At 46.2% G+C, this 72,089-nt stretch overlaps 1 protein-coding gene across 1 annotated transcript; it reads right to left on the bottom strand.

The window, feature by feature from the left end:
- Nucleotides 1–29,386: 29,386 nt before the first annotated feature.
- Nucleotides 29,387–40,423, bottom strand: ISL1 (ISL LIM homeobox 1). Its single transcript, XM_037038509.1, has 6 exons — nucleotides 40,179–40,423; nucleotides 39,149–39,338; nucleotides 36,310–36,569; nucleotides 33,926–34,212; nucleotides 32,522–32,689; nucleotides 29,387–30,642 (listed from the first exon to the last, which is right to left on the bottom strand). Exons 1-6 carry the CDS (start codon nucleotides 40,204–40,206, stop codon nucleotides 30,526–30,528), a joined length of 1,050 nt encoding a protein of 349 aa, XP_036894404.1. The 5' UTR covers nucleotides 40,207–40,423; the 3' UTR covers nucleotides 29,387–30,525.
- Nucleotides 40,424–72,089: the final 31,666 nt, after the last annotated feature.

Genomic DNA, 72,089 nt, shown 5'->3' with positions numbered 1-72,089 from the left:
TTTATTAGAAAACATCAAAAGTACATCTTGATAAGCTTACATTTATGTCAGATTTTGTTTGTGACACTTTCTCACATAATATTGTCTCAAGCCTCTCCAACGTATCTAGCATCTTTGTGATTTTAAGGACGTAGAAACTGAAGTGACTTAAAGTCGTCCCACGGATAAGTAACACAGCTCTGTCTCACACGCAGTTCTTCTGAGTTCAAGGCCATGGCCCTTTTCACTGCACCAAGGGCTGCCTCCCACTTAATCCGAGTGGGGCGGTAAAAGGAGCCGGCGGAGCATTAAGCTACAGTAGCTCTCTGTCTCAGGTGCTTGCAGGAGCAAGCCAGCCTACCATTAGTTTTCATTTCACTGAGGTTTTATCAGGACAAATTTTGACTGCGAAGTCTTTTCAGAGTGGAGAGTTCAAATTAGAATGTCAGGTTTGATTTGGTGAAGATGCTTTACTTTCAAAATATTTAAGCAAAATATTTTCATGAAAACCAAGATGATTGGATGTTAGAGTATAGAAATGTCATGATTAGTTCTACCATTTAGTAGGAAGACTTCAGCCCTTATTAGACAGATCCTGAGAATTTATAAGTCAGGTAAACATTCGTCTCATTAAAAATATGCATGTATGTATGCATACTTACATTAAAAAATTTAAAATGTGTGCAACCAATTCACAATCCTTATATTGTAGTTCATCAATGTCTAGGACAAGCCATCCCCCCTAGTAACAGTCTCCAACAATTACTGACGATGACAGCCTGCACTAAATTCCGTACAGTATCTGATGTGCTTCTGTCCATTCTGTACACTAATATCACTTCCACTGATGAACTACTATGCATCTTGCTAAGCCTCATTATTTACCGTATAAATATAATTCCTTTGTAGTCCTTTTCCTTTACAAGTGATCAATGTATACTTGTGAAGGTCATTGTAGTCTAGGTTGACAGTCTCTAAACAAGCAAAACACAATTTCTGTATCCCTCAGAAAAATCTCACAGTTCCTGATACCCCTGCCAACCCATTTCCAAACGGACGAACATTTGACAAATAATCTTATTAGAGCCAGATCCAGGGGCAGTTTTAATGTGAACTTAATTCACTCATAGTTGAGTACTAATCCCTTCAGCCAGACTACACAGGTCATCAGGACAGGTCTGGGAGAAGAGGCTGCTGCACAAACTCCATTTCGCCTCCCTGAAATGCTTTCTTTCTTCAAGACCTGGAATAATCCTGCCCCCCCCCCCCAGCTCTCCCGTAGCAGCATCCCACTCGCCTTCACTCTTATTTTTCGATTGTCAATCTTTTTTAAAATATTTTTTTATTTAATTCTTGTTCAAGTACAGCTTTCTGTCTTATATTCCCAACCCTGCCCGCCCCCCACCCCATGCTCCCCGCCTCTCTCCCATTTCCACCCCCCACCTTAGTTATTGTCCATGTGTCCTTTATACTTGTTCATGTGAGTCCATCCCCTTTTCCCCTGTGATTCTCTCCCCTCTCCCCTCTGGACCCTGTCAGCCTGTTCCGTATTTGAGTGTCATTGGTCATATTTTGCTTGCCTGTTTGTTTTGTTTAGATTCCTGTTAACGGTGATATCGTGTGGTATTTGTCTTTCACCACCTGGCTTATTTCACTCAGCATAATGCTTTCCAGTTCCATCCATGATGCTGCAAAGGGTAGTAGTTCCTTCTTCCTTTCTGCAGCACCAAATGAATTTGGCAAAACAGCGGGATACAAAGTCAATATCCAGAAATCAAAGGCATTTTTGTATACCAACAATGAAGCAGCAGAAGCAAAAATCAAGAAAAAAATCCCATTTGATATAGCAAAAATAAAAATAAAATACCTGGGAATAAACCTAACCAAGGAGGTAAAAGACCTGTATGCAGAAAACTACACAACACTGAAGAAAGAAATCAAGGAAGACGCACACAAATGGAAACATATACCGTGTTCATGGATTGGAAGAATTAACATCATCAAAATGTCCATACTACCCAAAGCAATGTACAGATTCAGTGCAATACCTATTAAAGTACCAATGGCATATTTCACAGACATAGAACAAACACTTCAAAAATTTATATGGAACCATAAAAGACCCTGAATAGCAGCTGCAGTTTTGAGAAAGAAGAACAAAGTAGGAGGGATAACAATACCTGATATCAAACTGTATTACAAGACCACTGTAATCAAAACAGCCTGGTACTGGCACAAAAACAGGCACATAGACCAATGGAATAGAACAGAGAGCCCAGAAAAAAACCCAACTCTCTACAGTCAATTAATATTTGACAAAGGGGGCAATAACATAAAATGGAGTAAAGACAGCCTTTTCAACAAATGGTGCTGGGAGAACTGGACAGCTACATACAAAAAAATGAAACTTGAGCACCAACTTACACCATACACCAAAATTAATTCAAGGTGGATAAAAGACTTAAATATAAGCCGTGAAACCATTAAAGCCCTAGAGGAGAGCATTGGCAAGAAAATCTCAGATATTGTCAATCTTTTTCATTATGATTGTTATTCTGTGACAGTTGTCCCAATTTTACTCTTTTCCCTCCTTCGCCCAGCCACCCCCCACTCCCCCAGTCAATCCAAGGGTCCTTCACACGTGTTCTCTGACTGGTCTCTTCCCCTTCTCTCACTACCCCCACCCCTCCCCTCTGATCGCTGTCAGTCTGTCCCATGTTTCCACGTCTCTGGTTCTATTTTGCTCATTAGTTTATTTTGTTCATTAGATTCCTCTTATAGGTGAGATCATATGGTATTTGTCTTTCACCTCCTGGTTTATTTCATTCAGCATAATGCTCTCCAGTTCCAACCATGCTGTCACCAAGGGTAGGAGCTCCTTCTTTCTTTCTGCTTCACAGTATTTCATTGTGTCAATGTACCACAGTTTTTAATCCAATGACCTACTGATGGGCACTTAGGTTGTTTTCAGCATTTGCCTATTGTAAATAATGCTTCTCTGAACATAGGGGTGCATAAGTTCTTTTGAATTGATGTTTGGGGATTCTTAGGGTTTATTCTCAGCAGTGGAATCACTGAATCAAAAGGCAGTTAAAATTTTTTAATTTTTTGAGGAGATTCCATAGTGCTTTCCACAGTGGCTGCACCAGTCTGCATTCCCACTAACAGTGCACTAGGGTTCCCTTTTCTTCACATCCTCACCAACATTTGTTTGTTTGTCTTTTTATTGATTTATTAGTGATAGCTATTTTGGCAGGTGTGAAGTCTCTCACTGTGCTTTTTATTTGCATCTCTCTGAAGGCTAGTGACATTGAGCATTTTTTTATGTATACAGGCCATCTGTATGTCCTCCTTGGAAAAGTATCTATTCAGGTTCTTTGCCCATTTTTTAAAATTATTTTGTCGTTGTCCAGTTACAGTTGTCTGCATTTCCCCCCCACCACTCCCCCTACCCAGCCAAACCCACCTCCCTCCCCTGCTTCCACACCATGTCCTGTATAGTTGTTCCTAAAAACCCTTTCCCCTTTTCCCCCTTATCCCCTCCCACCTCCTCTCTGGTTACTGCCAGATTGTTCTTAGTTTCAATGTTTCTGGTTATATTTAGCTTGCATGTTTGTGTTGTTGATTAGTTTCCAGCTAAAGGTGAGATCATATGGTATTTGTCCCTCACCACCTGGCTTATTTTATTTAGCTTAATGCTCTCCAGTTCCATCCATGCTGTTGCAAATGGTAGGAGCTCCTTCTTTCTTTCTGCTGCATAGAATTCTATTGTGTAAATGTACCATAGTTTTTTGATTCATTCATTTACTGATGGGCACCTAGATTGCTTCAAACTCTTGGCTATTGTAAATTGTGCTGCTATGAACATTGGGTGCATAGGTTCTTTTGAATTGGTGTTTAAGGGCTCTTAGGGTATAATCTTTAATGGAACATTTTATCTTCCTGTGTTGAGTTATATAAGTTCTTTATATATTTTGGAGATCAAACCCTTGTCTGATGTGTCATTGGCTAATATGTTCTCCCAGATAATTGGTTCCCTTTTCATTTTGATGATGGTTTCTTTACCATGTAAAAAAGCTTGTTTAATTTGATGTAGCTTCAGTTTATATTCCCCTTGCCCTAGGAAATATAATAGCAAAAATACTGCTACATGGAATATCTGAAATTTTACTGCCTATGTAAACAAAAGTCCTCTAGGACACTTATGATATCATGAGTTATATTTAAGTCTTTTATCCATTTTGAGGTTATTCTAGTGTATGGTGTAAGTTAGTAGTCTAGTTTCATTTTTCTGCATGCACCAGTCCAGTTCTCCCAACACCATTTATTGAAGACACTATTTTTATTCCATTATATGGTTGTGCCCTGTTTGTCAAATATTAATTGACCATAGAGACATGGGTTTATTTCTGGGCTCTCTGTTCTGTTCCATTGATCTATGTGTCTGTTCTGATGCCAGTACCAGACTGTTTTGATTACAGTGGCCTTGCAGTACAGTTTGATATGAGGTATTGTAATCGCTCCAGCTTTGTTCTTCTTTCTCAAGATTGCTGAGGCTATTTGGGGTCTTTTGTGGTTCCCTATAAATTTTTAAATATTTGTTCTAGATCTGTGAAATATGGCATTGATATTTTAATAGGACTTGCATTGAATCTATAGATTGCTTTGGGTAGTATGGGCATTTTAATGATGTTAATTCTTCCAATCCATGAACATGGTATATGTTTCCATTTATTTTTATCATCCTCAATTTCTTTCTTCAGTGTTCTGTAGTTTTCCACATATAAGTTTTTTACCTCCTTGGTTAAATTTATTCCTAGGAACTTCTATTTTTTCTTGTTACTATAGCAAATGGGATTTTTTCCTAGTTTCTCTTTCAGATAGTTCATTGTTGGTGCACAAAACTGCCATCAATTTTCCCCAGCTGGTGTGGCTCAGTGGATTGAATGCTGGCCTGCAAACCACAGGGTGGCCAACTCGATTCCCAGTGGAGGCACAGGCCTGGGTTGCAGACTAAGTCTCCAGTAAGGTGCATGTGTGAGGGAACCACACACTGATGTTTCTTTCCCTCTCTTTCTTCCTCCCTTCCCTTCTCTCTAAAAATAAATAAATAAACTCTTTTTAAAAAATGCCATTGATTTCTGAATACTGACTTTGTATCCCACTATTTTGCCATATTCACTTACTTGGTCAAGTATTTTTGTGTGTGTGTGGAGACTGTAGGGTTTTCTGTGTATACTATCATGTCATCTGGAAATAATGAGTTTTGCTTCCTCCTTTCCATTTGGATGCTTTCTATTTCTTTTTCTTGTCTGATCCCTATGGCTAGAACTTCTAGCACCATGTTAAATAGAAGTGGTAAAAGTGGATACTATTGTCTTGTTCCTGATCTTAAGGGGAAAACTTTTAGTTTTTGCCTGTTGAGTCTGATACTGGCAGTAGGTTTCTCTTGTATGGCCTTTATTATGTTGAGGTGCGTGCTCAACATAATATTCCCATCTTGCTGAGTGTTTTGGCGATCCAGATCCTGTAATACATGAAAAAGATTATACACCATGATTAAGTGGGATTTATCTCAGGGATGGCAGGACAGTATAATATTTGCAAATCAGTAAACATAATACACCACATAAACAAAATGTAGGACAAAAGTCATGTGAGCATGTCAATCACTGCAGAGAAAGCATTTGATCAAATCCAGTACTGATTTACGATAAAAACACTCAGCAAAGTGGGAATAGAGGGTGCCTGCACTCTTCCTCTTGGTAAGGATGAGAAGAAAAGTGCATCGCTAGTCCTTCCTCCTCTGACAATTCCCAAGTCCCCTTCCCCAGCCCATAGAAAGCCAGCTCAGAGCCAGAGGGTGAGCACCGGACTGATGTCCCAGCATCGCATCGCAGTTCTCCCAACTCTCCCCCCGTCTCTCTGAGCCTTCGTCTTCAGTTTCCTGCCACACACAAACACCACACGACCTGGTCCTACAGGAAACGGAAGACAGTGACCCAGGGACACATGTGGATCGTCAGAATCTCTGTGGCTTCTTCCCGCTGTGTTTTACTGCTCCGGCTACTCACTGCCAGACCTCCTCAGCCACACACCTGCCCTGGCAAGGTCACTGAGTACATCTGACTTATTAGCAGTCACTGCACATGTAAAGTAATTTGCAAGGCACAAAATATTTTCTTTTTAACTGACTAATCCAATGGATAAAATGCTTCTATTCTACTGAATTTAACCAGATTTTTTAAACAGGTATTCTACTGAATGTAACCAGATTTTTTAAACCATTGTATTTACACATAGTATGTCACAATCAGATAGATCCACTGGAAAGCAAATTAAAGAGGGTCTGGGTACTCTTTGATTTCAAAATTTTTATTAAACTAAAATTCGAGTAATCACTTACAGAATACTTAGTTTCTAGCACTATGCTAAGCTCATTGAGGATTTTAATAGAGAACAACACAAATTAGTTGAGAACTCAGAAGAAGCATACACAAAGAATTTTGAGAATAAGGCAAAAATACAAAATGGTGTACACCTGAAAGGCTTTTCCCAAGGTCAAGGCCAGATGTCCTGATGAAATTCTCCTAAGTAAAATGCTGGTGGAGCAAGGTTCCGTGCAGGATATAGAACTCAAAACGGACTCCGCCGATGAGATTCCGGCAAGGACCCAGGAGAGGACCCTGAGGCGGACGTGGACAACGTGCAAGGAGAGGGAGCTAGAGGCTCCAGGAAGTCCATCGCTCTATTCACACATCATTCCACAGACACACGCTGCTGGGGGAAATTCAAAACTGCCACACCTTCCCCCCTTTCGTAAGGGCCGGAGTCTGTCTTCCCTGAGGGCTGTTGCTGTGATTCCTTCAGGCCAAAGGGACCCCAGCAAATGTAACGTGGAGGCCTGAAAAGCACTTGCAGCCCGGAGCCTGCCTTTGGCTGTACTTGGTACCCTGAGACCCCCGTGGATGGGAGAGAGCCCAGTTAGCCTGCTGAGGGTGAGAGATGAAAGATGAAAGATGAAAGACCTCGAGGATGAGTGAGATGGTACAGAAGCCCCTGTGGGACAGGCTAAGTCGTTCTGATGATGACTTATTTTGTGCATTTCATTTTGAAACCATGTAAACATTCTATATAATCCCGAGCCAAATTAAATGTGCAAATTAATCCCTAAAAATTAGCATAAACTAAAACAATGGAGCCTTACTATGTAGCCGATGACTGGTGCAATCAAATAGGTGAACTATTCAAAATAACTTTAAAACAGAGTGAATTGTACACCCTTAGAGATTATACACAGAGAACAAAAAGATTAAAGACTGAACAAATTTTCATTTGCGATATTATCAGAAAAGTTGTTAGTACCATTAATCTGAAACTTTTATATGTGCACTGTAGAACAAAGCAAATGATTCATTATAAAATATTGTCATTTTAACATTCCTGGTATCACTGAGAATGGGAGCTTGAGGGGAACCGAGGAAATAAGAGACACCAATATAAAACAGAACTGTGTGGTGCCAGATGTGAATTGAAACTATCAGTAAGAACTGGTGGTCTTAGACAATAAAACCTGCCATAGCTCTTTCTCTGGAAAAGGCTCAGAAACTCTGCCCCACAGCAGTGGGGACCACCAGCATCCGACTGTAATCTGAATACGCTTTCCCACTACAACATGTCAGCGCTCCTTGGAGAAATGAACAGGCTGTCCAGGTTTGGGGCAGGGAGGGCACATGATGACCCACATACCTCTTGTTGTAGCAGAAAGTAAATAATGTTTCATATACTGTTAGGGTCACACCAGTCAAAAGCAGTCAGGAGTCAAGTTGAAGAGCTTTCCAGTTGAAGGCAAAGAAAGAACCAGGTGAGAATTAATAGCAGTAACATGCCAACGGACTGGAATACCCCAAACATGTTTAAATTCTAATAATCCTAAATAAGCAAACTGGTTAAATAATTGGATCCTATGGCACAATGTGGATGAACAAATTCCTTATTCTGGAAACTGGTAAATAAGAAAAAGAATCATTTATCCTACCTTAGCTAAACTTTTACTCAACTAGTAGACCAGAGAAATGACTCTTTACAGCAGTATTCCAGCAGGTAAATGAAGAAAAGGCAGAATATTATTTGAAAATTTCTATTAAATTAATGGCTCCAACATTACTCATCAGTGGTTGCTGACATCTCAATAAGAGAAACACAGAGATTACATGCTTCTAGTGAAGGAACACACCACAACCTAGAAAATGGTCTTGAAAAAATAACAACTGGAACCTCAGTCTTATCAAACCTCCAGTTGCAGCTGGCCGTGGATAACTAGAAAATACGTTAAATGGCACCGTAGAAATGCAGCGAGCAACATGCAGAGTGAGGGACATGCTAGAGGACAGCGTGGCGTTTCAAACGACCCAAAAATGAACGAGAGGGAGAGGGTGGAAAGGGGAGGCCACACAGTGAAGTGGGACATATCAACCAGCCTTACTCAATGTGTGGCCTTGTCAAGCCCCTGACTGGGACAATCCATAAAAAATTACTCACAGCCCTGGCTGGTGTCGCTCAGTGGAATGAGCTCGGGCCTGTGAACCAAAAGATCACTGTTGGATTCCCCATCAGGGCACATGCCTCGGTTGCAGGCCAGTTCCCAGCAGGGGCCAGTTCCCAGCAGGGGACACACGAGGGGCAACCATACATTGATATTTCTCTCCCTCTCTCCTTCCCTTCCCTTCTAAAAGATAATAAATATAATTTTTTAAAAAAAATTACTCACACACACACTCACATTTACGAAATAGTAGAAAATTAGAATGCAACTGGCTAGTTCATCATATTAAAATTATGATTTTTTAAGTATTATAACGGTATTGTGGCACTTCTACATATTTACTTAGAGACATATACTGAACTGTTATGGATGAAACTTTGCAATGTCCAAGATTTGCTTCAGAATAACATAGGGGGTGGGGAGGGTGGTAAAGGAGATGAGTGGGACAGGACTGGGTTTACGACGGTCTAGGCTGGTGGCGGGTGGGTGGGTGCTCACTGCGTGGGTGCTTCTGCCTCTTGTAGGCGTATTGAACATTTTCCTTAGTAGAAGTGAGCACAAAGGCCCCACCCTCAGAGATTCTAATTTAACTGGTCTGGAGCTCAGGTGGGGGGGAGAGAGAGAAGAAGGAGGAGGAGGAGGAGGAGGAGGAGCTGGGGAAGAAGGAAGGGGGGGAGGAAGCGCAATCTCTCCCTGTGACCGACCCTAAAGCCCCCCCAGCCTGGGCTAAGGATGACTCATCTCCTCGCCCACCATCCCTGCCCACTCCTCAGACCCGTCTGTGTTTCTCAGCAGTTGCATCTGAGTGAACCAGGATCCATGTTCAATCAGTTGTTTCCTGGACCTCTTCCCAGAGGGACTGAAACAGACTGTGGGGAGGCTGGGGCAGGACCTTGGAACACACACAGTGACTGAGCCTCTTGGCTGACCCTGCTGTAGTTCAAGGTGAAAGTCTGCTCTGTGCTCAGCAGACCAGGACTTCTGCTCATCCCCAGCACGAAGCCCTATCTCTATCCCTCCCTTTGTCCATTCAATTCCTTCTTTCTTTCACCGGAAATGTCTCCCCTTATCTTCACCCAGATCACACCTATTCTATAACCAGGCTCAAAACCACCCACCCAGGAAAGGCTAATCCCCTCAGCTGAAGAGATTCCACTTTCCGTGAACTCAGTTTCCCCTCTTGCACAGGCTTACATTTGTTTATGCTTCAGGTGTCTTACTCAACGATAAGCTGCTTTAGGTCAAAGGGCCTTTTTTCCACATCTTTGTAACCTCACACAATTTTGACATTGTTAAGAGTTCAGTAAATATACACTAAGTCAACGAAGCAACGGAAACATACTCACCCACAAGCCCATTCCTGAAGGACTAGGTAACACCCCGTCCCACCTTCAATGTGCACAGAAGCACCTCTCCCGAGAAGGTGATCAGGGGTGGCTCAAGGTCAGTGATGATCAGAATTTCTCAAAAATCAGCTAAATCAGCTCTGAAAGCTTAACTACTTTCTAAATCAAAATGTCATGCTTACTGTTTTTGACAAATGAAAGAAATTGGTTGAGAGAAAATAGATGTTCCCAAGTACCATCTTACACATGGTAACCGTGTCCAAAAAGTGTTGACTAGCCTAAGAGGCCAAGTTTTATAAAAATGTAAATAAATATACCCTTATGTATACATGGGCATCAGTTTTATGAAGCTCCTAAACAAAAGGGCTATTTTTTTCGTGTTTTTAAAGATTTTATTTATTTATTTATCTTTAGAGGGGAAGGAGAGGGAGAGAAACATCAATGCATGGTTGCCTTTCATGCGTCCCCTGCTGGGAGTTGGCCTGCAGGGAACTGGCTTGCAACCCAGGCATGTGCCCTGACTGGGAATCGAACCTCGATCCTCTGGTTCGCAGGCCCGCGCTCAATCCACTGAGCTACACCAGCCAGGGCTAGGGCTATGTTTTTATGAAGACCTCTATGTTAGGTTCCTGAAGGACAGAAAACACCTTTCAAATTTTGACTGGGAGATTCATCATTATCAATTAATGCAAGGCCTTCATGGAGCGTCTCCTGAGATCAGCAGTTTATCTCATTCTCTCGTTCAGGCGTCGTGAGTCAGGATTATCCATGGTTTCCCCAGGACTGAGACACCTGGAGAGGTTAGGTGGCCACCCAGAATCACTCACCTGGTGGAAATAGGGCTCCAGCCCCACGTGCCTAATTCTTCTACAAACCTTTGCCTTCATAGAACTCTGCTGTCTTCGGAGAGGGAAACCACAAACACCGGGGCAGGGGCAGGTCATGGAGGGAGAGCGGGTCAGAGGACGAGAGAGAAGACCAGCCAGTGGAGGGCTTCGCTGTCTGACAGACCCAGGTCCACCTCTTACCACTTCCCCATCACTGCACCTCTCTCTCTCTTCAGCTTCTTCTCCGGGACAGTCTAGGCCACTGGGGCTGTTGCAACGGGAGGCAGCTGGGGATCCCGGCTCAACACGTGAAAGGTATTGCTAAAAGCAGCCCTGGCTGGTGTGGCTCAGTGGATTGAGTGCCAGCCTGTGAAATGAAAAAGGTTGCCAATTCAATTCCTGGTCAAGGCACAAGCCTGGGTTGCAGGCCAGGTCCCCGTGGGGGGGTCTGTAAGAGGCAACTGATTGATGCATCTCTCACACATTGAGGTTTTCTCCCTCTCTCTTCCTTCCTTCCTTCCTTCCCCTCTCTCTAAAAATAAATAAGTAAAATATTTTTTAAAAGAAAGGTATTAGTAAAAACAGCCAGTGAGGACAGACAACTTTGGTCTTATCAGGAACCAGATGTCCTTGTAGATTTCTCATGGCTGGGCCATCAACTAATTTCGGGAAATGAGCTGATTGGTTTTTCACCCTTCACCGATTCTGCTGGAATCACATGGACACCATCTGAATCACTGTCCCCTTGTAGGGAAGGTTCCTGTCAAATGTTTTAAGGCCTCCTATATAGAAAAGAGAGTGTGATATTCAAAATGCTGCAGACTGCACTGGCCAGGTAGCTCAGTTGGAGACAAACAGTTTTGCAGGTTTGATGCCCACTCGGGGCATCTACAAGATCAGCCAGTGGATGAATAAATAAGGGGAACAGCACATCAATGTTTCTCTCTCTCCCTCTCTCTTCCTTCCTGTCTCTCCCTAAAATCAATCAATAGTTTTTTTTAAATGCTGCAGACCTTCCACGCCAAACCCCTGAGCTGAGCTTCTGCTCACAGCAGCCTTGCCTCACTCCATCTGTGCTGTAGGGAGAAGGCTCCGATCTGCTCACAAATCTGGCCGGAGGGGACGTGGCCCAGGAAGGCTCCGACCACTACACGGGTCCTGATCTGCCTCTCCAGCAGCCCTCCTGCCGCCCCCCCTGCTCCACGTGGGGATAGTGACCGTCATCATTTTTGCTGCAGCAATCCTTCCTCCCAGCCCAGCCCTGGCAGAAGGCAATGGCCCAAGAGGGCCCTGGGACCGGCTGCTCTTCCGTCTTTCTCCTTGGTTTGGTTGGTTTTAACTGAAACAATCGGTAAATGTCTACCTCTTAGGATGTCTAAGTTAGGAAAAAGTTCTTTTCTAGAGTTTATCTATTTCATCCATTCAGAAGGAGAAGGAATTTTGGGGAGTGGTCTGCATTCATGGTTAACTTCTGAGGAGATCCATACTCTTCTGCCTTCAAACCGGTGTGAAGTTCAAGTAATAGAGACGAGAGTCAGGAGTGCCAGGTGACACTGAACTCAGCTGATAAATTGTCTGTGTGTTGACCAGTTATAGCCACAGATACTATTTATAGAAAAATGTTGATAAGGTCTACAATCTTTTGAGAAACATAAATGATTCACCAATATAGATTATTTGTAATTTGCATGTTTCTGCACACAACATTTCACCCTCAAAAAAATGTTTTGCCAGCACCTTCTGGGACATGAATTGAAGAAGGAAGTAATAAAATGGCCTATTTATAATTTACAAATAACTTGATAAATATTTTCATAGATTGATTCAGATTTCTATACTAACGAGCATACATATTTCTCTCCCAGTAAACAGTGTGGTTCTCTGTCTCTTCAATGGCTAAAAGTCTCTTGCTCTTTGGGGATATTTCACACACTAATTCATGGAGGTGTTTTTATTCCCCCTTTACTCACAGAAAGCTAGAATTGAGGAGTCTACCTTTATAATGTAGTACAAAATTTTCTTAAAACTTAAAATCATTTATGATTTTCTAAAAGACATATTCAGATGTTTGTACTTATAGTGATACAGCCACTTTTCACACAAATACAGAAAACACAAGACATAAATATAGTATTAAAAGTATAATCTTGCTATGAAACCAGCACTAAAAAAAGATTTTTATTGTTAAAATCTTCCCGAAAGCACTCTGCATTTATGAGCTTACATGGCGGGGAAGTCTGTTTTATCTATCCCTGAAATGATTTTGTCAGTCTCTTTAACTATCTAAGAATTTTTCACAGCTAGAATTAAAAACCCAAACCTATCATTAGTATTCTTTTAAATCCTTGAAAGAAAAACTGTTCACCAAAGAAAAGAAACCGAAGATTTCTTCTGAAGTAGAGGGTGTCCTACAACCGGAAGCGATGTGTAAGTCATGTACCTTACACATTGCTCAAAACTCTTAGTTTCTCTCTTAGGAGAATGTGGAGGGGAAATCGTAAGCCCTTATGCAAGAGGAGCGTGGCCACCTTCCCAGGACCAGGACTTACACTTTCTTCCTGCCTCCTGCACCACTCAGCAGCGGTTGCTGAGTAACTCCTCATGATCCCGAGTTATTAAGAAAATTAGGGGTCAGCCTTCCTTTACAGGAGACTTCAACCTATCGGCACCGGGCCTGCGCGGGTCACGGCGTTCCAGATGTGAGCCTGGTGGTAGGTGTGGAGGGCGCCCCACGGAGAGAATGTGCACGCTGAGGAAAAAGACAAATTACCCAGGGCTATTACTGTCATTAGTTCCGTCAGCCCGGGAAGCCCTCCCACGGCATTTTCGCTGCGGTGTCTGCAGCAGGCCCCGGCCTCATCCCATCGCACAGGGGGCCGTCTTCTGCCGGCACAGTCACATAGCTTGACATTTCAGATTAAAAAAAAGAAGTCTAGGCTCTCATCCTCCACGCAGGCATCCGATTCTCAGCTCTGCAACCGGTCACAGAAATAAAGGAGCCCATCCGGAAAGGCTGCAACCATCCGTCCAAGGGCGATGCGCTGGCTTCCCCAGAGGGGCCACTGAATGCTCACAGAATCGCGTTAGCCTGAACCCTGAACCTGCGCTCCCGCAGTGCACCCGGACCTCCTTCCGGGGGCACTTCCTTAACTTCTTAAACATTTTGCCTTAATGAACAGCGCAGAATTTACGCCACATAAATGTGCTGAAATAATCAGACATGCACCATTAGGTTAGATGGGATACGTAGGGCATTTAGACCGTGCCATGACAGCCAATAGGAAAGGCTTGCGGGCCCATGGATGTAACAGAGCCAGGTTCCTGAGAAGTTTTGATTCTGGAAGAGCACGTGGGTAATACTTACGATGGGATATTAAGCACACAAAAAAGGACATGTCCTATACACATTATAATCATAATTACGTGAGTGTCTGTGTTGTGGGAAGTAACATGCAAAAAAGCACTGGGTTTTGCTAGGGTGGTATGGTTTTTAAAAACTGCCCTTCCGTTACCTGAGAAATGCCCTTTAATGTTGCATTTTCTACTCAGTCCAAGGAAACCATGAAAGTGTATGTAAACCTGCATTCTTGTGGAGAGAACAGTAACAGCCCGAAGGAAAACAAACTCGAAAACATGAAGCATCCCTCATCCCACCCAAAACCAAGAAAAACATCAAGACTCAGCCTCCACCTCAACAGGGAACAAAGAAAAAGATGCCAAGACGGAAGTAAATTCATTCAAAATAACAGCACTTCTATCACGCTCTTCTTAATGACAATAATCCTGCAGACCGGGTTGCTTACACAGCAGGTACGCACCGGACTGGTTCCAGAGGCCTTTCTGCAACACGTGGACACTGGTTCAGAGAAGCTAGGGAGTGTGCCCAGGGTCAACAGCGTGTGCTCCTATCCAAGAGGCCCTCCAGCACTGAGTTACAGTGCTGGCTCGCTCTCTCTCATCATCGTCATTTTAAGCAAGCTCCAGTAGTCACTATTCGGAAACAGCCCTCTCTTCTGCTCCTCCTCTGACCCCCAGCCCATTATAAAGCAGGAACTTCCCACCTCCTAATGCTGGCAGGTCTGATATGGACTCATACTTTCATTTGCATACAGGAAGTAAGTAAATGAGTACCTACTCCACACTGTGCTGGTGCTGGGGGAGCAAAACTGCGGAAAACAGACACTGGGGCTGGGGACACGCAGGGGACACACACACACACACACACACACACACACATTGAAGTGTGTTATGAGAGCACAGAGCTGCAGCACGTGACCTCGGCTTCTTGACCAACTGGCGTCTGAACTGAAAAATGGAAGGATGAGTTGGGATTAGTCAGATGAACAGTGCACAGTCAGGAAATAATCCCTATAGAGCAGCAAGGGGGAAACAAAATACACGGGAGACAAAAACGCAACATCGTGCATTTCAGAAACCGAGAGTGACCGCAGAGCTGGAGGGCAATAGTGAGCACCGGCGCTTCTCTCTTCCTGGAGCGGTCTCACCGTGTAAGGACCCGGAGGCCTTGCTTTCCAAGGAAAAATTACTCACCGTGTCAAAAGGCAACAGTAGGTTTTCTCTATTGCATGTCAACAATAAAGACTGCTTTGTGAAAAAGAACGTCCAAAGTAAGTGTTGTCATGCAAATTGCCGATGCAATTAATTTAAATATAATTGGGTCTGCATTCATAAATTCTGTGAGACATTAGGCAAGTTCTCTTGGCTGGAGAGTGCTTTCCCCTTCTGCAGAATGGGATACACTTATCTTACACGTTTGATGGTGAGAACAAGGAGGGGTGTAAGACAATCACCTAGGCTGGTGGCTGGCACCCAGAAGGCAGCCATTGGACGCTAGCCACAGAAGGGTTTAGAAAAGCCTGTACCTGTAATTCTCATTTTAGGGACAAGAAAGAGGAAGAGCAGTTTTCTCATCTGCCTCACACTTGGTTCCTAATTCCGATTGGGTATTCAATCGGTGTTAGGATTGGCTGTTCAAATATATGATTATCTTACTAATAGCAAAGGTCAACTGTGTTAATGATTCAAATGCCTTCTTGTCTTTCCCTTACCTCCCGTCCATTCTTCATTCATCCCCACTGATAGGAATATGTGCTATGGGCCGATGCCTACAGGTCAGAAAAGAAGCCTTGACCCCCTCTGGTGAAGGCCTCTTGGGACAGTTAGGACATTACTAAACCTAAGAGAGGGTGTCTCTGAAGGTCATTCACTGCCAGCCACCCACTGGTGTATGAGTGGCTTGCTATAGAGCTGATTAGTTCAAAACCAAGAGGTTTGGGGACACTTTAGAGTGCTGACTGTCGAAAATTTATCTGGGCAAGTTTTTTCTGAGGTAGTTAATTGAATTATACCTTATAAAATCAAGACCTTTATTGAACTTTATGACTCTCCACGATACGCTGCTGATGTTAGCAGCACGATACGTACTCTTGTTAAGCATTAGTGAGTGATTCAGGCTGCCATTCTCAGATGGTGGGTGGTAGAGAGAAAATGATTCTCATTAACCTTCAAGTATAAAAATTATTATCATTCAACTTGAAGAAAAATGTTTTTTCTCCTCTCTAGAAGTAAACCAATTTTCTAAAAACAAATGTAGCTTGGATTGCTGTGGCATTTTTTTCCATAAAGAAAAACAATATAGATTTTGTCTTTGAAAAAATACTGCTAACATCAAGTGATATCAAATCAACCTAGTTATGAGGCAAATTGTTTCCATTATTGATATACTTTGTACATTACATGCATTTTAGAAAGTACATGGGGTGAACACAAGTGATATTTCATTCAGAAAAAAAGTATCAAAGATTAGATTGGAAAAGATTTTACATGCCAATTCTGGATTCCACAAGGAACGAAATAACTGAAACTTCACAGGTATGAAACTGTCTTCTTTGTGTTGCTTTGCTTTGTACACTTCAATACAATCCCAAAATTAGAGCTCGGGGTGGGAAAAGAAGGAATCCCTCCCATTCTGGGGGGATGGAACTAACATATCACCAGGACTAAACATTTTTACAACCAGGTAGTTCAGCTACCCTCGCTGAACTCTACTGTTCGGTCGACAAGCACATTTCTGTACTTGACCTCATGCCTTTACCCAGCAGGTGAGTATTTCCTTTCCACGTCCTTTGCTTCAGCCCTCAAAATCCCAAAAGCCTCTTCTTCCTCTAGTCATCTCTACCTCTTTACCAAACATTTTGTTTGTCCTCCTGTGTATACTCCAAACTACCAGGCGAGGACAAGTAACCTTTTCAAACTACAAATATCTAACACAGTCTATGTGCATGTGTTACTAGACTCAATCTTTTTAAAATAATTCTTTTGTTTATTGATTAGAGAGAGAGAGAGAGAGGAAGAAACACTGATTTGTCGTTCCACTCATTCATGAATTCATTGGTTGCTCCTTGTATGTACCCTGACCGGGGATCAAACCCACAACCTTGGCGTATGGGGACTGACACTCTGACCAACTGAGCTCCCTCAGTCTTTATTTCCCCTCCCCACCAAAGGGCTCACTTTATAGACGTACCTATAGTTGTATATGCCTTACCATTTTGCACAGGCAAAGTATAATGGAGAGACATCACAAATTCTCAGTAGGAATCCATTTCGGGAGGGAACTTTTGGCAGCCGTCACCGCTGATCTGCCCTTGCCACGGCCACTCCGGTGTCCCAGGGCTTCCAGACAGCAAAGCGTCAGCAGAGGATGGGTCACAGTGCAAACACCTGAGGGCTCTGCCTCTGCTGCCTGAGTTTCAAAGGCCCACCTAATTTTATTTTCTTCGTGTGGTTTTCAAACCTGTTGCTTTTTTCCCCAGAGTCCTTTTAGCTGACTTTTTAATAGTATGATAACATATAGCCCACGAAATACTGCCTTCTGGTGAAACATCACTTATTTGAACCTGGTGTCAACAAAACTAAACAAATTGCTAGCCTCTCACAGTTTTACAATTGCCAACAGGCTTTTTTCTTTGAGACTTTTGCCTGGATTCTTATAATTACTAGGTAATTACCTCTCCATACTCACTATCTTTTGACAACTTCGTTCTAGCCTCTGGGATTTTAACATCTAATTGGTCTGTCTGCTAGATGGTGGGTTCTTAAGTCTTTCTGAATTCAGCAAAGCCAGACAGCCAAAGGGAGTTTGGGGACTTCTGTCCTCCAGAGCCTGCCTAAAAGGAATAATAGAGGTACCAGACTCTGCTCCTGCGTTTGTCATTCTTCACAAACCTGGTAACTGGACTCAGTGAATACTTTGGTTATCAGAGTAAAGCTCAGGAGAATCACGGCACTCAATAAATGTCCAATAACAATGGTGAAGAGTTAGATGGGCTATATTTAAAATATTTCCTCCTAATTCCCCTCCTAAATCTGGCTTCCATCTTTGCCTCTTTATGGTATCCAATGATCTCAACTCAGCCAAGTTCAAAGGCATTTTCTCTGCCCTTATCTCCCTTGATCTTTCTGATGTAAGGGGCACAGCTTTTCATACCTGTCCCTTTGAAGACTTCTGGCTTCGGTTTCTGAGACGTGTCCATTGTCTTTCCTCTTCCTTCAGCACCACCTTGATCTCTTCGCCTGTTCCTCACATTTACATCTTTCTTCTTTTTTGACGCCTTTCCAGTCACTTTCCTTCTAGTGTATCTTTGATAAATTATTGAATTCCTGTATTTTCCTGCTCTTTTTATTCTACGCAGATTCTTTTGTTTCTACTAAGTTATGTAAGTGCATACAGACCCTCCTCTACTAACATTGGTCTATTTTTTCACACAGTCCCCGATACATCGAGGATACACTACAAGGCAACTGCACAGTCCCGGGAGAGCAGGGATGCAGTGCCCCGACACCTCATTGTCACTTTTCGAGGGCTCCGCATCCCTTCCAAAGTCACTTTCTTGGAGACGTCTAACTTGATCACTTTATCTCAGATTCTCTGTCCCCTTCCCCTGCTTGGTTTCTCCTCACAGCATCTGTCAGGGCCTTCAATACAGAGTGTGTGTATGTCCATGTCATTTGAAGGCACCACGAAAAGGGAAGCTTCACAGGGGCAAGAGCTCTTTGTTTTGCTCACGGCTGTAAAGCCGACATACAGAAGAGTGAATGGCATGCAGTGAGCACCGGGTAAGTAGTGGAATGGGTTAACAAATGAGTGAGTGAGTGAGTGAGTGAGCAAGCAAGCGAGCAAATAAATGCATGAATCATTCAGAATCTGCTATTCAGAGTCAGAACCACAGGGTCATCGCAACTCCTTACTTTCTCAGGGCTCTGGTCCAGTGATTCTCACCCGGTGCACTGCAAGGACTTAGGAAACGTGCACTGCCTGACTACTTGGTCCGGGCACCGACATCGTTCCCCTAGACCGTCAAATACGCAGTGACAGCACCCAACACGACCCTAGCCGTCCAGGGCAAGTGCCCTGTCTTGAACCACAGATACAGAGGCCATGCCCTAGAGTTGCAACTTTTTTGTCACATCACATAATAAAGCTGAGTCTGATTGGTGAATTCTTGGTACCAGAAATTCTTTTACACAAAGTATATGCACCTGAATTTTTAAAAAGTCCCTTTGGAGCAAAAAAAGTAGCGAATTAGTATTATATATTTTTGGTAAATCAATCAGAATCATACTTATTTTTGTTAGATCAGCAAAAATATATATATATATTGGTGTGCTACCAAAATTTCAGTGATTTTTACATGTGCCATGAGATGAGAAAGGTTGAAAATCACTGCTCTCGTCTTCATCCTCTTGTTATTAGGCTAAGGCTAGGCTGATATATAAGCACAATAATAATAAAAAGTTATTTTTCACTTACAGTTTGAGCGCAATGTTTCAGGTCAGCCAGCAGACAGCTCCATGCCCCAACTCCATTTGGGCTGCTGGTCCTTCCCCTGAATAGAGACCCCGCCTCCACAGGACATCTGCCCAGTTGAAGCTGGCCCTCCCTGTGTTCTGGCCCGTGGGAAGGAAAAAGAGAACACGACCAAAGCACATGCCTAGCCCTAGACTAACACACAGTACTTCTGCGTCAATTCCATTGGTAAGCACGCGCTCATGCAGCCGCCCCACAGGTAAGGGAAACTGAGACATGCAATTCATCTGTCCGCTCATGAGCAAGAATAAAACAAATTGTCAGGGACAAGTGCCCGTCCCCTCACGCCAGTCAGTTTCTCAGAAGTCTCTAGACCAGATCCTTCCTTCCCCTTCACGCCAACTATGAAAAGGGCCGTCCCCTGCCTGAAGCACTGGGGTCTTTGACGTGTTATTTTCTTCCAGCCTTCAGTCTTTCATCTCATAAGCTGATCTCATTCCAAAAGCCAAGCAATTTTTCCAAATTATAACTGTCACTTTTAATTCCTTATCTCAAAATGCTGTGGCTAGCAGTTCTCACCTCTGTCAATTATGAATTATTTGTTTCGGATTTCAGTGCCCATCATCTACCCCCACTGCATGAGGACAAAGGAGAGAAGGCTCTCTGAGGGGTAAAGGAGCCCCACACCTCCTACCTGCCCCAGCCCACAGCCCTGCGTCTGTCTCACCCGGAGGTTTTTGGAAGGGAACCTCACTCTTTCAGTCACATAACAGCACCGTTTGTTTGTCCTTCAAGACCACAGATAAAAGTGATTTTCAGGTCAGTGTTTGATGATGAAAGGAAAAGTCACAAAACAAAACTGTGACCTGGACTTAACTTACACACAGACCTGTGTCACCAGGGCAGCGGGTTTTCAACTGGCGTGCTGTGAGAATGTTTAAAACACGCACTACCTGACTACATACGAGTCAGGGCCACGGACCTCTCTCCCTTTAGACGGTCACATCAGGAATGACAAGAGCCCGCACAACAATAGCCACCCAGTGTGACTGGGCCAAAATCATACCTCCTATTTGGTCACATTGGCAAAAAAATATTTTGGGTGTGCCACAGAATTTTAGTAATTAGTTCGTGGGTGCCGCGAGATTTAAAAGGTTAAAAGTTGCTTTTCTAGAGCATTAATATAAGCAATTGAATTTCCTAAAGCAACAGTTTCTCTATAATCCTTTTGTAAAAACCCATTTTTAAGTCATGTGTTCTGGGGACCTTTGAGGGAGTGTCCACGAAACCTTTCCAGGTGGCATCTATGAGGTCAAAACTCCTTCCCTAATGATGCTGAGACACTGTTTATCTTTTTCTTTCATTCCCTCGAAAGTGGGTGAGGGGTTTTCTAGAACCAACATGATGTGTGATATTGACACAGATTGCATTTAAGGAAGCACGTGTGAGCATAGGGATGTCTTCAACAAAGACAGATACTTAAAATATTTGCGAAAAATCTATGCCACTCTTCCAACTACGTATTTTTTGTAAGCTACTGTTATTTTTCACTAAAAAGTCAGTTAACAGGTAGTATGTTCTTATAAATGACTAAGAAATATTTCAAAGTCCTCATTTACCAGTGAGGACTGATAGAGGTTAACACATCAACAAAAGCTTTTTGAGATGTTCCATATTTTCACAAAGCATAAAGGGGTCCTGAAATAAAGCCTGCGGGTCACTGTTAAGGAGCTGAAGCGTGTTGTGCGGGTTCACCGCACCCACCCTCTGCACCAGTCAGCACGCCCCTCGGGTCCTGGAGGGGGCAAGGAGAGTGGACATCAATGAAAACGTCTACAGCGTAGTTTCTTACCTCTGATCTGCCACAGGCCTCACTGAAAGCTTCAAGGACAAAGTTTTGCTTCTTTGATGTTCTGCTCTTACACACATGAACGAAAGACAAGGGAATTGAGAATTGGGCTGAGAAACAGGTGCAGAGGTCATTAGGAAAATGGGCTTCCCTGGCGCTCATACATAACTAATGACTGCAAAGTGCTTTCCGGTGGCCGAAGTGCTATGTCAGGGCAGAAGCAACCACCATGCAGCGCTTGCTCCAGGAGAGACTGCCTCCCATCCTGATATGCCCAATAAAGAAGATTTAAAGGGGTCTTAGTCTGGATGTGATTCTGGAAGGTGTTGTTAACTTGGATGCCAAAATCGCATCCATGAAGAGCAGCAGCGCCCATGCACTCGTGGCCCACCCCTCCACTCCGCAGTGTTTCAGAGTCCCTTCCACACCAGAGCTTCGCCCCAGAGAAAACTCGGAGCAGCGGCCAGAGGCTGCCACAACACGCATCACAAACGCACACATTCATCTACACAGATGACTTCATAGACTCCATCACCACTACACCATGGAAACCAATCAGCAAAGCCCCACTCAAATGCCAGTAAATACTTCAGTAGAAACGACTTCCTATGTGGGGAGCAGGGAGCGCACCCTAGCTCTGGCCCCCATCTCACTGGTAGGTAAGCTCCCTGTCTGCCTGTAGGAACAGCTCTGAACTACCAGTTAACCAACAAAGGGTTACTCCTAACATTCTAAAGGGGGGGGGGGGTCATTTCAGGCTTTTTCTTTCTTCCTTCCTTTCTTTTTTTTGGTTTGTAACATATTTGCTTTTAAAGTCAATTCTAATCCCACCACTTCACATGCTCACTTTCACCGTGGGGCTGATGAACGCACTATCTGGGCCTGTTCATGATTGAAATGATTTCCCAGGTCACTTTTGGCTCCACAATACTTGCTATAAAGACGTTGCTGGATGAAATACCTCCAAGCCCTGTTTTGCCCATGACACATGAGGACGTTTTCCGTTAACATTAATGAGACTTATGAATCCATTGATGGGATAATAGAACTAAAAGGTGAGTTTTTATTGGTGATATATAATCCTCCATGCAAGGGTTCAACTTCTGGTGAATAGGTAGAAATCTGGCCACGCATGAAATGCAAGAAGGACTAATGTCTTTGAAGTTGTAAAGACTTCAAGGATACACCATAGCCTTCAAATATGAAATGCACTTTGATGCAAAAACACTTGTAAGTAGTAATCTCTAAAATATTTCTGTATATTACTAAAGAAAGTAAATGAATGATCCCAGAATTTACTAGGCATTTTCATCTCCAGAAACTGATACTCTGTATTTTCCACATTTAATCTTTTTAAGACATCAGCATTCATTGTCAGTGGAAGCACATGACTGTATTTTATAAACAGAGTCACTCATTTTATTTTATGGATTAAATCTTAAATTATATTTAGGTTGCCGAGCTATTTTTATTTCAAATTTTTCTTCTTGAGAGTGGATCTCCCATGACAAAAAGTCCTAGATTACTGATATAAAATGTGAAATAACTATCACTTAGATAGTCTCTAAGTTTAAAATGAGATTTTCGCTATTTTTCTCTTTATTGCTTAAAATACACTGTTTCAAAGTAGGTGTGCTCTTTTCAGAAACCCTTCTTCCTCCATTTCTTTCTAGTTCTCCCCATGAGTCCCATACACCTTTTTTTCCTTTGCTAAACCTCTTTTAAAAGCAAACTTCCTGCATATCTTTTAAAAGAAAATCAATAGTTGTCCTGATAAGTAACGAATGAAAAATTTTAAGATAAGACATGTTTTAGCCTAGGTGTAGGCCACTTTTTTTAATGAGGGAAAAGAAAACCTATTTAAAACTAATTGAGAATGTGACTTAAATGCCCATAACTGCAGAGTAGAATGCACACCATTTACCAATCGTTTCCTCCCGTACATCTGACGACTGCTGGGTATCTCAGAACTGTGAGAAAGTAGACACAAGATGCTGAGGGAATATTCATTTAGAAACTATTGGGAGAAAGTAAATCTTCACAGTCCTTAAAAGTTAATTCCCACCGTATTTTACTTTATCATATTCAGAGGCCTGTCTGGCACTATCTCTCGGTACCTGCTGGCTTAACGAGTTTCAAACAACACTTTGTATTTCTGACAGGTCAAAATAAACAGCAACTCTAACCCATGAGAAAAAAGAAAAGCCAGTGCCCCAGTCACAGTGAAGGGTTATTTTCTGGAGAAAGAAATGGTGTGTTTTCTTCTTGTTTCAATCTCCTTTGAGAAACCCTTCCATTTCATGAGTCTTGGGTTTGAGCTGGGTTTCGACACTCCTTTCACGGGAAGGCACCCAGTCCTGAGGCCAGGCCCTGGCAGGGGAAACAGCCCTGAGGGACAGTTGCGGGTGTCTCTGAGGCTGGGAGAAGGTGGTGTTTGTATTGCCACCACCTGAAGCGCACATACAGTTACCCGCACCTCCGCGTTCGGCTAGTCTGCCAGAGGCAGTAGGCCCCACTCCGTGCCAATGACATGCACACATGCACTCATCTAGTGTTTGCAAATGGGAAAAGTGAAAAACAAGAAACTAGGAACTCACCCTCCTTTTTTCAAACAAAAAATTTCCATGGGGAAGGACCAAAATTATAATTAACTGCATTTCACTCAATTAATTTGAAATGAGGGCCACAAAATCCTTATGAATCCTCAAGCTTGGCTATTTGTCATTGCAAAAAAGGGCATTGCAAGTTCTTTCCCAATGGTCCATTTGCTCCCAGAGGGGCAACAGCGCCCCCCCCTGCGGTGGGAGCCAACAAGACAGCCCCCGGAATGGCGGGCGGGGGGCGGGGGGGTCGGGGAGAGGGGTGTCTGAGTTCAGCTAGGAAATGGAGCCAGGAAAACACTGGATCCTCGGCCACTGTCCTGGGCTTGCAGAGCAAGGGCACTGCACCGCTCAGGGACACCCTGTCCAAGATGGTGACGCATCTTTCTCGTTACATTGTAGGGGGTGGGGAGGGGAGAAAAAAGCAGCTTATTACTGCACTAAATGTTTTTATTGATTGCCCTTGAGTCAGAGCCCACTGACCCCGCAAACCATTAGTGGCTATCGCGAAGAACTGTCATTTCCAGGCAGCAAGAGGAGATGCGGCATTAGTCCAGGACACCTCGCCCTAAACTGTCCCCACAGCCCCTCCACCTCCTGCACCTCCAAGTTGGGATAAAGAGCGGGGCAGCCTCGGGGTTTCGCAGAGTCCCCGCAGGCCCTGGCCGGCAGGACCCAGAGGGAGCAGAGGCGCCGTGCGGGGGGGGGGGGGGGGGGGGCNCATTTCCAGGCAGCAAGAGGAGATGCGGCATTAGTCCAGGACACCTCGCCCTAAACTGTCCCCACAGCCCCTCCACCTCCTGCACCTCCAAGTTGGGATAAAGAGCGGGGGCAGCCTCAGGGTTCCGCAGAGTCCCCGCAGGCCCTGGCCGGCAGGACCCAGAGGGAGCAGAGGCGCCGTGCGGGCCCCACCCCCACCCGTCCTGGCTCCTGCGGGAGCCACAGCCGGCGCTGGCGCACCCTGCACCCCCACCCCCGTGTCCGTGGCCACAGCGCGGAGGGCCGGGGACCCAGAGGACTGTTTTGCCGCATTCCCCATTAAACAATAAAGCGAGCTGTAAAGCCTCAGGTGCTGTGTTTGTTGTGCCGTCTGCGCCGCGCCTGGGCCGGGGAGCGCCTCTTCGGCTGATTCCGGGGAAAGATAAGGAGCCGCCGAGCCACCGGCTCTGTCTAGACTCGCGACCTCACAAGTCAAGCGCCTTGTTTGGATTAGCCCTCCAGATCGTGCTGCCCGATCAGCTCCTGAAAGAGAAGGGCCCAGCAGCACCCCCTGTTCCCCTCCCGGACCGGGACCGTCCCTTCTTTAAGGAATCAAGGGCAAACTCCCCATGAGGGTCGGGGGCTGGTGAGACCAGGGTCGGGTCCCCCATTCTGAGCACCCACCCCTCAAACCTGAGTACATTCAGGCGCTGCCCGCCGGCTGGACATAGGAAATGCAGCAGAAGGGACCCCGAGGCCGACCGGCAGAAATAAGTTGCCAACTTAACCAAATTCCTAAATAACATCACCCTGAAATGAACAGGCACTTTGGATCAGCAGAATGGCTAGAGCGCCCCAGGCGGGGCAAGGGCTCTGCGGGACCTGGGGGGGGGGGGGTGCTGCCCCACAGAGCTGGTCAAAGGACCTTTTCTCCCCACCTGGCGGAGAGCAACCTCACCCCACGCCTTCCCCCCAAGTCTAGGCGTCCCGTTTTAGGGGGAAAGCGGTTTTCCTTTGAGAACGCTTTGGGTATCTTTGCCCAGTAGTTTTGCAGGGGGACCAGCCAGCAGAAAAGATTTGCAAAATAAATTCTCAAAAAAAAAAATCCAAAAGGAGAACCAAATAGTCTGAAGTGCCGCTCGCGGGGAGAACCGGGCTTCTCCAAGGCCCAGACACCGGCTTCTCCGAGCGGGCAGCTTCAGCGCCGTAAAAATTAAGGGGCGTGATAGTAACAATGCTCAGAGCAAACACCCAGCAGCCTCCCCTCCCGCCCCTCCCCCACCGCGCGCCCTGTGAACCGACTTCTCTGTCTACACTTCAGAGTCCCCGGGAGGTGTGGAGAGATCCTCCATCACGACTCGGGACATTGTAAGCTGTGAAGTTTATGTTTGTGGCGCCTGGGCTCAAACAGCCATTCAGTGGCTTGCTCCGTTATCAAGAAAACAACAATCAGAATAGATCAGTAAACAGAATTGGCGGCCAGCCCCTGAAGTAACTACTTGCGTTTTAGTTTAAAAACACCGACTCACACTGTACAAGTTAATTGTTTTTATTTTAAATACTTAATGAGAATTCAAGATTTGGGGTCATTTTTCGAAAGGAACACTTTTTAAATAAAGGCACAGAAATATTCCTTCCCCTCCCCCTCCCCCCAGCACCCCCAAAGAAAATTTGACTTGCCTTGAGGTGACCTAATCTTTAACTGTGGATTAGCAAAGAGGAAGTGAATGGTCCTCAATGAGTAGAACTCAAGCATAATTCGGATTAGAACTCTCCTTTTAAAAAGTTGGCTACACTGAACTTTACAAATAGGAAAACAAGTACTTTCTTCTTAGTTTACTCACATTAGGGGTGAAATTACAAACCCTAACTAGCTGGGTTCCATCCAAATGTGGCTCTTCCGGTGGTTTGGACCCGGTTTTAACTTTCTTTCCATCCTTTTCTCAAGAAAAAGGAAGAGGCTAAGTGAATCCACATGGGATTTACAAGATATTTCGATGAGAAAGACCTTATAGCTTAAAAATCATGGTGCTGGGGAAATGCAGAGTAGTTCTAGGTCCCTTAAAATCCCATGGCCTTTGTGGCTGGAAGTCAAAAGGACAAGACAGAGCAGAAAAGAGGTCAATTCGATCCGTTTAACAATCAGGGTGAACAGGCACGGCAGCACCACGCCACCTCCCACCACGAAAAGTGTGAACTGGTAAGTGGGTACACACACACACAGACACACTGTCCCATAAGCAGACATGTTATTTCAACGAAGGCAAAGTACCATCAAACATACAACTCCGACATAGAGAGGACAAATTGTAATGGTAAAAAAAAGGGGGGGCAGGCCCATGTGATGAAAAGGAACACAGTGGACTGGAACAGGAGGTCACTCTCTGAAACAATAGGGGGGCAAGACTATAGATACTGGTGTGAATTCGACCTCAGGGACGCATCCTGGATGTTTTCCATCGCACTCCATTTTGTCTTGCAGAAGCTGGAGGAAATGAGTCAGAACGTCCAGAAGGAAGAATTCAGAGTCATAAGGGGAGGGAGGGTCAAAGATAATGGCAAATGGGAGGAGTGTCATCAGAAGACACGGCTCAGAACCATGTCTCCAGAGGTGTGCAGGGAGAAGGGAGTATCCACAGGAGATGGTTTGCAAACAAGAAGACATTTCAGCTACACACTTGAGAGCACATGCTGAGGAGTCTAGAAGGGAACACACCTTTCATATGAATAATACAAGAACTAGAATGCTATCGACCCATCAATCCACTCCCAGCCATCAGGCAACAAATATCTTGAATCTAGCGAGTGAAACCAAATCATTCATCACTCCCCTCCCAAATTACTGTACTTAAATTCAAGCTGTGGACATCAGAATAAGCTGACATCTATATATGGAAAACATCACCTCTCCCCCACCCCCAGCCCTAATCTTGGAAATAAATGTCAGGATGATAGAGCATCACAAAGATGTGTGCCTCACTTAAGTTCTCCCATTGCATTCAAGCCCTAAATACCACCCCCACACCCCCACCCCCGTTGGGTGGTATTTAGGCCACTGGAGGTATTTCCACCTCCAGGTCCTAAGGAGTCAAATGAGTCCACCACTTGCTATGGCTGGGGAAGGGGTTTGGAGGGCCAGGGCTCCACCCAGCAGCTCGGGACGTCCCTCCTTACTAGTTAGCTCTCCCAGGTGTGATGGTGAGGAATCCCGAACGGAAAAAGCAGGCCAATAGAGATCTCGAACGGGAAGCTGAGAGTCAAGTCCAATGCAAGAAGAGAAGGAAGTGAAAAGAAAAGGCCACGAAGGGAAAAGGGCGGCCCGGAGAAGATCTGTGCGAGATAAGACGTAACGCCTGTTTTTCGCTACAGAATACAAGCCATTATTACCTCGCGCCAAATTATTACCCCTCTGTCAAGAATTAGACACAACGATCTAAGTAATCAACGAGCATGTCTAATGCACGGTAACATTTTCAATGCAAAGTTTGTTTTCTCTCTGACACCACGTGAGAGCCTGTAATTAACCCGTTCCGTAGACCTCTGCCAAACAAAAGCCTAATTGAGCCTCGTTCCCCTGATTTGTGAAGCTTTGGGAAGGGGGACAGCGCTCTGGGAGCTGGGAGCCCGGGGCTGCTCTCTGCCCAGCTCCCTGGCAGGGGTCCGAGGGGCCTTGGCCACAGACAAGGGATTAGGGTACGTTAGCTTTCGTATTTATTACGAGTTGTCGGATATTTAAAACGGCATTACACGCGCCCTACAAATGAGTCCAGTTTCTAAAGAGTCAAAGTAATATGGGTGGGGGGAGGGGCAGAGGACAAGGTGGAGGCCCAAATCCTAACTCCACACCCACAAACGAAGCAGCGGGGAGAAGCCCGGGCAATTTACTTCTGCCTGGGTGCTGGCTCGCACAAAATGCCAGGGGGGGGGAACGTGTTAGAGGGCAAGTCCAAGTGGCCTGCAGAGAGTGTCACTGGGCCCCCATCCCTAAGAGGTGGGTCCCCGGTGGAGCCCCCACCCTGCGCTCAGACGCAGCCAGTCACCCCTCCAAGGCTTTCGGAATTGTCACAGGGCGGGGTAGGGGGAGGAGAAAACAGGGATGGGGGTCCCAGGGTACTAGGGAGGGGTAGGCAAGAAGGCACACAGGCGGACTGATAGGGGAATTGCTGAGAAAACTCTCTCTCTCCAGGCCTGTTCTTCCTGCACAAATATAGCAGCATTTCTCAATCCGCTGACAGCCGCCACTGGTAAATAATGGTCATACCTCACTGGCGAGGCAGAAAGCCTCTCTTTTAGCACGAGCTTATGCTTGAAATATGGGTCATTTCAACAATCCTAAGCAGGAGACTTCGGTATAAAGAAAGCACTTACTCTAAGAAAACAAAACAGTGACTCAGAATCGAAACCCTTCGGAAGCAGGACCCTCTTCCTATCGGGGGTGGGTGGGGCGGGCGGGGTAGGGTAGGAAGGAAGACGGGAGGTAGGGAAGGCAGGGAGCAGGCGGGGGCAGCCTCTTATTGTCAAAAACCAGTAATATTATCGCAGCTGAGAGCCCGGTCCCACTACCGCGACGCGAACTTGCAAGCTCAACCTTTACTATTTGCAGGGAATCATCACAGACCGGCAGTTTACCCCGTTCATGTGCAGTTCTGAATTTCAGGCATTTTCACGGCTTACTTGTAAACATATAAAAGAGGGATCCTGGGTCATTGCGTTTATTTATTTATCTATGCCAAACATTTATTAGTGAAATAGTCCTGAAGATATAATCCTACATATGGCGCTTTGATTTCACATATTTAAGAAAAAAATGACAAAACACATAGAATTAGACATATAATTCCAAGACCACGGTACAACCTTTATCTTTTTTTTTACTTCAGCAAACAAAAAAAAATAATGTCAAATGACATGAAAAGTGGCAAGTCTTCCGACAATAAATAATAAATTACTTTATAACTTTTGCAATGCAAGAGCAAACAAAAAAAAATGTTTCCTTTTTCCTCTTTATTTCCAGAGAGAGAAAACAGTCATTTGAACCAATAACTATACACATCTTTGGGGGGAAAGTTCTTGGACAGACACGAGTCAAACACAATCCCGAGAGACGCTTGTGGCAAAATAGAGGTAACCTTGTTGCAATGCTTTATACGTTGGTTTTTAAATCTGAATTCAAAAACCTTTAAAGTCGCTTCAGACTTCTTGATAGAGGATGGATCTCAAAAAAAAAAAAATAGTGGGGAGGGGCAAAGGAAAAAAGAAACCAGCTACAGGACATGCTAAGAGACCCGGGGTTTCAAGTAACCCCTTGTTAAAGTCAACCGAAAACACCACCGAAAAGCAACGCAGCTCCGCCTGGGCCCTTTCTGCCAGGGAGGAGGGCAGCTTCTCTTCCCGATCCTCCGCGGGGCGCCCCGTCAGCAAGCCAACGACCAGCACAGAGACAGCACCATTCAGAATCGGATGGTCTAGAGAACCCCTAGTTCTGCTTTTCTCTGGGTGGGCGGCGAAATGAAAATGCTTTTTTTTTGAGATCCTTGAATATAAATCCTCTACGTTTTAAAAACGTCTTTTTTTCCTCCTTCAGTACTCCTAAGGTCATTGGATAGCGCATGTTGGGGTTGGGTTTTGTCTGTTGTTTTAATTCTAGTAAAATCCCATGATTGTCTTCACAGTGTTGCTACCATATTACCTTGTCATTCAAACAGACTTCGTGCATTTCATGGAGCAATCCTTCTCAATGCAGCCTTCACTGACTGGGTCGCTAAATACTTTCGCTTCCGAGTTCCACATTATACGTTCCCACTGTCTCCAACAGGGAAAAACAACCCGACGCCTCTGCACGCACGCTCCTCACGCTTCGATAGGGCTGGCCACCATGCTGTTCGGCGTGTCCGGGAGCTGGGAGGACATGGAGGCCACTTCGCTGCCGGTGGAATTAGAGCCGGGTCCTCCTTCGGAAAAGTTGACCTGCAGACAAGGGGGAGAAATGAAAAACTCGGCGTTGACCATGTTTATACAAGGATTAGAAAGGCCTACGTGTGTGGGCATACAAGGATCTGAGTAAGCAGGGGGACAGATACGTAGAGAGAGACTTCCAGGTCTATAATTCAATTTTCACAGGCTTAAAGAAAGCCTACGACAACGATGAAGAGAGTTTGAAAAGAAATCCTCTCGCTTTCCCATCTTCCAAGGGATTTGTTCTAACTGGAACTGAATTTCCAACATTATAGCTGCATTCAGTTATTTAAGAACCGAGGTGTGTCTCTCTGTAAAATGGCATGGCGATGGTACCACGCATGCTCGGGGTAGAACCACCCCGCCGGCTGCACGCTGCCCCAGGAGCAGGCCAGTTCCCAGTTCCCTGGCTGCAAACCCTCTCATGGCTGGTCAAAAATCTGTGACACAGGCGCAGACCGTGTGACAGGTGACTGGGAGGAGACTCCACAGAACAGCATGGAACTCCTCCGAGGGACCACAGTGTGCGTTTTCTCCCTTGTTGCTTCTGTCTTTCTTTCCCTTTAAATCAGGCTCTTCCTTCCAAGGAGATCCATATATTATAACGTCATCGCATGAGGAATTACCTGGCTCCTTCTGAGCTGAGGAACCATGGTAGCTGTTGCAAAGCCCCTTTCCTGCGCAGCGCCCCCCCCCCACCTGCCAGGGCCCCCACTTCTCCTGCTGGCGCCTGCCTAAGTTTCAGGAGCTGCCCTGCCTCTCCGACCTGCCTCTGGGATCTGGGTCTCGCTGAGATAACTCTAAGATTCACCTGACTGAAAGAAGTTATTTTTCCTAATTCCAGAGTCTACCTTCCAATCTACCTTACTAAACTTTTCCACTAGAAGGTTAAGGGACTTCTCCAGTGTTCCCAGACTGGCCCACCTGCAAATGGAAACCTGGGCCAAGGCCTGCAACCACTGACTCTGGCCCACTTGCCCGAGCACTGCCGCAGAGCAGAACACACCCTCCAGGAAAGTGGGGGGTAAAAAGCTAACTTCATATATTGAATAATCTTACTTAGCTGGACTCTCGAGTCTTTTGTAGGTGGGAGATGAGTTCATCTGCTTTTTTCTAGATGCGTGGAACACATTAATGCTAAACAGGTTCTCATACAGCGTCTCTCTGATTGGAAGAACTCATGCTCCTCTTGAGGCACACATGCCCCACAGCATGTAACTGTAACATGTAACAGCATGTGATTTGAACTCTTACACTGGAGCATGTCTAAGCAGTCCCGCATTTTAGATTCAGACAGCCCCAGGAAGGGGCACAGTAACACCAAGCATCAGCCTTACCTTTGAATCCCTGAACTCTTCCCCGATACATCTGAAATCTGCACCCAACAGATGCCTGCTGCCTACTGGTAATAACGTTGATTATACGTGTCCACATTATGACAATCGCCTTGATTTAGGTTCTTAAATATACCATTCTCTAGGGGCTAAGGAGGGAGGAAATTTACTAATTGCTGATTAAAATGTCAAGGTGATCTCCAAAGCCCCTTCTCGCTCCAAGAGGCAGGACTTTGCAAACCTGCCGCCTTCCCACGCATGTCTAGTTAGCTAGGCACCTTGAAGCTAATCCGTCAAAGGGAGACTGACAGAAAATTCCGCCTACACGGTCAAATGATGAACTCTCATAAAAAAGACTCAAGGAGGATTGTTTTCCTTGCGAGCTTTCCTCCCCCTCTTTACTACACCACCCTCATCTCTGCCCAACCCTGGGGCCTGGGTGGCACCTGCCCCCACCCCCACCCCCACCCCCGATCTTTCATTGTGTAGCAGTTAAACCCGAATCTCCTTCCTTTCTGTGGGAGATTCAGCCCCTCACCCTGGGAACTGACACTTACCAGTTGCTGAAAAGCAGGCTGATCTATGTCACTCTGCAAGGCGAAGTCACTCAGTACTTTCCAAGGTGGCTGGTAACTCTGCACCTCCACTGGGTTTGCCTGTAAGCCGCCATCATGTCTCTCTGGACTGGCAGCCACCATGGGAGTCCCTGTCATCCCCTGGATATTCTGTGAATAGGCACCCCCCCACCCCAACATGTTAATGAGCAAACTCCCTCCCTCCATTGTCTGCACAGGCTAAACAAATATGCCCAGGTATTATCTTATCTGTATTGTGGCTTTTATTGACTCAGTAATCTGCTGTGCCTACGGATATTAGCAGGAGTTCGGTTCTGTTTTACTGTGTTTCGTTTTTCTGCTTCTGTGGGCCGGACTACTGGGTCTGCTGGGATCCCATTTTAACCCAAAATCTACTGCACTTCCTTGCCGTTACCCTCACGGTTTACCCCAATCCTCCACCCACCACCCTGGGCCACCAGGAAGGCTAAGGCTGGCCGGACAGGCCTCCTTTCAGCCTCCAGAGGCGGTGGCTTCCCAGGCAGTTTCAGTTCGATTTTCTCCCTGCGGCTCTCCCTGCAGGGCCAACCCCCACCCTCGAGCCTGTGGGTCTGGCTGCTATTGTGCTTTTAAGCACTAACCAACTTAGAAAGTGCCCTGGCCCAGGCTTAGCTGGCCTGCCAAGTTTAATGACAGCAGGTTTTATGGCATTTAAAAATAGGGCCAAAGCAGTAAAAGAAAAAAAAAAAAGGAAAGGAACTCTTTAGGTTAATTTAACCAGAAGGCCTGTGGGGTAGCTGCTGGAGTGGACCATGGGGTGAACATGGATAACAGTGCCAGGGGCCTGACATCTCCAGAGGCCTGGGATCGACCTTGAGCACAGGGTGCCCTGTGTTTGTGGGTCACCTTGGGGGGACTCACAGCCTCAAGGTGCTGCATAAGGCCTAGCCAGGCACGGGGGTCGGGGGTGGGAGGTGGGCAGGCAGGGACCCCCAGGACGACCCGTACCCTGGAACTCTGGAGTTCACAGGAAGCCAAGGCGTGGTCCGCCCTGTCGGAACGTCCAAACCAGAGCCTGGCCTTGCGGCCACCTGCCCAACAGTGGTTGCTGTGGAGGGTGGAAATGCATTTGAAGGGCACGGACCCTCTCACACGGGGGTGTGGGCAGCCACTCCAACCCGCAAGAGGGCAGTACCCCCTTTACCAGCAGGCCAGCCCTGTGCTGACTCTCCCTGAGATCTGGGTGGGGTTTGGGGGGCTGTGTGTCAGGGCTCCTGTTCCGAGTTGGAGGGAAACCTGGAAACCGTGTGCCAGCCAGCCCACCTAGGCAGCCGGCACGCACCTGGCGCGCCTCCTCCTCCTCGGCTTCCCTCGGTCCCCTGCCCAGCGGCCGGGCCACTCACTCACAGTTTTGTCATTGGGCTGCTGCTGCTGGAGCTGCTTCATCATGATGCTCCGCTTCTTGTCTTTGCACCGCTTGTTCTGAAACCAGACCCGGATCACGCGGGGGCTGAGGCCCGTCATCTCCACCAGCTGCTCCTTCATGAGTGCGTCGGGCCGGGGGTTGGCGGCGTAGCAGGTCCGCAAGGTGTGCAGCTGCTTCTCGTTCAGCACAGTCCGCACGCGGGTGGTCTTCTCAGGCTGCTTGTGGACGTGGGGCCGCAGGGCCGGCTGCCGGGCGGAGATGGGCTCGGCTGTGGGGTAAGGGGCGCCGTGAGCGCAGGCCGGGTGCTGGCCCGCCCGCCGCCGCCGCTCCCAGACAATGGCCGGTACTTTGCAGCCTCGACAAAGCAGGGGCGGCAGTGGTAAAAATCTCACTCTCTAATCTCAGAGGTCAAAGCTGAGTAATCCGCACCGGAACGCAGACTCCGCCTGCTCTGTCAACACAGCGGTAGCGGAGGATGCAAGACTCAGGGCTCGTCCCCCAACTCGCAACAGGGGTGGCATCTTTCAGAGCTGTTTCTCCTCCCTCCTCACCTTCCCTCGTACCCAGACTGGGCCCAGTTTACACCAAGAACCCCACCCCAGGGGTCCTGGGTGAAGGGCACAGAGGGTACCAGGGAAGGTAATGCAGAAGACCCCAGTGACACCCAGGGATGCCACACCAGCCAGGACTTCTGCAACATGGAAGGCCAGTACCCAGGAGAATTCAGCCAGAACGCTTCAACTTCAGTTTGGAGGGGGCCACTCCTGTCGGGGAAATTCATATTCCCATCATCTCTCCAGTCGCCCTTGCTTAGAACTACATCTACCTGGATGTTCCCGCAATGGGCTGACCCCAAGCAAAAGAAAACGAGCTCTGTTCAACTGCCCGGGCTCCTGGGAAGGAGAGCTGGGACAGCTGGGAAGTGCCGTCTCCTGACTCGGTCCCCTCTTCCAGCCTCATGTGTCCCCACAAGCACAGCACTGGTTGCACTGAACAGGAGTTGCCACCTCCGGCTTTGCCCCTGTGCGAGAAAGTCACAAATCCTGGGGGAGTTGGGGGGGGGGCGTTGAATTCTTGGAGCTGCCAGAAAGCAGAGGGGGTGAACTGTACTTTTCTCAGCCAGAGTTTAGTGGGAAGTGATACTTCAACAATGCGCTGGGCAGACCTACTCATGACTGGAAGGCAGGATTGGAAAGTCTGCCTTCTAACCCCTGCCCCCCACCCCCCAGGACGGTGCTGTTTCTACTCTCTTTGGGGGGGAGGGGCACGGTAAGACCCTCTGATCTGTAGGGTACAANGGGAGTTGGGGGGGGGGGCGTTGAATTCTTGGAGTTGCCAGAAAGCAGAGGGGGTGAACTGTACTTTTCTCAGCCAGAGTTTAGTGGGAAGTGATACTTCAACAATGCGCTGGGCAGACCTACTCATGACTGGAAGGCAGGATTGGAAAGTCTGCCTTCTAACCCCTGCCCCCCACCCCCCAGGACGGTGCTGTTTCTACTCTCTTTGGGGGGGAGGGGCACGGTAAGACCCTCTGATCTGTAGGGTACAAATTCTACACCTTCCAGGACCCCCCAGGGTCAGGTCAACACCTATGGGGTCAATTTAGTGTTATAGCCACAGGCCCCAAAGATGAAATTCTCACCAAATCACTTAGAATGAATGGTTTAAAGAGGCAGGCTCCCTTTAAAAGGCAATTACTGCAGATTAGCTTGTTGACAGTTTTAAATTACAGCTCTGTGCAGGCCTGCCGTTACCAACACTGTATCTTTTCATGTTCATTTTCTCACAAAAGGATACAAATAAATTTAAAAAATGTTTTGGAGTGTGGGGCAGTTGAGGGGGGAGGGATTTGAGAAGCTCAATGACTTAAGGCCACCTAAACTTCCTTCACCGGGTTCAGGAGGAAGCCGGGGCGGAACTCCACCCCTTTAATTAGGCGGCAGCAGCAGGGCGAATACCTGGCGGAGCCGATGCCCATTTTCAGTGAGCCAGGCCTCGGAGGCCGAGGTAAGCTGAAGTGCTGTTTGGACGTGTGTGTACATGTGTGCACAAGCGGTGTACACTCATGGGTACCCACATTTACACACACAGACCCGCAGGTGTGCAGGGAGAGGTGAAGGGGACCATGAGTGCCTTGAACCGGGCTGTAAGAGAGCCAGAGCGAGGCTGTGCAAACTGCACCCCCAGCACTTCAGTGAACTGCCGGCCTCGCCGCCGCTGCCACGGCCACCACCGGCCGGCCAGTGGCTACCAGGGTCCGGTCACCCGCCGCCGTCGCCGCCGCGGGCAGGGCTTGGGCAAGGGCAGGCTAGCTAGCCTGAGGCGCCTCCCGCGCCAGCCGGCCTCCCTCCGGGCCGAGGAGTACCTGCCATTTGCAGCGGCCGGGCGGGGTGCAGGGGGCTGAGCGGGTCGCCGGCGCCTAGGCTGGCCCTCTCTACCACGTCGTGGTCCGCGCGGCAGAAGAGCCCGTCCTCCCGCAGCGCGAACTCGTCCCCGGGGATGAGCTGGCGGCTGCAGGCCACACATCGGAAGCACTCGATGTGGTACACTTTGGAGCGGGCGCGCATCACGAAGTCGTTCTTGCTGAAGCCGATGCTGCACTTGGCGCATTTGATCCCGTACAACCTGCGCGGGGTCGGACGGGATAGAAACACAGGGACAGGGGTCACTTCAGGCGGCCACTGTCCCGCCCGAAAGCGCCGACTACCGGGCCACAAGGCCCTGAGCCCCGAAATCGAAATCGGCAGTAGGCAGACAGAGAGGGTCGGGAAGAACAGATGTGATTAGGTCTCCCTCTTTCTCCCGTTCTTTCTTGCCCTTTCCTTTCTTCCGAACCTGTGTCCCGGCCTCTGGCTTCACCCTGTCCACGCCAAGGACAAATGTCTCATGTGCTCTCAACTCAGGGCCGCGGTTCCAGTGACCAGTAACAGGGCGGCCCTTGCAGGGCTGGGAAGGAAGGAGTCCAGGGGGACCCCGGTCGCCACTGGCCCTACACTTTCTAGAAAGGTCTCTAAACCCGCAAGAAAAGTCCTTCCAGGAGGAAGAAGAGCCGGTCACCCCTTCGCTGTGCAAACACACACAAATACACAGGCAAAACAACAAAACGAAACCGGAGTGTTTCCAGATCCCTCTCTGCAAAGCCCAGTGCCATTTCACCGGATCTGAAGGGTTTTCCGCAGGCAACAATGTTAACAAAGTTTCCTCTGCAGTCTTCCTTTCATTATTCTTTTTAAAATTTGCTTCTGCTCCCCAGTCTTTTCCCAAATGGCTTAAGCACGGACCTCGACTTGTTTACTTGAGAGCCGTACCAGCGAGAAAAATGAAAAGACCCACTGCTAGCGTCTTCCTCACTGCCGACCTTGCCTCGCCTAGAGACGGGCTCTGTAGGTTTCCTCTCATCGGCACTGCCCTGGCCCCTCTCTTCGGACCAGCAATAGCAGGAGCTGGGGGCATTCCCACAAACGGAAGGGAGGAACAGACCCACGCAAAGCAGGGAGGGAGCCCGCACTTCCCTAAGGGGAGAGAAGCACTGGGGAATCTAAAGGATCTCTCCGTCCTGCTTTTATGCAGCTTCAAAAAGACACACGCGCGAGATCCTGCAGAGGTAAAGGTAAAAGCAATTGGCTCCTTCTACAAAAGTGTATCCAGAATTAGGCACATGCAGGTCCCTATGCAATTGAGCAAACCACTGTCTCCACAGGAGTAAAGATGCTGCCGGGGTGAGAAGCCAGCTCTCCCTCCCCCGAGTCTGAGTTCACACACCAATCAAGTAAACAATGAGAAAGGCTCATTTGTCAGAGGTTAGAAGGTAGATTCAAAAGTTTTGCCTCCCTCCGCCTACTCTGAGATCTTCCATTTCATAGGATGAGGGCCTCACCTTGCTTGTGACCAAACAATTTGGAAAACCCCTCCCCCTTCATCGGGGTCCCCTCCTCCCCATTTCCTCCTACTCGGCCCCCACCTCCATCCAAGTATTCATAAACTGTTTTTGCACCATTCAATTCTATTCATTAAGATTCTACTCTCCACTTTCATGATTTTAAAATAATTAAAAAGCCCTGGACACTAAGTGAGCAGAAAAAATTTTAAGAGTACAGTTAAATCTTGACTAAACTAAGTTCTCAGTTCCAGAAACTCCATGACTTACAAAAGCTACTTTGCCACTACAGAAAAAAATTTTCATTATAATATCGATATATTTTAACATACTAGCGAAGGTGTTCTCTTGTCTGTCTGTTATTGAAACAATGCATGCAATTTTCTCTAAAACTTCCACTGGCTCCCTAAGGCAGGTCAGAGAAAACTTGCAATTAGCAAAGCATGAAATATAGACTCAGAATAAATGGAAAGGAAAAAAAACTCTGAAAGTTTCTTATGTGGTTTTAACCTTGTCAGTATGGGCAATTCGCTCATTTTATCAGTTACCAGATTTTAATGTGAGAAAGGAAGCTGTTCAATTATCTAAATATACCAATTGTTCGTAGACAGATGATGGGCAATTTGATCTGCTCTGTCTAATTCATCAGCTCAGATAAGATAAGAAAGAAAAGACAATCAGATGTCACCAAAGGGTTAATATTTAAAAAGATTAAATTTCCGGTCTTTTTGCAGAGAATATTCGGTTTGGTTTTTAAATGTTCCATGTAGAAACTCTTAGCCTAAAAGCAAGTCTATTTCCTCTTTCAAAATGTATCTTTAAATATGTTTGGGTCAAACTTTTATTTCGCCCATTACACTGGTATCTCCAAAGAACTGTAACTTACTAAAACTGAACTGAAATAAACATATAGAAATGAAAAACACTGCATGATGCAACAACAACAACAACCTTTTTGAAGAAGTTTAGAAACCCCGAATTATCCACCTTTATGTTTTTTGTTGTTTGTTTTGGAAAGGTGAGGGTGAAAGAGAAAACGAATCTGAGCCCCACAAATTCCAAGCGCCATTCCACAAGCTTCAATGACCACACAATTTAAGAAAACCACTATCAAATTTTGTGTGTGTCTGTGGGGGGGTTCCCTAAAAAGTGAGATGAACAGCATAGTTTAATTTATATAATACAGGTTAAGGGTAACTTTTGCACGCTGGACTCCATTAAGGCAAACTTTGCAAAAAAGGCAGAGCCACACCAAATAAAAAATAAGGAGTTGGGGGGAGACAGGGAAATCTCAGACAATTAAGGAAGCGGTACATAAATGGCATACCTGATATAATCTCTTTTACAGTAGGTTTTCCCATCTCTAACAAAGCACGTACAGCTCTCGTCCAAATACTGATTACACTCTGCACATTTCAAACATGCCGCATGCCATTCCAAATCCGGAGAAACCCTCAGAATATACTGATCGTGAATTTGATTGCCGCAACCAACACACAGGGAAATCAGGCGTTTTTCTGAAATGAAAATAAATACATGATTGACTAACCGTTTACTTCCTACAGAGATAAACGCACTTTCCGTGTCGTTCGCTTCTAGGGCGTACTCTGGGAGTTATTTTTTCCCTTTTCTTTTTTTTCTTTTTCTTTAAAGAGTATTGCACTTTGAGATGGTAATTGAAGTGTGCCATCAAAACCCTGACTCATTTTTAAAAGGAGGTGGAATAGATGTAAAATGCAGATTTGAATAGTCTACATTTGTAAGCCTAGCACGCAATCAAACCCGTTCATTTTGCATTTTTCCTCCCTCCTCCCTCTTTGCCATAACCACTGGAAAAGATTATGGATAAGTCAAGTCAAAGAAAAGGTTTTGACTAGAAGCGTTAAGTGAACTCAGGGATGTCTATATTTTCCATGAAGCACGCTCTGAAATAGCACCTAGGACTGGATATTGTTAGCAAGAGCACACATCAATACAGTTGTCACTCGTTCTCTTTTGCAAGTCTAATGCTACTTCACATCCCCGGGTATGGTACGTGCAGGCAGACCTCGGCAACAGAATAACCTTCTCGGAGAGCTCAGGATTCCCGGGGAGGAAACCACCACTTAGCCCCACTTAGGCTGGGGCTTTGGAGAGTACACAGGCGAACTCAGACCTTAGGTGCGATCAGTTTCCCAAAGATCAGAACCGACAGCCAGGCATGCAGGCGTGGCGGCAACGAGAAAAAGCCACCTTCTCTCTCTTTCTGTCTCTCCAGGCAATGACTCCAATTCCGAAGACAGCCCTTGGCACCCGTGCCTGAGAGACCCCCGCACAGACCAGCACACCGATCCCCGCAAGGTAAAAGAGCCTCTTACTTTTTGGTGGATCGCCCATGTCTCCCATATCTGTAAGAGGGAGTAATGTCCACAGTGAAATGGTGGTTGTACAGTTGGTGAACAGCCCACAGAGAGGATGCAGGAGCTGTGGCTAAGTGGGAGACAGTGGCCCGGGGGCTGCCGAGGCTGAGCCCGCCGCTGCCCGGCCGCGCCGCGCCCTCGCGGATCGGAGAGTCCCACTGCAGCCGGCGGAGCTGGCGGAGCGGCGGCGCTGCGGCGGCGGAGGACTCGGCGCGGCTCGGGCACCTCTCTTCCTTATCTCTTACTCAAACTTCTCTGCTCCAACTCAGCTCCATCGCCATTGGTCTGACGCAGCGCGCGGAGACGTCAGGCGAGCGCCGCGCCCATTGGCTGCGGGGCGCGCGGCGCAGCTGTTCTGATTATCATATTTCAGCCCCGCCGCGGCCGAGCGCCACTGGCCTCGCGGCGAGCCCGCGGGAGAGGATTAGGGCTCCCCGGCAACTCGTTCGGGGTCCGCCGCTCTCCCGCGACACTCGCCGCCCGGCCGCTCTACGTCTGGGCCTCGCTCTCCCGCCGCTCCTCCTCCTGCCCCCTCCCTCCCTCCTTCCCGGCCGCGCCGCCTGCGCCCCCGCCGCCTGTCGCGCCGCTCCTCCGCCCAGCGCTCCCGGGTCGCCGCCGGCCGGCTGGCCGTGTTGTGCGCGGGGCTCACTTTTCTGCCGCCGGTGGCGAGTGGCTGGTGGGTAGGTCTTCCCGATGCCGAAGTCCCTCCCGGGTTCTAGCAAAGGGGTCACTTGGAAGAGCCAGTTTGGCTCGGTTTGATCTTGCACTTGGGCGCACAGCTCCGGGCCTGGCCTCGCTAGGCTGCCGCGGAGGGTGAGTTCCCGAGCTGGCTGTGTTTGGAGCCTGGGGGAAGAAGGACCGGGAATGGGAAGAATGGACTTAGAGGACTTATTTGCTACTGCTTCCCCTGGACCCTATTCCCTCCTATCCCAGATAGCCAAAAAAACGCTGGGCTGAAGGAGGGGGCCCTCTGGCCCAGCGGAAAATCTGATTGAAGGCGGGCGCGCAGGTAAAACTAAATTGGCTCCGCGGACACCTCTCTCCCCTTCCGATCCGTGGCGTCTGTTTTGCAGTTTAACTCTGGAATTAGGAAGTGTGCTAATTCGAGTCCAGAAACACAAGATCTTTCATTAGTTTTGAGTTTGTAAAAAAGGGTCTGTCCTGCCCAGTTGCTCTCTTATTGGTCTCCTGTCCTTTGTTAGCAAACGTGTACAATTAGCTGGTGGGGTTTGGGTAATTATAAGGACAGTCTCCATGGGCCTGTATAGAGATTTTTTAAAATGCGTTAGTCTAAGGGCATGCAAGAGAGGGGTCTAAGAACTGTGAAATACCTATTTCACTTCACCCGGTGTGTTTATCTGATCATTTTCTCTCAGAAAACAACCTGGGGAAGGAAGGATGGTGGCGACAACTCACCGGGACCACTTTTCAATCATTTCTTCCGTGTCCCCATCTTTCAGTCCCCCTAAAACAGAGTCCCAGTGAGACCAAGAAGAATCCCCCACACTTCTCTCAAAGCTTCTAAATAGCTTCTTATCTAACCTGACTGCCAGTTTTATCTGAAAAGGCCCACCAACGCAAGCAGCAGTAGAATGGGGTAATTTCGCGGTGTCTGGTTGCCGCCAGTAAACCCGGTGTGTTAGGAAACTCCTTGCATTGTATCTTTCCTAGATCGCCCCTGATAAGAGCCCGAGCCCCCAGCTGGCCTCACTGGTTTGGTTTGCTCAGAGAGAAGCCAAGATGCCCGAGTGTCCGCCCGGTCTAGCTGAGGTTTTTTTTCAAGAACATGCATTTTTAATGTTTTGTTTCCTCTCAAGGAAGATCTCTAAATGGATCTCATCTCTCTTATTTTTATTGTAAGTTATGTGAGTGCGTCTGTGAAATCGAAAGTTGGATGCACATAAGTTGATAAATTTACCAGACTTGGGGGGTTTGGTCATAATTTCTAGTTTCTGGTGTTTATGCGTGGAGCCTTCTGGCAGCTGCTGTTGCGGAACTGACGCTGACAATCACAACACGAAGCAAGTCTTGCCTGCAATCGGCATATGGGCGTATTTCCTTTGTAGATAACAAAGTTAACTCTAGTTAAAAAAAAAAACACTATAATGCCAGAAATTAAATAGAGGATTTTAACCAATTGTATTCCATCATGCCACCTTTGTCACATGGAATTAAACAACAGAGGCTGCTAGGAACCCAATGACTTATACTTGAAATTCACAGAGCACCCTCACCATGCACCCTCCTTCAAACCAGCACCACCACCAATGTGGCAGTGNTGTAGATAACAAAGTTAACTCTAGTTAAAAAAAAAAAAACACTATAATGCCAGAAATTAAATAGAGGATTTTAACCAATCGTATTCCATCATGCCACCTTTGTCACATGGAATTAAACAACAGAGGCTGCTAGGAACCCAATGACTTATACTTGAAATTCACAGAGCACCCTCACCATGCACCCTCCTTCAAACCAGCACCACCACCAATGTGGCAGTGGAAGTCCCTAAACTAGTAAGCCATTCCAAAGAATTATTGCTGATGCTGATAGCAATTCCAAATAGAAAAGCTGGCATGTACCTTGGAGGAAAACCCTTAGTAATGGGCAATTTCATCATAATGGTGAACAGACCATGTGTTTTGCTTGCTTCAACCCACTGTTACTGTAAACAAGTATTTCCTTAGTAAGTTCCTAGGCCAATGGATGCAGAGATGAAGCAGAGGATAGGTATCCCACACTGTCCGAGGGGGAAATCTGAGGGTACCCAGTAATTATTTTGTGATGGATGTACTCTGGAGTTGTGTCTGTTGCTAGTACGTTTTGCATTGGAATCACAGTTTGGGTAGCAGGCATTATTGTTTCACTTCATCGTGAAGTTCAAATATGATCACAGATTATTCTCATTTCCTTCGTTGGTATGAGCACTTAATGCAGTAAATATATCTGTAAAAGATTTTTGTGGTGTTTTTATAGAATACATCAGATTGTGATTAGCAGTATTTCCCCCCAGTATTTGGTCACAGGAGCGACCTCTTGTGTTCAGAGGGGGGATTAGACCCTCTCTTGTCAAAAGTGGACTCATTTTGACCTTTGAATGGTCTGCCAGTTCAAAAATCTATCCTTCAGAACAGCGGTGGTGTGAATCCCCTGGTGTGAGCTCTTCTGCTGAGAGAAAAAGAAGTATGTGAGTAGTTATTAAGTATAGTTGCCGTTACTCTCAGGCCATTCAAATATACTGTACAGTGTCTTTGAATAGAAAAAAGGTGCTCAGATTTAATTAAGTTCCTCTTGGGTCTGTGGCATCTGCCCACGTGCACCTCCCAGAATGCAGCCATTGCACCTAGAACTCCTGGTGAGCTCCTGTATTTGTAGGTGCCGTTACTTTCTCTCTGCCTTAGTTAAAATCGAAACATGCCACCTCAAACCCAGTGCCAGCTACAGGTTCCCAAACAAGTATGTTCTCAAGATGCTTTTCAAAAAACCTAAATAGGTTTTAACTGCAATGGAAAAGTGGCATTCCACGTTTCGGATTTATTTATTCCCCAACCACCTCTGGCAGATGTAAGTGAATTTTAAGTTGGTTCTTTGGGAAATTATGTACAGTAAGGGAGAAAGCGTTTTCCTCCCCAACTAACCAAAACTGGGACGGGAAGGGGGCTTTCATCAGCTCTCCCTGAACTGAGGATTTGTTTGGGAAATTAGTCCCAGGAATGGGATGCTCTGTTTAGTCCACATCAGAATTCGTTTGAAAGAGTAAAATCACAATTGGGATACCAATTTCCACGAGTAAGGGATTCAGACAAAAAATACAACTGAAGGATTTATATTTTCTGATATCCAGAGCACGTCATTTGGGGGTGGGGGGTGTCAAAATGAAACATTTTATTTACCTCTGGGAACAGATACAGAATATATCCCATTCCCCCTTCTTATTTTTGCTTTTCTATGTAGTCCAATCATGTAGCTAAAATAAGACTATATAAAGCATTACCTCAAATCACGGCTGAGAGTCAGATAAAATTATATGTGTTTAAAGGGAGTCATGGTTAACCATTTACACTCCACCCAGAACGGGATCGTGGGTGTTTAAAGCTAATTTGTCTCTTACAGTTTTATTGTTGGTGGCTTATTGAGGACGAATCAAGAAAATCAGCGCTCTAATTTCAGAAAAAAAGAATTCTTTTTTTAATCTTCTCGCTGGGTATGAAATGATTATCTCTTTTTCTTTCCTTTTACCTTTTTTTTAAAAAAAAAGAATACTAAGTAATGGCAATAATAAAGGCAGTTGTTAACAACAACAACAAACCTGTAGTTGCAATTCTCATTTTACTGCCAGGACCCCTGCTGGGATGGTGGTTTTGTTGAGTGTCAATTGCTTTATTAACCAGTTAAAACAATCTAGGTGAATTAGCAAGACTTTTCTTATGCACACAGGGCTTTCTGGCAGTGTCTGTGAGTTCAGGTTGCCTGTCACCAGCACACCTGGTGTTCTCTCCTGGGAGGCGGCATTAGTGTGCGGTCTGCTGCTCCGTTTTCAGCCGAGATAGAATTCCGGGCTCCCGGCAGCAGCAAAGCCACAGACCTCAGAGCAGACCAGAAAGGCGAGGTTCGGCAGCTCCCTGCTGGTGGAGTCAGACCAAGCCTTTAACATTGTGCTTTTGTAAGTATTTATTCACAAAAGTAGCGGGCAGTGTCAGGAGGAACCTTTTTTCCTTTCCTTTTGGAAGCCCTGGTGACTAGGAGCAGGCCGCTTTTAACTGGACAGGGCTTGTGCCCAGAGCCTTGCTGCAGCTGCTGAGTGCAGTGTGCTGACTCAGAAGTTCTGGCCCAAGGACGCACTGAACTCTGCATCTGGCAAAGCCTCCCTTAAATGTATCTGATCCTCCTGGGGCTAGTTGGAGTCTGGGGAGGTGAAAAAGCTTTATAGCCCAAGCCCTGGGCAATTGGGCCCAGAGCGACCACATCTGCACAGAATGTAGCAAACATCCGCCGGCCCACCTGAGCTCTCGGCAAACCCAGAGCAAGTTAACTCAGTATAGTTGAACAAATGACATTCTTTCTGAAGTAAGTGACACCCTTTCACCCACTGCAACCAGTCCGTCCAATGGGCGGCTCTCAATTGAGCACCAAAGGAGTAATTCCGAGAGCCCGCTGGGGTTTACTGAGAGCCAGCGGGGAGGAAGAGAGGCGAAGGTACCTTGGAGGAAGGAGGTCCGGAAAAGGAGCAGCAGCGGAAAATTTCCAGCCAAGCGGGGGAGGTACGTGGAAGCCCGGAAATTTACCAGGATGCCCCAAATAACCTTTCCTAAATCTCCGAATTCAGCGCTCCACGAACAGCCTCATAATAATATGAGTCCAGGGCTGGTGTGCTCCGGTGGCTGCGGAGGTGATGTCCAGAGTTACAGCTACTTTCTGCGAAATAAACCGGTGGCTAAATTAAACCGGTGGCTAAAGCGCATAGGGGCGTTTAGCCTCACGGAGATGCGTGGGTGGGGGCTGTTTTCCAGGGGAGGGGCAGTCATTGGCTTTACCCTCTGGAATGCAGGCAGGCAGAGTCTGAGAGTGGAGGACAAGCTGCTTTCCGGGCTGGAGAAAAACCTGCAGATCCCAGTAAATGGCTGGTCAGTTGGGGAGGGAGGACTTCAGAACCGATTTCACAAGCGGCCGTCTGCGTTGTCCCCCGTGGAGGGGACCGGGAGACCGTGTGCATTTACAGTGACCCGCACTGTTGGGAAAACTCATCAGTTCTGTGTAACTTCGCGTGAAGGAAAGAATTTGCCCTGCCCCTGTGCCCGCTAAACCCCAACTGAGAAAAGGGGCCCAGGAGAGGACCACTTTTGAACGTCATTTGACACAGTGAATGTTGCTCCTAGGAGGGGTCAAGATCGCCTTCCCTTCCCACCCGCGAAGCTACCTCTCCCACGTGGCCTCTCGCCAGGGCCCAGGCACAATGGTCCTACAGTGCTTTTCGGGCTCAGAGCCCTGGAGTTAAGTTAACATAATTTACAACCCCCCCCCCCGCCCGTGTTCAAAAAAACACATCTCCAGAAATGTAGCCTCACTGAGTCCAGGGAAAAGGGGACCCCCAAAAGGAAGAGCCCCCCTTCCAGATTCCCAACTTGTCCACCTTCCAGCGGGACCACCAGCGACCCTCAGGGTCCTGCCCTCGAGGCCGTGTTTCTGTTGCATCTTATCACTGTCGGAAGAGGAACCATCTAACACTGGCCGACCCTTCCCCCTCTGCTCAGCCCTTGCTGGGCTTCAGGGCAAAACGAAGGTCCAGAAGGTTTCCGTCAGCCCCGGGGAGGGGGCCCCCGCAGGTCCTCGTGCGAGTCTCCTTGCCGCCCACGTTTGGGACTGGAGGTCCCATGGCCCCCTTTGCGCCATTGCCGTGCGGGTGGAGATGCGAAAGGTGAGCCCCCAGCGCCGCCAGCCCCGAAAGGAGGAAGGGCCGTGCCTGTCCCCGGTCGCCGGGGCCTGCCTGTCTGTCTCGAGGCCCTGCTGCCTCCCAGACGCCGGGAGCGGCGAAGAACGCGCACCTCTGCGGAGGGGCTTAGAGATGCAGCCCCGGCCAAAGGTTCAGCTTCCCGTCTGAGGTCGCCCCCTTTTCTGGCCATGCCCCCACTCCTCCGGGGTTCCCCACCCCCCATGAATACAGTTGTGGAAAGAATCGGGGTACCGGCTCAGCGGCTTCTTCAAACCCTGTCAAGCCGCCTCTTTGAACCATCCCTGCCAGAGGCTCCACTTTCTCTAGTGCCTGCGTTCCAGTGATTGGGAGACAACCTTCCCTCGGCATCTTGTCTCTGCGGCAGCGTCCGGATACGACAGCACAGTTACTGGTGCAGAACGTTTGCATGCCAATCTGATTGATACTGTTACCCCCAAACATAGAAAGCCCGAAGTATAGCTGGCGGTTTTTTTCGGGTTTATTTTTATTCACTTTGTGTTGGAATCATTTGAGTCGGGAAACCAGAGAGAAACCCTGCAGCTCAGACGCCTTCTTTTNTCCCTCGGCATCTGTCTCCGCGGCAGCGTCCGGATACGACAGCACAGTTACTGGTGCAGAACGTTTGCATGCCAATCTGATTGATACTGTTACCCCCAAACATAGAAAGCCCGAAGTATAGCTGGCGGTTTTTTTCGGGTTTATTTTTATTCACTTTGTGTTGGAATCATTTGAGTCGGGAAACCAGAGAGAAACCCCGCAGCTCAGACGCCTTCTTTTGCTCTCCTCTCCAGGGGGACCACGAGGGCTGATTAGCCAGAGTCGCCGCCTTTGTCGATTTACGAATTCTCGGGGCAAGGGGGCCGGAGGGAACAATGACCTTGTTGCCTTTTTTCTATAGTCCATTGTTGACGTATATCTAGAATGCCTCCACTGTAAAAAATTCGATCCAAACATGAAAAAAAAAAGGTGTAAAGAGGCCATGGTAATGGAATTCTACTGTTTGGGGTTATATATATACACACACATGTGAAGACATTATAAGTGTGCACCCTAATTTATATATACCATTTATGTTACATGCTAGCGATGACATCACTTTAATTTTGCAAGATAATTCCATTAAGAAAAGTTTGAAATGCTATTTCTAATATGCATAACACCCTCCTCTCAAGAAAATAATTAGCAGGCTTAAAAATAATATTCAGAGATGCTTTTATAGAAATTAAAACGCTGAAACTTCATGAACCAAATCCCATCAAACACGATAGCCCCTATCTAGGTGCTAGAGGTTAATATTATAGGAATATACTCCTCTGCACAATCCCATTTTATTTTAGTTGTGCATTTAAAGCCTGTATTTTATCATTAGTTTGAAACTTTCAAATCACATCATATGAGCAAAGAAAGTCTGAAAGAGTTTTACATAATGATGAAGAAATGACTAACTTTTGTGGTTGGACAGTGTGCCTATATTTACATGTGCATTTAATACAATAAAGTTAATGACTAGATATCGCCACTTCATAATTTACAAGAAACTAATGGGAAGTAAGAGGGCAAGTATGACCAACATGTGCTTACTATACTACCCAGCTTGGGTCCACTACCGAAGGCACCAGAAAGGGAGTCAGGTGTGGCCAATTCAGTGCTTCGCGTGGCTCTCAGAGTGTTCAGTCTAGTTACAAACACCAAGCACGTGTTCTCTCGCTTGAACGTAGCTAAATCGAGATTTTTGTCTCGTTTTAAGAATAGCCCCCCCTCCCCCCCACAAGATGTGTGCAATAGCCTGGAAAGATGGCAGCATCTCTAACTGGAATGCCCAACTGGAAATGACACTGTTACTTAGAACGAGCATCCTGCCGGCTTCCCCAGAGAAACGGCCCAAGCCGCAGTTCCCTCCCGAGTGTGGCACCGTGGGCCATTCATTCGCCTGGCCCTGTTTCAGAATTTAGTACACGCTCTCCTTTTCAGGAGCTTCACAGACACTGCTGGCTGTGATGGATATAGTTTCCCTGGTTTTGGATTCCCATACAGTGTATGAAAAACACTGAAACCGTACGTTTAGGTCTTGATGGAGGGTTCCTTAGAATCTGAAGATGTTGATTTAGCTGTCCCAAACATCCCATGATGCACCTCTGCATAATGCTGTACCCACACCATGGCGGGTCCGCTGGCCTGACTTAGGATATACTGTGCCAGGGCAAGTACTGTTGTGAGTTTTGCCAGCAGTGAGAAAGCCATGTGAGCACAGCTCTCAAAGTGGGAGAAGAGGAGCATGGGTGGGAAACCGCCCTTCGGGGTCTGGTGCTGGAGAAAGATTTGCATGACTTCATCAGCCATCCAAAGGGAGAAGGAAAGGAGGGATTAAACTAAGATGAGAAGAGTATTCAGTTTTGTGAAGAGCAAGTGACAGCTTCTTAAGGAAAAAGTACAGTAGATGCCGAGATGACAGATGGGTAGTTACCAAAAGGCCGTGGGGATGTGCATCACAGCATGGGGAGTAGAGTCAGGCATGTTGTGACCGTGTCGTGCCGGGTGGGGGCTGGAAATGGCGGGGGCCACTTCATGAAGAATGTGGCCGCCCTGCCACTATGCCGTACACCTGAAACTAATACAAAATTGTGCTGAATGTACACTGTCATTGAAAAAGTTTAAGAATTATTGAATTATGCCCAAATGACAAGGAACGCCTTTCTGTCCCAGTTCACCCTGATAGGACGTACATTTAAGAGTAAAACCCGGGTTTTTACTATTAGTCTGGGGAAAGTAAACATTACGGTGGTTGTAATGTGACATTTAAAACTGCAAAAACTGACAAGGGTTCTTTTTTTATAGAGAAGCAGACTATTGGGCAATTGTTTTTAAAACTTGCGTTACCTCTTTAAACATACTACACTAAAATACTTAACCAAAAGTACACTCACTATTGGTGAACTGGTATGAGCATAGAAAACACACTTAAAGGTACTAGCTATCCCATAAAGTGGATTCCTACCAGCTTTTATGTACCTGGGTTCCCTTAGCAACACGATTCAGCACTGAAACAGGAGAAGAGACTGGACCTGAGAAGAGACTTGAAGAAATGCCTGCAGAGTTTTCTAGCGTTTTTGTTAGCCCTTGCTTGCTGCACACGGGATTCTGCCAGAAAGCATAAGTCATGCATTTGGAACTGCTCACTTAAACCACAGCAAAGACAGATGTGAAAACACGGCCCTCTGCTCAAATTCGCGCCAGGCAACCTGATGGGCCACCGGCAACCCTGCTGCTGTGTTGGCCTTTCTGACCTGGCTGCGCGTTCTCCTAGCCTAGTTCTTCCGATGTGGGAAGAATGTAAGCCAAACCCATGAGGGAGCATTGTTCGCACCCGGACACTCAGGAAGGGCTTGGGTGTCCAGAATGTTGGCAAGGTCAGACACAGTCGTTCGCATGCAGTCTTTCTGCAAGTCTCGGGGTCAGAACGTCTGCACATGTGCACAAGCCAACAGGCCCATAAAAGCCGGATAGGAGGCTGCAGTGCCCCGTAAAAGGTCACGCCCAGCCAGAACACGGCTGCATGTGAAAGGCGTCTGCTGCAGGGAAGAAATATGAGACGGACAGCCTCGGAGAGCTGCAGCGCACAGCAGAGAGATGGATGGGGATTAATCACGGTAAAATCCCGAGCAAAAAAGACAGCGCATTCTGCCAAGCGTGAATACTTCTCTCCTCACTTGTTTCACAAAGTACACTCTTCAAAGTACAAGCTGGTTGGCCAAGGTCAGGTTGATCTCTGCTGGGCTAGCAGAAGCAGCTGCAAAGTGTATCCCATGCCCAACTGGAAACACCTAAGGATTTTTAACATAAAAACAACAGCAACAGAAAAGGAAATTATTCATGGTTCAAAGGCAGAAATACTGATGACACGTGGTCATCAAAATTGCATTGTCTCTCACTGCTCCTGACCTTCCCTTTGGGGCCGTTCTGACTTACCAAGGTCACTGGTTGCTGTTAGCTGGTGGCTCTCTGGGACTTTTTAATGCATACCCCTTATATTTCTAGATTTAGCTTCTGGCCTTATTTCGCACTGTCTTCTCATTGAGACACCCTTTGTGTCCGCAATACGTGCCACCTCACAGCCTTTGGAGCACTGATTTGAGGGCCCCCACTGGTGCAGGGGAGGGGGCCCCCCATATCATCTTATCAGGAAACACCAAGGGACTCGAGCAAAGGTGAACCCCTTCAACTCTCCAGGCCCCTTAGTCTTCAGAGATTTTTGCTTGGTTTTATTGGTTGGTTTTTAATTCAAGCACCAACACTTTCTGTAGGTGTTTTTGTGGTGTTTTTTTCTTTTTTACCTACCTGTGCTATTATGGAAATTTCTATAATGAGCATGTTTGACAATAATAAAAAAAGGAAAAAGGAAGAAAGGAAGTCAAAAAAGAAAACAAGGCAGACCTAAAAGGAAGTGGTATGCAACCGGCCGACAGTGAAAAGGAATGCACCATCGATACATGAGGTAACATGGACGAAGCTCTAAGTAAATACGCTAAGTGGGAGTAAGACCAACGAATGGACACACTGTGTGCTTCTATGTTGGGAAATGCAAGCTAACGTATGGTGGCAGAGATGAGGCAACTGGGGCTTGGGGGCGTGGGGTAACCGGGAGAGGCAGCAGAGAGGGATTGCCAAGGGGCTTCAGGAGACTTCCAGAGGTGATCTGTCATTGGGAAGTTCATTGCTCCATTGTAACGCTGGTGTCATGGGTATAGACATAGGTCAAAGCTCACCCAATTGTATGCTTTAAATATGTGCATCTTCTTGTGTGTCCATCACACTTCAGTAAAGCTATTGCAAACAGACCTCGAGGAAGAAGCTGCTACCTTCTGGCCCTGGTCTTTGTTATGGCTGCGTGATGATCAGCACTGGGTACTCGTTACCGTGGTTGCCGGGGCAACGGCAAGTGGAAAGCATCCCTGGGGGTAGATGGGGCGCTCAAAGGCAGAAACGGACCTCCGGCCATCCCGAGGCCTGACTGGTGCGTGGCAGTCACTGCTCATGGACACCAGTCTGAATCTTCTGTCGCATCATCCTTTCATTTTAAGCACTTTTCCTTCCACTTACGGTGTTGCCATCAGGGATCACAACGCACACTTTCAGGAAGGCTTCTCAAATATCCTCCTTTCCCCAAAGTGAGATTAATTCTGTAATTCCTAGCACTTGGTGGGTGATTTTAAATTAATCTCATGTTGTATAGGAATAGGCCTTTTCAGCACCTTCATCAGCTGTGAAGAAAGTCCACATCTTGTCCATTATCATAAACTCTCAGGTCTCTAAATGGTCCCTTGGCCAGGTGGTCGGGTCCTGCTGCCTTTGGCTGACCTTCCTCAGATGTCCACAGTCAGTTGACCAGGACAAACACACCCTTTCCTGGGCACTCTGTTCTGTCACCCATGGGCCTTGGTGTCAGCCTGACGCGTGTCTGAGTTCTTCGCATCTTTGGGCACTGCGCCCAACACATGCCTACAGCCCAGGGCTTTCCACACAGGTTGGCCGTCTTCCTCTTTCTGCCTCTTATGGATGGGTTTCTGGCATGTCCCCAGCCCACTCTTTCTAGAAAACTTAAGTTGCTGTGAACTGACCTCAATATCTGATTTTTAGTGGCCATATTTGTTCTCCCCTTAATAGTCTCTGAGACAGAGCAAGGGGAAAAGACATTATTTAAACGTGATGGTGCGTGAATATAAGATTTGTTTCTCTTCAGATTTTGGGTTTGGGATTTAACATGACTGTCCAAGGAGAGAGTCAGGACAGTCCTCTTCCTGTGACCCCGGTTTGTGTGCCTTTCTGTAGCAGGACACTTGCCACCACCACCACCCCCCCCTCCGCCCGCCAGGCGAACACGTGGAACCGTGAAAGACGGGGCAGGTGCGTGGCATTTGGGGGCAGAAGAGATGGAACAAGATCTAGAGCATTAGTGTTGCCTAGAAGCTTTTCTTCTATTCTGGTCAGAAGCTTATTTTGTAATACGCTTCTGTGTTTCTGTCAGTGTTCTGTTTAGAAAATTTCCTCCTACCAGAAAATGTTTAAAGCAGGAAAAAAAGTGTGTGTGGGGGGGGAGGCATTGGAAGACTGAGGTCAGGGAACTTTTTTTCTCTTGGTGGAAGAAACTACTACATGTATCTGCTCACCCAATGTCGTGCCCACACACCCCTCTCTATTCTTGCCATCAGAATCCTGTTTTCTCTTTGTTCACCTATTGGGTATTTTCTCAGATAAAATGCTTGATTTTCCTAGCCTCTTGTACACAGTGGCCAATAATATATAAGTAGAGGTCAATATGTAGATCTTTTGGAAAAACTACTTAAAGGGCTAACAGATAGCACGCACGCGCCTCTCTTGTTCCTGTTTTCCTTCTGCTGCTTGATAGGAATGTGGGCATTGTGGCCGGAGCCCCAGCAGCCATGTTGTGTCTGTGGAAGGACCTTTAGGTTGGCAGTTAGCCACAGCAAGCAGATGGAAGGTTTGCCCGGATCTCTGATGATTCCCTAGAGCCATCATGTCATCTCTGAATGGTTGTGTTAGTTATCTGTTGCTGTGTAACAAATTGCCACAACTTCATCATCTTAACCCAACACTCACTCACGATCTCATGATTTCCTTGGGTCTTGCGTTTGGGCATGGCTCAACTCGCTCCTTGGTGCAAGGGCATACAAGGTTGCAGTCGAGGTGTCGGCCAGGCCGCATCTTCATCAGGAACCTTGACTGGGGGCCTCTGCTTCCAGGCTCATGGAGGTTGTTGGCAGAATTCATGCCCTTGCTGCTGTCGGACTGAGGTCCCAGTTTTAGGCTAGCCATTGGCCAGGGATTGTTCTCCGCATGTATTTCAGGTCTCTGTCTTGTGGCCATCTTCATAGCTCACAACATGGCTGTGAGTTTCTGTAAGGCAGAAGAAGAATCTGCCCAGAAGGGCCCAGGCCCTGTTCACCTGGGCCAAGTGGTTTAGTCTCCCTCTTGACTAACTCAAAATCGACTGACGTGGGACCTTCATCAGGCTGCGAAGCCCTTCCCCTTTCACCACGCACTGTGACCCAGTCCCAGGAGCCCCGGCCCATGGCAGTCAGAGGCTCTGCCCACACGCAGAAGGCACTGGTAGCTGGGGGAGGGGAGAATCTTGGAGGCTGTTCTAGAACTCTGTTCGCCACACTCTCTACCCATGGGCCCCTGAACCTTTAGAGAACAAACCCCTTATTTCTCTAAACCACATAGACGGGGATATGTCTCATACTTCCAACCAAACACAATTTCTCACTATTACAATCCCCAGAAATGTAAGGGAAAACATATAAAAGAATAAATGATAAATAAAAAAAATATTTTCAAAAGTAATAGAAAACCATGTGGTCATAAAATGTTTTAAAAAGTGTAGTCAGAAGAGGAAGCCCCCCTTCAAATGCCCCAACATCTCTCTTCTTTCCCCGAGGGGAAAGGCCCACAGCCACAGTCCTATTTCTGTGCATCTGCACCCCCATATGTGTGTATTTTATATGATAACATGTAATTACATATTCACATGTATATACACATCTACATTCAAATTGCATCATGCCGTACGTAATATTAATGTAAACGTTTTACATAGGCGAATGCCCTCCGCGCAAAGACTGACAGCTGAGCGAGTTGGTTGGTTGTTCACTGCAGCAGGCGGACCCGTGGAGCCTCTACAGCTTGGAGGTCTGTGCACCGAGGAGACCTGTGTCGGTCTGAACGCCACGGAGCCTGTTGGTGGTCTCTGCGCCGTGGGGACCTACCTGTGCAGGGTCTTAGTCAAGTGGGGTCGGAAACGGTTTAGGGATTTGTGCTCTGGCTGGGATATTTGGGGGCGGGTTGAAAAAACTGGGGCGTTTCCTCGCTGTGGATTGGATGCTATCAGATGGGGTGATGTTCTGTGATTGGGTGACTTCATCTTTCCCAGGAGAAGGTGAGACTGGGAGGAAAACCACGCTCTCTCTGGTAAAGCAGCAGCAGCAGCGACTTAAAGTGGCCAGGAGGTAGGTGCTGGGTATTTCTGGGGTTTGCACAGTGACCTGGTCTTGTGCTCAGAAGTCGTGGTGTTCTTCACCGTCATGGAGAAACCTGGCCTTGTGGAGATTTCCGTAGGTGGTTTGCGTGAGTCCCACAGGAGAACCACACGCCCCATCGGAGGGGCCAGCTCCTAACCCGCAGCGCTGAGGCCTGGCTGTCGGTGCGAGGGCAGTGCCTGCCGCTGGGGCTGCTGCGCTTCCCCAGGAACCGCTCTGCTGGGAGCCAAAGAGAGAGACACAGCGGGGGCGCCCCACTGCGCTGAACTGGGCAGAGACCGCTCCTACACCGTCCACTACATAGGATGTAGTTACACATGCGGGGACAGAGTTTGTCGGGCACATGTCTGTGTTACTGAGCCTACATTGGTGGGCTCCACACGCATATACATACACACAAAATAAGTTGTGTACATATATATGTACATATATGTATCTATACTTTTTTAGAGAAAGGATCACTCTAAAGAGGCATATAAACGAGTTTATAACGCGGATACTTTTTAAAGAGAAAGCATTATTAACTACCATGTCCTGAATCTGTATCATTGTTAGAACTCAGGATTTATCTTGACTGGTCTTTGTTTCAAAATTGTATAAAATAAGCAACTAGCTGCTGCTGCTAATATCAACATTTTCTAAAAATATGTTGAGTATGTTGTGTTCTTCTAAATGTTTATCTTTTTAAAATAATCTCAAAAAGCTGTATTTCGGGAAACTTTTTGGGTGGGCAGATAAATGCCTGCACCCGAGCCAGACTGCACCCTGCTCCAACATCTCCCGAGCTGCCCTCCCGGTCTGGGCACCAAGGTGTCCTCGGCGCAGCCCAGGTTCTGTGTGCAACGACTTTGTCTCTGAAGCTGGAGGAAGTGAGACTCCGCACGAGCAACCAGTCCGCTTTCTCTCCTTTCTGTCAGAGAAAGAGGCCCTTTCCAATTCCTTCCGAAGTTCCAGCTGGAGTAATGTGCAGGTCTCCCGTCTTCAGTCTTGTAAGTAGGTGTTTCCAGCCTTGTCTCTGTGGCAATTACAGATTTATCTGAAAGGGGGTGTACATTGCTTGGCCCAGCCAATCAGGGTGACTTGCACTTTCTTGGGGGGGAGGGAAATAAGTCAGAAATGGAAAGTCATCTCTGTGTGTTTGGATTAAATTTCACTAATTAAAGGACAAAACCTTCCCCAAGTCTATATTTCGTATTGTTGAGAACGGTGTACACAAAGTACCACACCTTCATACTTGAGATGAGTGAGCAACCACCATGGATCTGCTGAGCAGCCCGAAGGGGACCAAGTTCGTTCTTGAGTCTCCTGGTCCTTGGCCCCGCCGGGTATTCTACCCACTTGCCTCCCACAGTCAGAAAACCCCAAATGTGCTTCGTATCCAGGTTACCTGATGAATCAAAGGAGAAAGCAGAATGACAATGATGAAGCACAATGTTTTCCAGCACCTTCCACTTCCTATGGTGCAGAGGTGAGGGGGGGCCTGCTGAGGCACCCCATCAAACCCTCACCTCTGGGGGTCTCCCAGCCTGGTTCCTGCGCTCCGGGTTTGCTCCCCACAGAGGGGTCACAGGACCCCTCTGTGACCGCTGGGGTCCTCTCATTGCTCTCAGCTGGTGCTGCTGGAGGGCTGAGTCGGCCCCCGATCTGCTGATGCTGCGAACGTTGGTTGGTTTTCTGGGACCAGGCTGCAGAAAGCCTTTTCACAGGGTCCGCCTCAGCTTCCGTGCATGCATGTCCGGCACAGCTACTCATAGAGAAGGTGAAGTCTGAGTCTTAGTTGTGAGAGATACATGAAACGAAATCAAAACTAATTTTCCTTTCCTATTACCTGCAGTGCCTACCTCTACCATTAAAGATAATATTTTAATATTAAAGTTGGATGTCAAAATAATAAGATAATTGGTGTGAAACCGGTGTGTAAATATGAAACAGATGGGTTCTATAGGCATCGTGGTTACAGCACTATAGCTGATTACTGTCGTTATTGCTCCAGTGATTACTGGTGGCAATGGCAATAGTAGCATAGGAAGGATGTGGAGGACATGTTCTTGTCTAGGTGGGAAAAGACTCAAGAGCGGGAGATCCACCAAGGTATTATTTTCTAGTTAATAATTTGCTGAGGATTATGTTTTTTCTAGCTGTGTAGAAGTATATAGCTACATTATTATTTAGAGATGCCAGTAAAATATTATATATATATACACACACACACACACACACACACATATAACATATATACACATATACACATGCCCTGGAAATAAATGCTAATAATACATTCATTAATATTTTACATAGATTTTATAATTACTCTCCATGATACAATGTTTTACAAGGGTAGACCCCCCAATACCTGACATTATCTTCTTCTGGAGGGTGGCCCCTTGTAGTACAGGCGTCCCCTGCGTGGTGAGTGTTCTAGAAACCCATCTGTGTCAGTGCACCAGCTGGTGTTGCTGTGAGAGGCTGTGTTCAGTTCCTGTGAATTTTTTTGAAGATTCTTTCAACACATTTGCCCATTTCATGGTGGGTGATTTGTGAGCACACCCGCCCCCACTCCACTGAGTGTTCAGTAGCTTTTGACCCAAATCAGCATGACCCCATGCCTCTCTCTCCTTATTCACCTGATCTCTCCCTGACTGTTTTTCAGTTTGTCTCCCCAGATGAAAAAAGCCCTCAAAGGGAAACATTTTGCCAACGTGGAACAGGTGAGACAAAAAACTGCAGAAGCACTAAAAGACATCCAAATGGATGAGCTTGAAAACTGTTCTGAGCGATGGAAAAAAGTCTCAATGGGTGTATTGCAGCAAGTATCAATAGGTGTATTGCGGCAAGTATCAATAGGTGTATTGTGGCAAGTATCAATAGGTGTATTGCGGCAAGTATCAATAGGTGTATTGCGGCAAGTATCAATAGGTGTATTGCGGCAAGTATCAATAGGTGTATTGCAGCAAGTATCAATGGGTGTATTGTAGCAAGTTAAGAGTGCTTTGAGGGTGAGTGAAGCTTAAACATGTGAGAATAAAAACACAATATTTTTATAGATAAGTTCTGGGTTTTTGGGTCATCTCTCGTATACAGCTTTATAATTTTGACTGCATGCATCTAGTGATATAGGACCCATCAAGTTGAAGGGGAGCTAATATCTTATACCCAAGACAGACAAATTATCATGCATATTAATTAGTTCCACCTTTAGTTTTCTTATAAAGTAGAAATGATTTATTACAATATTGGTAAAAATGTTAAATTGACCTTGAAAATGTAAGTATTCACACATACTTGGGACTTCAAGCACATTATTTATCACTAACAAGTACCAGTATTATGAGGCAGGGCAGGGTAGTTCAAACAGTGATTAGTGCAGGCAACATAAACATAAATGTTTTCTGCTCTTAGGAAACCTGTAGAAATAGGGGCCTATTTTATAGCTAAATGCCAAGTGCTAGAATTACAATCTTCATACACATATTTAATTAGTTTTATATTTTTACCATCTTTTGATTTGAGGCTTTTTTTAAAGTAGGCGTTGTTTTGAGAATGAAGCCTGCTCTCGTGTCTTTGTTTCGGTGAGAAAGTAGGGCTGCCATGATTGCGTCTCCATGTGTAGGACTTCCTGGCATTTCCAGGGACAGTCTGTACGGGGTTGTCTGCAGTCCCCTGCTCTCCTCCGTGCCCCCCTCCTCCGTGCCCCCCTCCTCCGTGACCCCCTCCTCCATGCCCCCTCCCCCAGATAAGGAGGTCGTTAACAGTTGATCTAGAATCCGAAGCCTAACCAGCCCAAACCAGTTCTAATTAATGTGAGAAACCTCAAACCCACGGGGTGTGGCCCTCTGACTTCATTTCTCAGAGTCTTGCATCATCTCTCTGCATGACATAAATGAACGTGTAGAGTCTGATAGTTGTGGGACAGGGAGAGAATTTCACAATTTGCATGAAATACAGTTACTTAACCAGTTGGAGGGGACAGGAGAAGGGGTTTTTATATTGTCTGTTTTATTACTTTACCTCAGTTGATCTAATTCCGTGACATATGGATGTTCTGACTTAAGCACATACAGAAGAACAGCCTTCTCCTCACGACTTTGACCCAGCTCTGACGTGGGCATCTATGCGCACAGCGTAAAAGAACAAGTTGTTGAGTGACAAATGCATTTTGGAGACCGTTTTTGCATATTTGTTTTCCGCAGCAGAGCACATCTGCTGGAGACCGAGTACGTATTTTTGATCAGTCCAGGTGTCAGCACGGCCGTGACACAGTGCCTGGGGGCAGGTGTGGCCGTTGTGGTGACAGACTATAAACGAAATCATGGTGCCTCTGATGGGCGCGTGCATTTTTAAAACTTAATTCCATCTACCATTGATTCATTCTGGGAATGATCTGTTGTATCTCATTGGTCACCAGTAGGGCCGTGAATGGAGTTCCTTCATGAAGAATGGCCTCTCTCTACTCTTCTTCTGCTTTTGCTGCTTAGTTCAAAAAGGGCCAGAAACACGTTTGCTCTCTGAATGAATTTTTTATAAATATGATTTCTTGGGTAAGTATGACTAACTACCCCCCAGGTGTTTTTTTTCTTTTATGGCTGGTTCACATGGGGGAAGATGTAGTTGCATTTCTAAAGTGGGGGGACAGCTGTTGGAACTCAAGTCGAAAGAGGAAGAAGTGACCATTTCGATAGTCTGCTCTCCTGTGTCAAACTGTCCCATGCCTGGGGTGCCCTGAGAGCACCTGGAGGGCAGTGCAGTCGTGACAGAGATATTCGGTGTCGAAGCAGACAGTTTACTGGCAGTGAAGAGGGGCAACTCAATGGGCTTAACTGGACAATTCCTGATGGTGGGAATAATGCTGAGAGGTGTGAGCAGGGCCATGGTCCCACAGGGATTGTGAAGATGTCCACACCGCTAGGCCTGGGAGCCTTGAATCCAGTGGAGGGAGGGAGCCTGTTCCGAGTGGAAACTACAGGAAAACGCCAACAGTCGAAGCCGTGGGAGGTGCAGGGATAAATACTCCAGCCCCCTCTCAGCCTCCTCGTTGCCTCCCAGGCACAGACCAGGACTCAGGGTGGGAAATGGATCTGGAGACTCAGAAATATTCGCGCAGACACTGTAGTAGGTTCTTATTGCCGATCTAGCAAATTAACATGGATTTAGTGGCTAAAATAACACAAATTAATCACCTTACACATCTGAAGGTCAAAAGCTCTCAATTCGGGTGTCTGCAGGGAGGGCTGCGTCCCTTTCCTGGCCCTTTCCAGCTGTTGGGGGCTGTAGGCATCCTCCAACTCACAGTCCCTTCCTCTAATCACTGTGGCAATGGTGTCTTCACTACCCTGGCCCTCTCCAGAGGAGCCTGGTGGTGACCGTGGGCCCACCCGAGAATCCAGGGTAATGTCTTTATTTCAAAATCCTGAAGTCCACCAGCAAAGTGCCTTTCATAGTGTAAGGCAATACAGGGGTGAGTTCTGAGATCGGGACGTGGGGGTTGGGGCAGCCGTCGCTGGTCTGCCAGTGGCAGAGCCCAGCAGGTTGGGCACGTGGAGGAGTGGACATGGACATCCCTGTTACGGGCGGGCTGAAACTCGAGGTGGATTGCCCACTGAACAACTAAAAACAAAGTCTTGTTTACAACTTGAAAAGTATTTTCTTTCTTGAAGAATGCCAAAGTATCCAACTAATGTTCTATTTAATGTTAATTTCTGTTGTATATGTTTTGGCCTCCATGGTCCAAATTGCTGCTAAATTTTCAGCTTCTCAAGTTACCCTTGCCACAATGACTACTTTGACAGTTTTTATAAAAATACAAACTTGGAACAATAATAGTCGGTAAGGTTTATTGAGTGGTTATGATTGCCTTGCCCTTTTTATACATTATTTCCACACTGTCCCCGTAAGGAAGATGCCATTATTAACCGTATTTTAGAGATGATGAGACAGAAGCAGGTGATGTAATGTGTCACTGAGAATCTAACTAATACGTGGATATGATGGATATCACTTTCCATTTGCCTCCCTAGGTCAGCCGTCAACTCCGCCCCGCTGTGGGAGGCTGAACAATGTAAACTGCTTTATCAGGCTCCCTCCCCCGGGCTCTGCTCAGCTCCAGCTGGAGGAAGTGCAGCGGAAGTTTTCAGGGTAAAAGAAGAGAGACATCGTGTTCTTCTCCTACCTTCCTGTCCCCAGATGTGCCCCCCCATCTTGCTGCTCCCTCCAGCTGTGCCCTCCCCGTCAGGTGCTCTTCTGTGTGCACTGAGTTCTGGGAACATGGTTTCCTTGGTTCTCCCGTGTTCGCCAGCCCCTGGGTTCTTCACCACCCCTCGTTGTTTCTTTTCACTCTTCTGCCTCCGCCAGTAATCCCTTCATTAGATTAAATTAAATGCAATTGCTTTTCACCCAAACTCCTCGGAGTGTGCCATCTTTTTTCCTCCCTTTGGAAGTTAGCTGCAAGTTGATTACAAGGTTCTCCAACTTAGAAGCTGAACCCTTAATCACTTCAATGTATTGGCTTTGACAGAAACACATCCCCCAAGCAAATGGACTTAGAACCTGAAATAAATTAGTTGCATTTAGTCAACTGCCTATGTGCTTGTTTTACTAAGTTTAAAAACATGACTGAGACACATGATTAATTTTCGGGTGTGAACACAGCATACCTTTTGTTGGGTATAATGCATATGTTATGTAATAGATCTATCTGTAAACATAGGGCCAATTTGCTTTTGTTATTATTCTGCCATCAGCAGGCATTGTTTATAGCACCTTATGTCATGTTCAGATTTCATGCTTTGCGGTGAATTCGGGTTTGACTCATTAACGTGGGAAACCCATCTAGCTCTGCCTCCTGGGAGGGAACTCTTGCTCCCACAGCACACGGCACACGTCTGTTCCTTCACAGATTCTCTCACCACCTCCTCAGTGATGCCGATGTCTGTTTCCTTGACAACCAGGTAGGGTGAGCGCTGAACCGATAGGGAGTACGTGTCCGATTTATTCAGGAGGGTTGTAGTCGCTCAGAGGAAATATACAATATCACAGCGACCTTGCTTTCCTTTGTGAGCAAAGTTGCTCATGAAGGTGCTCCATGTAGCCAGTGGTTTCTGTGAGCCGAGGGGACAGGCACCCATGATGCCCCAGACTGGCCTGTCACATTTTTGCATTCGTTCACTAGTACTGTTCACGTTCTTCCCCAGTTATTCTGAAGTCACATAGACGAACCAACATGTTTATAATTTGGAACCTAAACAAATACTTAATCGTTTTCCTTTCCAGTTGTGTGACGCAGCTAAGGGATGGCCTGATGGTCTCTGGTGGTCTTTGCGTCTAGCATGTGGAGTCAGAATGTGTTGTGATATCCTAATTCTGGGATCCAGCAGCCGATCAGTGAGAAGTCTTCCTCAGCATTTGTCCCTGCAAGCATCCACCACAGTGTATATATTGATCAACCTATGATGTATCAAGATCCTAAAATGACCGTTGAACCATCAGAAAAACTTTTGGATTGTTTTCAGTCGCCTAGATAGGAAATGATGTTAGGAGATTCCACCCAAACCTATCTTCTCACCCAAACCCCAAATCAAGCTGCATCATGTATCCCAGTAATTTTTAGGTACATGAGAAGGGAGCCCCCAACACTGAGGATGGGGATCTGACTACACAGGCCTGAGACCTGTGTTGTCAGGTAGACTACCTCTGCGACTCAGGTCCACCTGGAAGGTTCCTGGCTGACTGCCGCGGAGGGACAGACACCCTTCCATTCCTGCAAGTGGGGAGGCCAATGCAGGGCGCTCTCCCTGATGCTGCCCGGAGACGTGGCCGGAGACGACCCCTCTGTTCAGTCTCCCTGCAGATGCTCCCCCTCCGGGCGCCGTCTCGTCTGTCTCGTCTCAAAGGGCACCCGCTTGCTTCCTCCCAATTCCACTGAATCGGGAGAAACCCTGTTGCAGTTGTGCCTTATGCGATTTTAACATGGGCCAGATTTTAATTATTGCCCGGACCTACCACCCAGTGTCTCTTCTGGCATCCGCTCCCCCTTTATTATTTTGCCCAGTATGAAGAAATCATCGATTGGCAACAAAACTCGTGTGCATTATTCTTTAGAAACACATGAAGTTCATTTGATTAAATACAAGGTTAGTCAGTACAGAGATGTGGGCTGTCAAACAAAACTAAAGATCAAAATGCCCTGTGAGTTAAATAATTTTTCCACACTTTATGCAGAAGGAACAGAAGCCATCTAGCAAACCAAGTGAATCAAAGTTGGACATGTTAGGAGACACTCTTCCGTCATATGCCAACTTTTTTCAGTGCTATTCACTACCAACATGGATTTAGTTGCCTGGCATGTCATTACTCCTTGTGTATCCCTTTCAGGTCCAGGTCGGAATACCTTTTCCCGTGGGGGAAACTGTTGCTCTGTCAAAGGTTTTCTAGTTCCCTGCAAAATCTTCAAATACTCACAAGGGTTTTGACATCCAGGTGTGGGGCGAGGGTGCCAGACAGAGGGGTGGTGAGCAGAGCAGCTGACGTGGGAGGCGTTGGAGCGCATTTGGGGCATAGTGAGTAGATAGAGAGCATGGTTGGAACAGCAGATACTCGGCTCGCTGGTGAGAGAGAACACAGGAAACATGTAGATGACGGTAAGAGTACTGGAGGCCACAATGCCTGAGATAATCGGGTAGCAAGTGAACTGATTACCGAGGGGAGAGGTGCAATATTATCTATGCAGTGGGGGAAGACGAGACATTAGAAGGCAAGATGTGGTTATAAGGTGGTTAGAATGGCTTAGGTATGAAATTGTGAAGGCATAATCTAGGATTTTGTCAGTGGAAATGAGAAGATAATTGAGTAAGACATTTAGCAGTTAGCTTTTTAGGAATTAGATAAAACAGGACTTGGAGACTGAGTCTTAGATGGAATGTATGTTCATGGAAAAATAAGTCAAAGAAGTCCAAAATTTGTTGCCGGGGTGACTGAACACTAGATGAGTGTCCACTAATTAAAACAGAACTATTATGAAGAATTTGGTTTGGAGGTTTGGGTGTTTTAAGTAGCAGCAAAGCACCAGGTGGCAACGTAGTTGGAAAGGTAAGACCCGTATGGAAGAGAGAAGCTGGGTTATTAGGTTGTGAGCTAGAAATAACAGTCAATCTCAGTTAAAGGAAAATGAAACAGATTGATCCCCTACTCCGTTCTTTGAATCCATCTGGATCTTGGGACCATGTGTTTGTAGCTTAAAGGAATTTCCACAAGGTGGTGATGCATTCTTATTAGGTACATAGACTTGAAGTTTCAAAATGAATATTAATAAGGATCCAGAGACAAGTATTTTTTGGCTGCATCTTGGGCAGTTTTCTGAAGCTACCATTCCACGTGTATATGAAAGTGTTCTTTGGTCACAAAATAGAACTATATAATTTATCTTATTATTTTCAAAAATATACCAAAAGTGTATAGGTTATTGGGAGTACTAATTAAACCAGTCATAAAAATCTGGGGTCATTTCAGGCTGTCCAAACTTTCTGTGTGAAAATAAAGTATTTTCTCAAATGTTGAGCATCATTCATTATATAATGTCTCTTCACTCTGCTTTTCTGAAGGAACACTCATTTAGTTTTCTTATTTTTTAAACCAGTTGTTTTTCCTCCCACTGATCGCATATTGTTGAGTAGCATTTTTTCCTGGGTTTTAAAGCAGTGCTCCACCCACACTTGCGCCCTCACGCCCTCTGGACAGCCATGTCCCGCTCATGCTTGCTTGTAGGTTCAAACCAAGGCATGTCCTCTTCTCACGAACGAGCCATCCATTAAACATATAATATTGCAAATATCCACATATCACTCATTATCTGAACCCTTAACCATATCATCACTGTAAATACGCATGAAATTTCCCCCACATTCATTACTAAAAACAGTCCAGTGAAGACATCCACAATATAGAGAGTTTGTATCATGGAATTATGTGCTTGAAACCTATACAATTTCATTAACCAATGTCACTCCAATAAATTTAATAGAATTATTAAAAAACATCTAAATTGTTCTCTGAGCTTGAATGAAAGGATCTGGATTTTCTTTCAGTCATATCTTAGCTCTTCTCGTAATAAGATCTTTGTTTGAAAGTATTTGTGTTATCTTTTATGTTCTACACATTATTAAGTGAAAAAGTCTTTTAAGAAATGAGGCAAGCCTAGGACTTCTGAACAAGATGGAGGCTCAGGTAGACACACCATACTTCCTCACACACGCAAAAGAAGGACAACAAAAATTTAAAAACAAAAAACAACCAGAAGTGACAGAAAATCGAGCTGTATGAAAGACCAACTACCAAGGAGTTAAAGAGGAAACACTCACCCAGACCGGTAGGAGGGGAGGAGATGGGCAGCTGGATGGAGAGGACCCACGACAAGGTGGCAGCTGGAGCACCGGGCGGTCCCACATTCACATGTGGATAAACCGGGAGGAACAACTGGGGAGCGAGAGATCGCATAACCCAGGGCTCCAGTGCAGGGAAATAAAGCCTCAAACCTCTAACTGAAAACACTTGTGGGGGTTGAGGTGGCAGCAGGAAAAACCCAGCCTCACAGGAGAGTTTGTTGGAGAGATTCACAGGTCCTAGAATAGACACAAATCCACCCACCAGGGAATTAGCACCAGGAGGGCCCAGTTTGCTTGTGAGTAGTTGGGGTGGGGAGTGAGTGAAAACCAGCAGAGAGCTGAGCAAGCAGCACTGTTCCCTCCTGGACCCCTACCCCATGTGGGTTGCCCCACCCTGGTGAATACCCCTTACAGGTGCAGCAAGACAAAAAAAAAAGGGCCCAAATGAAAGAACACATCAAAACTCCAGGAAAAAAAATACAACTTAGCAATGAAGAGATAGCCAAACTATCAGATGCACAGTTCAAAACACAGGTAATCGGGATACTCACAGAACTGGTTGAATTTGGGGAAATGGAGGCTATGAGAAGTGAAATAAAGGAAAATGTACGGGGAAATGACAGTGATGGGAAGGAACCCAAGACTCAAATCAACAGTGTGGAGCAGCAGGAAGAAAGAAACATCCAACCAGAACAGAATGAAGAAACAGAATTTTTAAAAAATGAGAGGCTTAGGAACCTCCAGGACATCTTGAAACATTCCAACATCCTAATCATAGGGGTGCCAGCAGGAGAAGAGGAAAACCAAGAAATTGAAAACTGATTTGAACAAATACTGAAGGAGAACTTCCCCAGGCTGGCAAAGGAAATAGACTTCCAGGAAGTCCAGGAAGCTCAGAGAGTCCCAAAGAAGTTGAACCCAAGAAGGAACACACCAAGGTACATCATAATTACATTACGCAAGATTAAAGAGGAGAGGATCTTAAAAGTATAAGAGAAAGGAGATAGTTACCTACAAAGGAGTTCCCATTAGACTATCAGCTGATTTCTATAAAAAAAACCCTGAAAACAAACAAACAAAAAACACCCTTGCAGGCAATAAGGGGCTGGAAAGAAGTATTTGAAGTTGTGAAAGGCAAGGGCCTACATCCAAGATTGCTCTGTCCAGCAAAGCTGTATCATTCAGAATGGAAGGGCAGATAAAGTGCTTCCCAGATAAGGTCAAGTTAAAGGAGTTCATCATCACCAAGCCCTTATTACAAGAAATGTGAAAGGGACTTATCTAAGGAAAAGAAGATGATCAAAAATATGAAGAGTAAAATGACAACAAACTCACAGGTATTGACAACTGAACCTAAAACAAAAACAAAAACAAACTAAGCCAATAATAGAACAGGAACAGAATCACAGGAATGGAGATCACATGGAGGGTTATCAGTGGGGGAATGGGAGGGGGAGGGAGGGGGAAAAGGTACAGAGAATAAGTAGCATAAATGGTAGGTAGAAAATAGCCAGGGGGACGGTAAGAATAGTATAGAAAATGGAGAAGCCAAAGAAATTATATGTATGACCCAAGGACATGTACTAAAGGGAAGAATGAAGATGGGAGGGGTGTGTAGGGCAAAGGGGAGTAAAGGGAGGAAGATGAGACAATTATAATAGCATAATCAATAAAGTATATTTTTAAAAAAGAAAGAAATGAGGGCTCTGGCTGGCGTAGCTCAGTGGACTGTGCTTGGGCCTGTGAACCAAAGGGTCCTAGTTCGATTACCAGTCAGGGCACAGGCCTGGGTTGTGGGCCAGGTCCCCGGTAGGGGGCGTGCAAATGGCAACTATACATTGATGCTTGTTTCTCTCCCTTTCTCCCACACTTCCCCATTCTCTAAAAATAAATAAATAAACTATTTAACAAGTATAAAAATAAAAAATAAAAACATAAGGCAAGCCTAGAATTCAGGAAAACTGATCCATTGGGAGAAAACGTATAAGTATTAAACTGAATTGAGAGAGGAAAACTCATAAAAGACATAAGCCTGGCAATGCACATATGTGCTTGTCTTCATTTACCAGACATACAACGTTTTTTTTTGTATGTGAGAAGGGGGAGAAGAAAACAGGAAAGTGTTGTTTGTATGTAGAAAGTAGAGAGATAACCATGTGCCCTGTACGGAAAGCTTCAGCCATTGTGGAATGCCGTCAAGAACTGCGCCGATATAGTGGAGAGCACCGGGCATCGTCAGATCCAAAGGAGAAAAGAAACAGAGGAGACAGAGGTTCACCCAACGACCTTAGTTTGTGCGGGTCCAGGAAGCCTCAGAAGCCCGGCCTGGCCGTGTCATCTGAAGGTCGGGGGTGAAGCAGCTGTGGCTGATTCACACTGGAGATTCCCCCCAGCAAATTACAGAAAACTACTGATGAACGTGGTGGTTCTGCAGAGCACATTACAACAGCGGAATTGGGTGTCTCTGGAGGTGGATGTCATCACGCAGACTTACTTCAGATAACTAGGAGAAAACAGTGCCCCACACCAGAAGCATCCAACAATGGGCTGACATTGCTTTTAGGTGGAAATTAGGAGGCACTGCCGATGGCGGGCCACAAATGTGTTGGTTTACCACTCCCCACACTACATGGCCCTTAGGGATCATCCCTAATGGACTGTATGAAGGAGGGAAATCTTGTGAACAAGCCTTTTGATAACAAGATGATGTTCCCAGACATCCCTCTATTGTTACTGGTTAGGAACGTCCTGTCTCAGTAGTTGGTTTTTGTTTGCTGTTTCTGGCCTGCAGTGTTATTGATTAGAAAGATTCCCTCTAACTGGTCATTTTTGTCTCTCAGATAGTATGTATAGTGTGTGGTGTGACACCATTAAAAGATTTACAGAGTAGCTTTAATGTTAAAAGAAAGTCTTTGAAACTTATCAGTCAGGCCTTGCTGAAACAGATTACAACATCTAAAGAAAAAAGTATGGAAGACACTTGTTTCACGATTTGTTGCTCTTTTCCAAAGTTTAAGGAAATGATCGATGAAAAGCAAAATATCTTAGAGCTAGCAAAGAGAATTAGATTTATTGAAGTAAACAGTGAAAATGTTGAAGAAGTATTAGCTTCATCTAGCAAAGAACCTTCTCACCAAAGAATTCATTTAACTTCATGTTCCATATCAGGCAACAGAGAAGACCCACGCACACCTGGCACCACATTTAAAAAATAAACTTAACATCGTGTAGACAAAATGATTACTGTGGCAGGTGAAGCTGACAAGGAGTAATTTGTGTGGAAACCAGGCCATCAATTTGGTACCTTGAGATACTATCTTTTCTGGTTATAACTGTGAGTGGACATGATTGGCAAGCTCGGCTGGGAGCGATATGATTGCCAGGAGCTCAGCTCCATCAGGAAAGAAAAGGTGGGTAGGACTGAGGGTGGGAGGTAGGGGTGGGGGGCGGGGGAGGGGGTGGGGGGGCAGGTGGAGATGACTGTGCTTGAACAACAATAAAAAAAGAAAGAAAGTTTGAGCTGCACCCCCAGGTCAGTCCCAGGGGTGGTTAATTTTACGTGTCAACTTGACTGGACACAGGTACTTAGATACTTGCTGAAACCTTATTCTGGGCGTGTCTGTGAAGGTGTTTCTGGGTAACATGAACAGCTGGATTGGTAGACTGAGTCGGGCAGATTGCCCTCCCTGACCTGGGAGGGCTTGATCCAATCAGCTGAGGGCCCGGATTTATCAAAGAGGCTGCCCTGCCTGGAATAGGAAGAAACTTCTCCCTGACTACTTGCACTGTGACATTGGTCTTATCCAGCCCTGGGACTCAGAATGAAACATCAGCTCACCTGGGAACTGAGCCTGCTGGATTTCAGATGGTTCTTAGACCTTTGAACTCGGGCTAGAATTACACATCGCCTCTCCCGGGTCTTCATCTTGCTAACTGCAGGTCTTGGGATTCCTCGTGCTGTATAATCACTCGAGGCAACTCCTTGTAACAAATTTCCCTCCCCTGCTCGTCTCTTGCTTTCTTCACACACGCACACGCACACACAGAATCATCAAACCTACAGAGGCGACAGCTGAATAGATACGATGGATAGTGGGGGAGGGACATAGTGAAACCAGTGTGACCCTGGCAACAGCTGCATTGACGGGAGCTGTCATTTGTCTTACTCGTCTCCATCTATTAAGAGGAGGACCCTTACTTAGAAGTTATGCAGAGAAAGATGAATCATCGAAGGAGACTAGCGAAATTCAGATCTGTGCGGCACCGTCAGAACCAATAAGAGAACGATTTAAGAAAGAAGGGCCTCCAGCAGGTGACGTGCACAGGAAGTCCACGGGGGTTGCTTCCCAAAGACGCACAGAGAGGTGGACCTGTGCCCTGAAGGGGACTGTTGCAGCCATAACAAGGACCTACAGTGTGGAACACAGCCTTCAGATGCCATCCCATTGAATCTATGGGTGGTGTTCACGGCCAAGGCCATCCCCTCCCGGGGTCCCTCAGCCAGGGACTAAGCAAGGTGAGGGCACAGAGCCAGGTCAGTTTTGCCTGGTGTGAGACTCCTCTATGGCCAGCCTCTGCTTAGGGGCTTTCCCTCAGCTTAGCTAGGATTTTTTTTTTTTTTTTTAAGAAATGCAGTATAGTCTTACCCAATTCTCCTTCTCTCTTTGCAGAAGTGACATACCTCATCTCAGTCTGAAGGGCCCCCTCCTTCTGCTCGCTCCTCCTTTGTCTTTCACTGGTGTCCTCCACAGCTGACCTCTTCTCAGCACTTACCCGCCCGACACCCTCGAATCAGGGATGTATGGGGATCGGCAGCTCCTGCCACCTGGCCACAGCTGGAGCTACTTAAAGACCAGGGACTAGAATATCTGAAGACTGACTCACATTCTGACATGTGAGGGTGGCTCGTGGCTGAGACCCTGGCTGGGGACAGTCGCTGGAATGTATGCATGTGGCCTCTCCTCCCCACAGTCCCTGGGCTCTGAGGCCCGAGAGAGAAAGCGCCTGGCTGAAGCTACGGTGCTTTTTTTGACCTGGTCTCAGACGTCACACAACATCCCCTCTGTTGCATCCTGTTGGTCACATATTTAACTAGCTCTGATTTAACATGGGAGACAATCACACATGACCATTACTAGCAAGAAGTGTGAGTCACTGGGGTTCAGCCTGGGAGCTGGCCACCTCAGTCTAAATGTAACAAAAACATGTCTAGATCTTGAGGGCATCATTTTAAATTAAAACAAAGTAAGAAGCAGCAAGAACTCTAGAGCAAAACCTTTTTATAAATGTAAAATACATAAACACAAAATCACCATATGCATCATATAAGAATGCATACGAATGGAAGCTTATGCATCAAACGTTTTAGAATACCTGGTTATGGAAAGGGAAGCAGAATGAAGATGAGGCGTTGCCATGAAACATTTAAAAGCAAAATGTAGCTTGTCATTCTTAACAAATGTTTAATTTGATATAGCTTTCCATTTACATGTAAAAATCCATATTTCCAAGCTATGTCCACATGGTAATATGCAAAATACTATTGGAAGATAGAGGTAGATTACAACATTATTACTTTCCTAAGAAGCAAGAACTTCAAGCCACATGAAATTCTCCCAGTGGATGCCGTACTTTAATTTCTATTCAAACAGCTAATTGGTGGTCTGGAGCTTTTGCAAATGGCCCTTGATTAAAGTTTCTTATTTGTTGAAGGCAGCCAACATCTAGGTTCATAATCAGCACCAAACCCTGGGTAACAACGACTTTCTGTGTTTTGAGTTCAATTGCGTGTATTGTGTACATGTAAAATCTGAAGATGATAAGTGTAAATGACATTTTGCATTGGAGAAATTTCTGCTTATAAATTCAGTTAGATACCATTACTTGTCATTCATGTATTTAATTTATAGATTCCTCATTTATTTACTTGAATAAACAAATAGACATTGAGGAATAAATTAGAAAAGATTTGCGGATTGTAAGGACAGGAATCTCTAAACTTGAGTATATTCTTAACTGAAGCTATTTCCCTTAAAAGAGAGAAAAAAGTGATAACGTATTAAAAAGAATAGCATTTTTCTCGTCTTTAACAGATTTAAATGCATACCTCCCCATTTGCAATGTGCTTCTCTTTCATTAGGGAAGTATAGTTTCACAGAGAACTATAAGTCATATAATTATTTATACATGTGTATTACCTTGAAACCTCTACCTTGTTAAACCTCTGCGTGCGAGTCCCCTGAAAAACCCTCAGTCTAACAGTTGGCAGCTAGTCAGTGCTGAACCAGCTTCCTGCAAAAGGACATTACTTTGCATGTCCTTAGGGACTGGATAATTAATGTGTAGTGTTTTACTTAAAGCTCTAATTAAGTTTAAATTAAAATTCTTTGGGGTTTTAATAGAGGAGGAAGCATTTTAGTGCCTTTTTCACTTAAATGTTATATTTGCCAGCCTGTCTGGGCCAAACCACCTCCATTTATATACACTTAATATTGTTTTAATGTTGGCATTTGCTCTGCAAACTTAACCAAACTTTGGTGGGGGTTTTTTTTTAACCCTCCCTTACAGTTCACTTTAGTTTGTGTTCGAGATATTATAAAACAAGTAAGATACTCATTGTCATGTACTATTTATGCTTTTCTAGAAACTTGAAAAGAACTATTTACTCTTTCCTTATAACTTCACTTATAAGCGCTATAAATTACGACTCATCTTCAAGAGTTTCTTTCTCTTCTCCAAGGACTTCCTAGTTAGACACATCTATCATCCTGATTCTACTGTGAAGACCATCGGAACCAGGAAACACCTGTGTCAGGGAACACGTGAGCAGGAGGACTGAAGTTCCACACTCACCTTCTCTCTAGCTTCTTGCCACACCGTTCCCGGAGGGGCACCACATGTTCTGAACTTGAAGTGTTTTCAAATCAGTCTTGACATTCAATAATTTTCTTCCTACAGTTCTTACTACCAACAGTTCTCAAAATTGGGAGTTTTA

Source organism: Sturnira hondurensis, unplaced genomic scaffold, assembly GCF_014824575.4.
Source record: "Sturnira hondurensis isolate 20B ecotype Veracruz unplaced genomic scaffold, ASM1482457v3 Scaffold0024400, whole genome shotgun sequence".
NCBI lineage: Eukaryota > Metazoa > Chordata > Mammalia > Chiroptera > Phyllostomidae > Sturnira > Sturnira hondurensis.
The sequence above is the reverse complement of the archived record's forward strand: the minus strand, read 5'-3'. Positions and strand labels throughout refer to the sequence as shown.

Excerpts from the sequence above, each read along its gene's own strand:
- ISL1 (XM_037038509.1), bottom strand. The coding sequence starts at position 40,206 with ATGGGAGACATGGGCGATCCACCAAAAA. Across the intron at positions 39,339-40,178 it reads CATGGGCGATCCACCAAAAA|AAAAACGCCTGATTTCCCTG; the intron begins GTAAGAGGCTCT and ends TTTTCATTTCAG. Across the intron at positions 34,213-36,309 it reads CCGGCCGCTGCAAATGGCAG|CCGAGCCCATCTCCGCCCGG; the intron begins GTACTCCTCGGC and ends CTTACCCCACAG.